Source organism: Amaranthus tricolor, chromosome 10, assembly GCF_026212465.1.
Source record: "Amaranthus tricolor cultivar Red isolate AtriRed21 chromosome 10, ASM2621246v1, whole genome shotgun sequence".
Taxonomy (NCBI): Eukaryota; Viridiplantae; Streptophyta; class Magnoliopsida; order Caryophyllales; family Amaranthaceae; genus Amaranthus; species Amaranthus tricolor.
The window spans coordinates 7,933,796-7,988,016 of record NC_080056.1 but is presented as its reverse complement, the minus strand read 5'-3'; the positions used below and the strand labels follow the sequence as shown (position 1 = coordinate 7,988,016).

Here is a 54,221-nt window from a genome sequence, read left to right as displayed (position 1 = left end):
TACCCAACACAGACCATTATATACCGAACTATATATTATGTTATAACTCCAAATATAATATGTTATAACCAAGTATATATATGTTGTTATAACCTCATATATATTATGTTATAACCTCAAATATATATATTATTATAGCTTTAAATATATTATGTTATAACCCTAAATAAGTTATGTTATAATTCTCAAATATATGCTGGTATAACACCAAATATATGTTGGTATAATACTAAATATATTATGTTATAACCCCAAATAAATGTTGTTATAACTCCAAATACACTATGTGACTTTTCACATTACACTTATACGCGCACGTCATTTTTTTTTTAAATTAACATAATGGGCTGGGCTTTTGAGAGACCGTCTTTTTGAGAACTGTCATTAGAAAAGACGGTCTCTCAAGAAAGAGGCCGATTAGTTTTTTATCTTATACATAAATTCTCATGTAAGATTATCTCTTTGTGACACAGTTTTACATTGGACTAAATAGCCCAAATAAATTAATAAAAAAATTTATTTTTTTATGACAATTAAAAAATTTACTTTAGTACTACACTTATAATGTTTTAATGTTTAACACGTTATTTTTTATATGATATTTAAATTCACATTCTAAATATTAAAATATTCAACTTTTTAAATTTAAACTTTTCAATCCCTTTTGTCCCTATGATTTTGTCAAATTACTTTTTAGTGATTACTGATTTCTTTTTACTTTACTATAATTATGAAAATATTAATTTATTTTCTTTTATTCTCCTCAACATATTTCAACACTTTTAAAAAATTATCCGCATAATTTAAATACTCAGATTATTTTTAAACTTTATGCAAAGTTGAATACCACCAATACCTAACTTATCAATCAATCAAGATATTAAATGACATTAAGGTTATAAAAGTCGGATGAGATTCCTCATCAAAATCTTAATTTTATGGTCTTTATCTTGCAATCATATCGACCGTTATCCATGAATGTGGAAATACATAATGTCAGCTTTTTTTAAGAAAAAAAAAATACTTCAATTTTTTATAATTGTTTTTTGGTAGTTCAATCTAATCCAATCAAATGTGTTTCATTTTAAGAAAACATCCCAAAAAAACACAAATTCTTATATGAGAGATATTCATAATAAGACTATCTCTATTAAACTGATCAATGTATTTTTAGTGTGTTAAAAGGACTTCTCACAAATTCAAAGTGATCAATTTATAGATCATCATCATCATACCCGGTGTATCCCGCTCATAGAAAAGCTATGATCAGGGTCTGGGGAGGGAAGGACGATGACAACTCATATCCATAACGGAGAGTACAGTCAAAGAGTCCGTCGGCTCAAGAACGTGCAACTACTCGCAACATGCAACTTAAGAAAATAAACATAAGAGAAAGAAAATAAGATACAAATAAAAAAAAATCTAAAAATAAAAATAAAAATAAAATAAAAAATAGAAAAAAAGTAAGAAATAGAAAGGTAGAAATATAGAAGCGAAAAAAAAGAGCAATATGTAAACGACTAGGAACAAAGGCAATGACATATAACTGGAACAGACTCAGTTTTAGATATGGGCTCATCTCATAGTGAAACGATAATAAGACGGTTTTATATAAAACGAGTTGAAAAAGAAAATATATTAGTGTGGGCTAAGCAAGGCCCACATACGGATGTGGATGGATTAATACCAATCTAAAAACTTAGTTTTGGATGAACTCAATTACAGACAACATGGGCCAGCTTATAGTTAGGATGGCGGTTGATAGCTCACCAAGACACCACTCTATCCTTCAACTAGATAATATAACACTCTTATTAGTAATCACCACGTCCTCAGATAATTTTTTATATTAATAGTTACATATAACAGAAAGTCACTTGAGAGAAATCGTGTGAATGGTTTGCCTTCAATTATTTTTTTATTTTTATAAATTCTGACATATCGACCTTAAAATATAAAAGATCAAATCTAAAATTTAACCAATAATAAACTTAAAAAATAGATTGCAACGTTTGAGTTGTCCAAATTTAAAGTTGGAACGGAAATTCTAAACCTTGGATGGTTAAATTCAAGAGCATCTATTTGACTTAAATTTCCCCACTATCACCATAAGAATCAAATGAACCAGATGAACCAATAGCACAAAATTAGTTAAATTATCATAAGCCTGAGATAAATAACCAAATGCGATAACAAACATTACTTTATTTACTTAACATTTCACTTAAGGTTATACTACCTCACCACAGCACCATAAATCTGATAAGTTTCCATCCTAAAACCAATTGCTTATAGAAGAGATAGCCCATTAAGTTTCTATTTTAGTCAACTCTTCTATAATTCTTAAATTTGAGATTACACGTGGGTTATATGAATTTTCCAGCAATTATTACATGGCGGTTGGGAGTTAGGACAAGTTCTAGAGTAGTGCAGAAACAATAGTCGAATGATACAATCTCATGTTGTTTCAAATCTATACTCACAAATGGTGTATGACGCATCGGCAAGTATATTTCCAAACACTTACTATTAATTTTTCTCTGCATAGCTTGATCATGCGGCCGCAAATGAAGAACCACAAGGGCACACATACGAAGATCCAAACCCCCGGTCTAAATCAGTCTGCTTATGATCTTGAATCCTTGTCCATCCGTATTGGTATGGTAAACACAGGGAGTAAGCTAATTAAAGGTGGGCCAAAATTATAAGTACTCCAATTGTATAAATGTATCAAGTATGGGAGTGCTGATCTGTTCTTTTGTCCTGACTGGACCAACAATATGTGTGGATAAAAAATGTTCTCTGATTAGTTTTATTAGGCTACTCGATTTTGATTCACAACCTAACTCAAGCTAAGAGCAAGGGAGATGTTGTTCAAATTATTGAAAGGAACATATTTATGAGTGTTTTTCACACCCTTCTAAATTAGCTAAATATGTAAAACTAAAATAAACTTATGTAAATTGTATTAAATCTTGATTGCCATAACCCACCAATCAACAATTACAAGCTATACTTTTTTTCTAAAAAAAGTCATGACTTTTTTTTTTGAAAAAAAAAACTCATGACTTTACTCTTAAATTAATTGAAAGAAAGTGTTTTTTTTTTTTAAAAAAAAAATATTCCTAGCTTCTGTAGTTATTTCTATGTCTATGGGGGTTCAAAACAGATCTGATTATCTGATCTAATTGATTTGATTTGACTTGAATTTAAAAATAGAATTATGATTATGTAAAATGCAACATGGACAAGACCAACTTTGAACCGACCCAAAATACCTGATTCGAAATCGACTCGATAATCCGAATAAATATCTGCATTATGCCCTTAAGAGATTCTCCAACTGTCCTTTTTAATATATCTTTTTAATATTCTTTAGACAATTTAAATGAAATCACTATTTTTTAATCATTCTGAAAAATTCTAGTGTTATAATCTATCTCTGTAAGAGTGAAAAGAAAAAAAAAAAACATAATTGAAACTTTTTGGAATTTACTTCCACTAACTTATGCTAAAACTCAACACAAACTCTCCTAATTCTAACTCTAAAGTCTAAAACCAAACTCTCCCAAAGTAACTTTAGCTGAACTAGAAACAAATGTAAAGAATTTAAAAAAAAACATTATTTCTTTTTTAATTTTACACACAAACTTTATTTAAAATATAATTTATACATATATTCATCCTCTAATTTGATTTAACCTTATTTTGTTGTTATAAAATAACAATATAAATAAGAATAACATGATCCTCGTCACTATTCCATTGGACTACTGCCTACTGCAAAAGTGGAATCTACTAACAAATTTTATGTTTTCTGGCCTACTATACCACAAGTGCCAACTGAGTGTCATACTGTCTCACTCACTCATCTTAGTAATTATATCATCATGGTTAAATGAGACGATTACAATCAGACTAGTTTTATTAGAATGATTTATATATATTTAGTGTATTAAAATGATCACTTATAATTATATCTTTATAAATGGTTAAGTGAGATAGTCTTATAATGAGATTATTTCTATTAAACCTATTTATATATATTTAGTGCGTAAATAAGCACTTACAATTTTAAAGTGATCAATTAAAAAAATAGGCTAATTATATAAGCCCGTCTCATACTGAAATAGTCCAACATAAGACAAGTTGTTCTAATTTCCTTATTTTTTTTTATAAAGGTAGGCCGAAAAAAGGTAAAAGAGTACAGTAAAAATCAAACCTAAAACTTTCTAGAGAAAGTGATAAATCCTGCCTAAAATAAGATCTGATTCTCTTATGTCTTCCTCCCTGTTTTAACAACTTGCATAACTTTTATCCATCCTCCATTGACATTAATATATCTTTCCATTATAAGTACTCATCTCAAAGACGTGGAAAACCAATCATGAACCTTAAACCTCTTAATATCCACCTTTCATTTCCTCCATTTCTTACGCCATCTTTCCCTATAAATACCCTTAAATTCAATTATGTTATCACCAAACAAAAAATGTCTCATAACAAATTTTTTCTTTTATTAGTTCTCCTTTGTCTTATCCTTAGCGCAGATGCTCGGATCCCGTTTTCTTGTGATCCAAGAAACGGGTTAACCAGGGCACTGCGTTTTTGTAAGGTAAACCTCCCAATACGAGTACGAGTACAAGACCTTATTGGGAGGTTGACCTTACAAGAGAAGGTGAGATTATTGGTGAATAATGCGGCCGGAGTGCCGCGACTTGGTATTCAAGGGTATGAATGGTGGTCTGAGGCTCTACATGGAGTATCCAATGTAGGACCCGGAACTAAATTCGGAGGTGCTTTTCCAAGTGCCACAAGTTTTCCTCAAGTCATCACCACTGCTGCATCCTTCAATGCCTCGCTTTGGCAAGCTATTGGACAGGTTTTACAAATACTGCTTTTTGCATTATTATACATCACGAAATTATAAAATTTAATATTAAAAGTTTATTATTTAACCATAACCTAAATATGTTTATGACTTGATTTCAATATATATTTTTTTTAAAGTTATTTGTTATGTTTTAAATATTTTAATTGCATTTTAACTAATTTTTTTTAGTGAAAATTCAAATGTATTTGATTTTACAATGTCATAATAACATTACTCGTCATAGTTTGATACCAATATAATAATTACTCAAATACATAAACCTAACAATATTGATTATGTTCATATTAGTGAAGTCATGATAAAAAGGATAAAATGATGGGTTTCATTCAGTTAGCCGCATTTTAGCCACATTTTAGTTTTAAGTATGAGAGCTTTTATATATAAAATGTAGCAAAATGAGTAAAATAAAAAATTCATTAACAAGCAATGTATATAAATAAGTAAAATAACTTTTTAATGTATAACTTACCTAAAATCATGACATATTTCTATGTCAAATAATTTTTGAAAATTTGAGTTGGCGTGAATATATAATTCAAATAAGAAAATAAATAACACCTTGTAACAACATAAAAACTCATGTAATCAACATTAGGTATCGAGTGGTTGTGGCTAAAAAATTGCGTAACACATGGTTCTCCATGCCTAGAGTACTCGTTTTTACAATCAAAATAAATACTTTCTACGTCTCTTTGAATTTGCACCATATAACTTAAAAATTCTCACACATTTAAGTTAAAAATTACGAATTCAAAATGACAGAATAAGAGAAAAAAACTAAAGTTCATGGGTCACTGAGTATGACTAAGAAAACTTGACAAATATGTTAACATACTTTGATGAAAAATGTTAACATAACTTTTATGTTAAAATACCATTTTGTGTACTTAAATATAATAATTTTCTAACTTTTTTTATTCAGAGGTGTCTCGTATTTTGAATTTTAAATTTTGTTTTTTTCAATTTTTTCTTAATGTCTTTGAATTTTGAACTATCTAACAATTAAATGTAAAAAAGTTTTATACTCATAGTATAAAATTAAAAGTTAGGCATAAAATAAATCTAATATGATATCTTACTAATTTTTTTCCTATTAATAATACATTTAATACCATTTATAGTTAAAATTTGTTTACAAGTTATAAAAAAAAATTTAAATAAGGGAGAAAATATGATAGTAGTTATTTACAAATTGACGCAAGTGGACAATAGGTGCATGAAAGAAACATTTTATCCTGAAGAATGTTTATAGTGACTGGCATGTGGGCTGAAGTTATAGTATATATAATGAGTATAGAAATAGCATGCTCAACTTGGCCCTTTACTATAATGTTTTTTGTTAGTTACTTTTTTCTGTCAATCCTTTAAAATTCTGTTACCCCATCATATCATACCTCCTCATTGAGTCATTTGTAATTCATTGCTTTTTAGCAACTTATAGCACATTCATTAAATTTGTCATACTTAAATTTTTTATATTAGAGATTTTTTGAGAGATTTTTGCAAATTTAATAAACAAAAATTATTATATTCCATCCATTCTGAAATACTTGTTATATTAGGATTATAAATATTATTCATTATTCAAGCTTATTTTATATCTTACGGCTAATGTGTAAGAAAAATATAGTTAAGTGAAATCTTATGTGAATCGTCTAATCTCAACTTTCATAATATTAGTTTTTTTATAATTTTTAGATGTGCATAGTTATTTATCAAAATAACACATTGAATTGCGTAAAAAGTCAAATGTAGAAAATATAATGAAACGGAGGAATGTAATCAAGTGGATTCTTGTTTGATTCGTCGTAATATAAATTTTATTAATATCAATTTTCTATAAATTTTAAATATTCTCTTTTTCGCCTTTTTACGTTTAATATTCTCTAACCAACTTAATTTAATTCTCTTAATGGAATATGAGGGATTAGAAGATTGGTAAGCTTTTCTCCCTTTTAATTTAGTCCCCATAATGGAATGTCAAGTATTTATATAGTACAAATTCTTGTGAGAGCCAGTATTTTTGAGAGATCATTTTTAATTGAACTGGTCTAAAAAGGAAAATATAGAGTAAGTTTCTCGGTAGACATTAAAAATATGTAAGTAAGTATTTAGAATATTGTAAGTTTTAAGTACTTATTCGTGGGTATTAAGTATATTATAAGTAGACATTAAAGATATTGTAAATAGACATTAAGAATATGGTAAGTAGGTTAGTAGGCTAAGGATCTTGGTAGGTATTAAGAATATTGTAAGAATATGGACATTAAGTATATTGTAAATAGGCATTAAAGATACTGTAAGTAGGCTTTAAGAATACAGTAAGTGGACATTAACGTTTAATGAGCTCGACCTGAGAGACGTCTCTCAAAGATGCGGTCTCATTTATATAGTTGGGAATCATGTTTTGTCTCTTGGTTGGAATGAATATCAATTTTTTTTTAAATAGTCGTTATGAACTCAATTCTTACTTAACTCTTTCTTATGTTCAGTCTACTCAATAAAAAAAGTTTTTATATTGTGAAATTAAGAAAGTAAACTGAAAAAATATATTGAAACAGGTGGTGTCAAATGAAGCAAGAGCAATGTATAATGGAGGAAAAGCAGGATTAACATATTGGAGTCCAAATGTAAACATATTTAGGGACCCAAGATGGGGTAGAGGTCAAGAAACTCCTGGTGAAGACCCCACTTTATCAGCTAAATATGCAGCCAGTTACGTTAGAGGACTTCAAAGTATTTACAATAGGAATAGATTGAAGGTTGCTGCTTCTTGTAAGCATTATACTGCTTATGATCTTGACAATTGGAATGGCATTGATCGTTTCCATTTTAATGCCCGAGTAAGTTCTTTTTTTTTTATCCATTCTTTTCACGAAATTAAATTTGGTAACGTTAAAAAAATCACTGATTACTTTTAGTGTAATAATTGTTAGTTTTTATTTTAAATAAGTTTCACTAAAAAGTGATTTTGTGACACTTTGTTTGGCCTTTAGTAGCATACTAGATAGATTCCCGTGTAAAACACGGATACTATAAATATTTACTGATATGAATATTGATATTATTATATAAAATTAATTCATTTACAACATAAACTTAATTATTAAATCTTTATATTTGTTATGATATTATCATTATCAAAGTGAATAAATAATTTATTATACAACAATATGAAAACATATACTCATAGTAATTATTGGTAATCGAGACAAATAAAATTTAAATAGTCTTCAATTATAATAGATTGGAGGGATGATTTAGTTGAAAAAATAGCCAAATTAGTTAGCTTATTTATGATTTATTATCTAAGTTAAAATAAAGATATACATGTATATTATTTTTTTGGTTTATATAAGAAAATATAATATTTCAATAGATCATCACATATGGTTATAGTCAATTAACAAATATTATCTGTTTTGCATTGATGAGTTCATTGTTTTCCTAAATATCAAGTCAATTTCCTTGTCAATAATAGAGAAAAGGCGGAAAATTCTTAATGACAGTGTGACATGTGTCTCAAGTCATTTCTTCATTAGTATATTTTATTGATTATTGATGTAATTGTTACTACAATCTATAGTGGCACTTATGAGAAATGCCACTAGATCCTATGTCACGAAAAGCTTTAGTACGATATTTTATTATGATGCTAAAAGGTCTAATAAATGTCACTAAATCTACTATATATACTATTAGAAATTTGAAATGGTAACATTTAATTAAATGTCGCTAAATATATCCTAATAAAAGTAAATCATGTTGTAGTTACTTGCTTTTCTATATTTAAAATGACTCGTTAAATCACATGCACTTCTTATATATGTGAAATTGTATATGACGTTTGCTATTAAGGGTAAATCGGAAACAACCTGTATGTTAGATTTATCATTAACAAGGATAAAGTAGTGTACATCCAGTTAGACTATATAACATATTTCTGCGGCCTCTTTCATCAACTTAAGCTTTTGGTTGAGTTGACTCTTTGACACATGGTATTGGAAGTCAACGTGACAAGAGGTCACGAGTTCGAATCTCAATACCCCTCATGTAAAAATGAAATATTCAACGTTAGGTATGAGACAGACTTATGTTGCATTCACACTCCTAGCCCAAAAGACTCTTGTGTGAGGGGGCGTGTTAAAGTATATAAGATATCTTGGAGCCTCAACCATCAACTTGAGCTTTCAGTTGAGTTGATTTCTTGACATATCCGACCCTCCAAATTTCACTCTAAGTGAGAGCTACTTAACATCATGGGAGTAATGAAATGTTGTCTCGTTATTGGATATTTTTGTATATTTTTATTTTATTGTTTTGCTTTGTTAGAGTATATAACATATCCTGGGGCCTCAACCATAAGCTTAAGCTTTTGGTTAAGTTGGTTCCTTGACATGGTATCAGAAGTCAACGTGAGAGGTCACGGGTTCGAATCTCAACCACCCCTCATTTAAAGTGGAATATTCAGCGCCTATGCGCATCCACACTTCTAGCCCAATAGGGTCTCGTGTGAGGGGGCGTGTTAGAGTATATAACATATCCTGAGGCCTCAACTATCAGCTTAAACTTTTGGTTGAGTTGGTTCCTTGACATGCTTATAAGGGTTGCATTACTTATCTTCATTTAGTGGTCCTTATATATGAATTGTCCATATCAAAAGAAATCAATAGTTTCTAACCGGACTAAATTGAGTATGTTATTATTGATAAGATTATGGCCTATGAAAGATATACAATATCTATAATAGAATATTTGAAACCTTTTATTGTTTTTTCAGAATTATAGTGTTGATCAAGGGGAATATCATTAAATATTTTTTATTTTTTTTATTTTTTCATATTAATATATCTAATATATCTAAGTCGAATAATTAATATACATATTTTTTTTTCTGGCTCAAACCTTAAATTCAGACGATTGAACAATTACTTTAGTGTGGTTGTCTTCAAATCACACAACTATATTAGATTTAGTTAAACAAAAATTTATAAGACATGTGTAAACATTAAGTTTGTAATTATTAACGGTTACTTTAAAATCAAAAGCTTAAATTTCATTAAAAAAAACAACAAATAATTAAGATTGCTTTAGTTTATGCTTTAAAATTATACACAATGAAATAGCTAAGACACCCATGTTCATTGCTTCCTTTTCATGTTAACACATAATAATCAATTAGTACATCCCTCTCCAATTCAATTTAGTCATATCATATTTTTAATGTTAAGGTTTTTTTAACTAAATATTATAAAATGAGTAGTAATGAACTTTTATCGTCTATTTAATTTTAAATAATAATATTTTTTTCTCATAAGATGTTATTATTTAATATATAAAAATTTATGACATGGTGTATAAGATGCAACACTTGGACAATGTAGGGACGAGCTAACAATATAAGAACACAAAAGTCAAAAATTGACAATGGAACAAATTCTATAACATGATATTATTTACTTGAAAAATAAAAGCACGCCACATTCTCATGAATTGGATGCGAGTGTTACTACGTAGATGATGTGGAATGAAAACAATGGGACTTAACTCGGGCCAACTATGTCCTGAGGTTGATAACAATCTTGATTTTGAGGCCAACCTAATTCCAATTCTTGCACGCAACAACACTACTCTACATTTAGCGGAAGGATTGACTTATCTTAGGACATGATAGATCCCCGACCCCGCTATAATTCTGAATTAAAAATAGATTAGTTTTAATTATTAGGCTTCGCCATAAAATAATTTCTAAATTTGCCTCTGTCTATGTTAAACTTTGGAGATTAATAGCAATTATAATAAGTATTTAATTTTTTTTAAAGTAAAGTATAAATCAATGATTGAACCTGCTCACCAAATTATTTAGACTTAAGTGTAAATTAATTTTTGAGTTAATAATTAAATTGAAGAAAAAAAAGTTTTAAAAATAGATTATTACGTGAAAATTGAGTCTTGTTTCAGTTAGAGTCAGTATCACTTTCTCTAGATAAAGTATTGAATTTAATTGTCACCTAACAATCTCTTTTGTTAACATGTAATAGTCATGTATATAGTGTAATTATATGATTCTTAAAAACTAAAGAACAAGTTAAAATTATGGATTTATAGGTGACAAAGCAAGATTTAGAGGACACATATAATGTGCCATTTAAGGCTTGTGTACAAGAAGGACAAGTTGCTAGTGTGATGTGCTCCTATAACCAAGTTAATGGTAAGCCAACTTGTGCTGATGCTGATCTGCTTCGCAACACTATTCGTGGCCAGTGGCGCCTTAATGGGTAAACCACCCTTTTTTCCTAGCTTTGTCTTTGCATTTTCCAATTATTCTTTCTATTTTTTTAATTCAGTATTAGGCTAGAGGAACCTACAAGGTAGGGGCGGAGGAAATTAATCATTTCATATGTAGTGAAAATCAATCGATCTCTTATTTAAGCGTAAAGGGACAAACCGTTAACCATTAGATAAATGTTGGGATGGATTATCTCATATCAAGGGTTGACCGTAAGATTTGAGAGGTACGGGGCTAAACATTAATTATGGCCCATAATTACTAAATATACTATTATATGCCCCTAACTATTAAATATTAAAGCGTCTTTTTTTATAATCTTTTTGATAGACTTGGGGTATAGGCCCCTTTTACCCCCTTAGAGGGTTGGCCCAACCCAGATCGCTGAATTAAAAATGGTGTGCGTAAGTAATTGAGACCTTCCTTCCATTGTCATATGGTTTTGAGATAGTATCTCATTGGCTTATGAAGTGTGTGCACCTCGTGTTTCTTGGATTATATGTTGAAATTGACAATATGTTCAATTAAACTTAACATGGTATCAGAGCCGATAATTAGATCAAAAATTTTAAATGGTATGTCAGAAAAGAGTGGCGTTTTACCCTAATTGATTACTCCCATATGCGAATTTGACGGGGGTTCATATGTGAGGGGGTGTTGGGATGGTTTATCCCACATCGCTAAATTAAAAACGGCGTGCACACTTTATAATTCATTGGAACCCTTCCTCCGGGCCATTGCCATATGGTTTTGAGATGGTATCTCCTTGGCTTATAGAAAACATGCACCTTGTATTTAAATATGCTTGCATTGACAATAACTCCAACTAAACTTAACAACAAATCCATAATAATAATTCGTCTTGAAATTGATTTTCTTTTGTGAAAAACTAGGTACATTGTATCTGATTGTGATTCAGTTGGTGTAATGTATGATTCTCAACATTACACAAGAACTCCAGAAGAAGCAGCAGCTGATACAATCAAAGCAGGTTTAGACTTGGATTGTGGGCCCTTTTTAGCAGTACATACTGAAGGGGCAATAAGGAAAGGACTGTTGAAAGAATCTGATGTAAATCAGGCCTTAACTAATACCATCACAGTCCAAATGAGACTTGGAATGTTTGATGGTGAACCAGCAGCTCTACCATTTGGAAAATTAGGACCAAGAGATGTTTGTACTCCAGCCCATCAAAATTTGGCCCTTCAAGCTGCCCATCAAGGGATTGTTCTTCTTCAAAATCGGCCTAGATCACTACCCTTGTCTCGAGCCCGCCACCGAACTATCGCCGTTATTGGGCCTAATGCTGATGCCACTGTCACCATGATCGGTAACTATGCCGGTAAGTTTAAAAAAAGAATTTTAAAAATAAGCATAAAATCAAAGTAATTTCTAAAATAAGTGTTTCTGTGTCTGAACCTAAGGTTTGGATTTGTTCAATGTTACTGTCAAGGAATAACCTCAACCAAAATCTTAAGCTAATGATTGAGGCACTACGATTCCCCTCACAGGAGAGCCTTTGAGTTAGAAGTATGAATGCAGCATAGACCCTCCTCATACCTGGCGCTTAATGTTTTACTTTAAAATGAGGGTTGATTGAGATTCGAACCAGTGACCTTTTTCACGTTGGCTTTTGATAGTCTGATACCATATCAATAAACCAACTCAACCAAATACTTAAGCTTATAATTAGGCCCCCAGGATATATTATATACTTTAACAGTCACTAACAGCGAACAATAAAAAATTTAGTCAAAAAATCAAGTAAAGCTTTATCCGTAGTTGCTAAGAGCAAACTAAGTATCAAGGGCAGTTCTGGAGCCGTGCAAGGTGCCCAACCACACAGGGCCCTCAAACCTAAAGGGTCTCATAAAAAATTATAGTAGAATAACATATTATTATTGTGGTAGAGTAGTTGGTAGGAGTTTTGCTTAATATATCAATGGTCATATGTTTAAAACCTATTAATTATATTTTTTCTCTCCTTTTTTATTTCTTTCCAAAACAACTCTTTACCTTCCAAATATTCTCTCTTACCCCATTTAATGTTTACATATTCATCAAATATCAATAATCACTAACTTAATTTATAAAAATAATTAACAATTTATTTTTAAAATTTTCAACCCTTCAAACTTTTACTGTTTTTATTATTAGTCATCAATCTTTTTTAATATTAGGAAAGAAAGTTTAATTTTTAGCAATTTAATTTAAGTTTAAGAAATTAAAATTGTGTTGAAGTTTTATTTAAGTTTAAGAAAATCCTTTTTTTTTTTTTAAGTATGAAGGGCCCCAATTTCAGAAACTTGAAAAATAAATAGGGTCTCAGAATTGTTTGCTCCGCCCTGCTAAGTATTAGTTATAATGAAAAAATATGGTTGATGTGTAGGTGTGGCATGTGGATACACATCTCCTTTGCAAGGCATATCAAGGTATGCAAGAACAATCCATGAAGCAGGATGCATAGGTGTTGCTTGCAATAGCAACCAACAATTTGGGCCAGCAATAGCAGCAGCAACTCATGCCGATGCAACAGTCTTAGTAATGGGCCTGGACCAATCCATTGAGGCTGAAGCCCTCGACAGGAAATCAGTTCTTTTACCGGGCCATCAACAAGACTTAATTTTAAGGGTGGCCATGGCCTCAAGAGGCCCAACTATTTTAGTGTTGATGTGTGGTGGGCCCGTTGATGTCTCCTTTGCTAAACATGACCCACAGATTAGTGCTATTTTGTGGGTTGGTTATCCTGGTCAAGCTGGAGGTACTGCTATTGCTGATGTCCTATTTGGTGCCACAAATCCAGGTAAACAACTAATTACATTTTTTTTTATAAGCTATTATTGTGAGAAACTGTCTCTTGGTGAGATGACCTTAAAAAACAAGAACACAAATTCTTTTGTGAGAAGGTCTTATTATATGGGTTGAATAACCGAACTAATACAATTATTAACATAGGAGCTCCTTGTTTTGAGTCGTCTCATCGAGAGACCGCTTCTGACAAGAGTAGCTCAAGCAAGAAGTTCATATGCTAATAATTTGTATTATTAGGTTATTTCACCATGTATGAGACATGTCTCGTGGTGAGACCGTCTTATACAAGAATTTGTGTTTTCCAATTCATAGGGGGTGTTTGGCAAATTAGATTATTGAAAAATTTTAGTTTTAATACATAAATAGATGACATGGTCAAATTATCTGATGCTAGTGTTTCGTAAAACAACTTGCCTTATGAATCAACTAATTTACAAAAAACTAATTTCACTTGCGTGTTCAAAATTAGTTGGTAAATGCAATGAGTCTAATCATCTATTAGCTATTAGTCTTTTGTTAAACACTGTTCTAATTTTCTAACAATTATGTTATTTTTAATATTAATTTTAGGAGGAAAGTTACCAATGACATGGTATCCCCAAGACTATGTATCAAAGATATCAATGGCGGACCTAGCAATGCGGGCTAACCCATCAAGAGGTTATCCGGGCCGAACTTACCGTTTTTATAAGGGCCCTGTTGTATTCCCCTTTGGGTTTGGGCTAAGCTACACTCGTTTTACCCAATCCTTGGCCCATGCACCCACTATGCTAAAGGTATCTTTATCTAACCAACTCACTAATTCAAATATAACCACATTGAAAACCAACAATGCCATAAGAGTGTTACATACAAATTGTGATTCCACACCTTCCCTAAGCCTGCACATTGATGTCACAAACACCGGCGAGATGGACGGGTCCCACACCATCCTCGTATTCTCGACTCCGCCCCATGGGACCCACTCGCCTGAGAAGCAATTAATTGGGTTCGAGAAGGTTCATGTGTTAGCCGGTTCACAACAACGAGTGAGGATGAAATTACATGTTTGCAAGCATCTTAGTAGGGTTGATGAATTTGGAATTAAAAGAATTCCAATAGGTGAGCATACATTTCATATTGGGGATGATCTCAAACATCAACTTTCTATTGATATTGATCAAGGAATTTAAAAGATTTTAGTATGGTGATAAATTGGTAGTTAAAATTATATATACCATGTAGTTTGTAAGAAGCTAATTAAGTATTGATTAAGCAAAAGGTATTAAGTACCTTGTGCTATATAGAGCGATTGTTATTGAGAAGTGTACAAAAAATATGTGTTAGTTTGATTTAATTTTCTCTGTTTAATGTCCATTAAGATTGATCTTAATCACAATTATTAGAGAAAAGATCTATGCTACGTTTGAAGGGATTCTAGTTGTTTTGTACAAGATATTATACGTTAAACGTATTGAACATTTTCCTTATCAAATTGAATTGCATTATCAATGAATATACAAATACGTAAACAGTGTGTAGAGGTGTGCAACGGGATACACATATTCTGTTAAATGCCTGTGATCGGCTTGTTATTAAAACGGTTAGCCATTAAAAATTCAAAATCATGAAAAATATGGAGAAATCCGAAGTAAAGATAAATCTTGAAAAATCAGAAATGAAAAAAAAAATCAAATTTAAAACTGTGAATAGTTTCTTTTTAATGACAACATTTAAATAAGGCGATAGAGTGACTACGGCTTGGCGACTGCACCAAAATTGGCGACAACCTAGGGTCTTAGTCAGGTTGCCTTCATTTTCATAAGAAAATAATGTTAATCACTATAATACTGGATGATGACCTAGCGAGTGCCAAGGGTCATCGCCAATTTTTGTTCTCAACGGTTGTTCATCGCTGTTTTTTGAAAATTGGCAACGACTTTGTGTTCATCGCCATTTTATGGTCGCAATTTTAACATTTCATTGTAGTGTCATGTCATCCTCCCACTTCCTCTTATATTATTCTACTTTCTAATTAATAATTGTAATTATTTGCATTTATTTATATCAGTTATATTTCTTTTTGTTTATGTATACGATTATATGGATGTTTATTATTCCCTCTGTTCCACTCATTTTGAATTAATTGTTATTTGGTCCATTCTACTTATTTTACATCATTTCAAATTTGGGTTAATGAGTCATTATTTTCTTTTAATCTCATCTATATATTTTAACTTTCATTTAATTCCATCCACACAATTGATTCTCTCTCTTTATTTATCACCAAATTCTTAAAAACCTCATAATTTCTCTTGGCTTCAAATCTATCAATACAGAAAAATTACTTTTAAAATATACTTCTAGTAACAAAAACAAAAAGAAAAAAGGAAAAAAAGAAATGATTGTTGTAAGTTGTAAGTTGTAAGTTAAAGCCACATTATTTGATGTAAGCCAATGTACAAGTGTTTGAATAAATTAAAATGAAGGAACTTTAAACAAGAGAAACTATGAAACCCAACCGTTAAGTAGTAAGTGTCCTTTCTCAACCACTTGACAATACTCTCAAGACAACCACAAAATTTTTTATTTAATTTGCTTGAATATGTCTTAAAAGGACTATTCCACCCCCAAAATGTGAACTACGTGTTCAAATTTCTTTTCTAAGGATTACCTAATAAGTGTCGGCGTAAGAAATATTTGGTCATCTCTTTTGGAAAATTATATTTAATCTCAAATATTATGTTTTATTTAATGTTGACTTTGATACATCAACCATATATTTTTATTAAATATCTTATTTTTCTAAAATTTTTGATTTTTTTTAATATTTTTAATTTGAAGAATCAGATTTTATTTCAATTAAAATATAAAAAAAATCATTCATTTTATCTATGAAGGACTTTAATTTTAGAAATTTATGAAAACTATTTAGAACCTTCAGATTATTTGCTCTGCCCTGATTGTGGTTGGAATATTAATAAAAATGATTAGTATAATAGCAATGATTTGGTTGCCATCTTATTTCATGATTTTGAGAATAAACACACAAAAGTAATCTAGAGTTTTAGGTAACTAAAAAATTTCAATATAATTACCAAAATATTAAAAATTTACAAGACATACAAAGTATTCTATTCTATCAAATATGAAATGAGGAGTGAAAAATTCAAATATGTATGACTTTTCATTGATTTATAAAAATTAAAATGAATCTTGCTAACAGACGCTCCTAGGGCGTGTGTTAGTAAGGATAAAATCAATTTTATATACTAAATTAGAATATATTTTAAACTTTTAATTATACAAACATTAATTATATTACCTAATATAGCATAATTTTATGAATTTATCACCAAATTATATGTCAAAATATATAATATTTTATCTATTTTTTATTTTGTTTCCTGATTTACTCTTTTAAATTTATTATTATTTTTGTTAACAAATGCCCTAAGAGCGTTCGTTAGCTTTTGTCAATTAAAATACGTGCGTAAGGGAGCTATCTCAATTGAAACATAAAAAATCTGATAAAATTTAACGTTAAATTCCTAAAAAGACACCAAATTCAAACCTAATTGTCTAAAATTAATGTTCCTAAATGAAGAATGCTTAATGCATGAGTATTTTGAAATTGTAATTGTAATTACATGTTGACGTATCTTCTTTTCTAACCATCACACTCCATCTTTTTCTTGATTCCCTCCCAAACATCTCTCAATGTTTATCTCTACTAGTCTTTTCCTTTACCTTTGCCTTTGCATCTTCCCTTCCTCCTTTATTCTAATACAAGGTAATGTTTGATACCAAACCCCCATACATAAGACCTAAACCCAATTAAAAAATACACATATGAATAGCATACTACACCAAATATCATACCCAATCTTTTTAAATATTTATAATTTATTAGGGTTTTATAACGTATATATTTTTACATTTCATAAAAATAAAAAATTTAACTTTTTTTCAAAACTAAGGAAATAATTTATAAACGTTGGGGGATGGAGTGAATATTTTATTTATTTAAATCTATAACTTTATTATTTTAGATTCTTCTTTATTCGGATTGAGTTGTGCTATTTAATACCACAAGTCACAGGTTTTTTGTTTGCCACTTATATCACCTCCCTTTCTTGTTAATCTTTCTCGATTTTGGCTCCCAGCTTTCACAAACACTTTCAAGGTTACTTACACAACCAAATTTATTTATTTATTTATTTGTTTGTATATTTATTTATTTATTAAATTTATATTTTTATTTGATATAATTAAATAAATTATTAAGTGTAGTATATTATTTCCTTGTTTCTCTGTTTTGCCCTTCTCCTGTCAGCTCTAATGGGAATGCGCCATGGTTTTGAAACAGGGGAGGCTGATAAATGGCGAATTATAGTAATGAAGGTGAACACTATTTATCTTCACAAGAAATAGATGAGGTAAATTACAATTTTCTTCATTTTTTTTAATTTCTTTTATTACTTGAATGATTATTAATTAGGGGCGAAGCAAATAATTTTATTATCCTATACGTTTTTTATATTTTAGATTAGATTTTGGTTATCGATTGTTCTATAAAAAAAATCTTCTACCACCTGCTTTATGTATACTCGAGCATATTATGAATTATAGCTTTGAATAATATTTACTCCTATTACATTGAAATATCTTAATTCTTTTCTTATATTCAAATTAAATTCTTCATTTGTTTTATTTGGTAACTTTTTCTCTTATTTATGTTTTCATGAAATTTAATTATATAAATAATTGCCATTTACTTTCTCTATATATTCTTTTAAGATAACACAATTTGACTTAAATAAGCAAAAGCTTTTTATGTTAAATGACGTTATTTTAGAAGCACAGAGAGTATTATTTTTCTCTTACCTTTTTTCTTTCTCACTCCTCTTATGCGATCCTTTTTAAAAAATTATTGCATTATGGAATCAAAACTAGATTCATGGTTGATTACCATGGTTTAAGAATTTGTAATTTAATAAAAATTGGATGAAAAAATAGTCATGCACATCATAATTATGGTTTTTCCTATTAGGTGAAACCAACAACCAAACATGATCTTTATAGGTTACTTTTAGTAGAATGACTAGTTCTATACTTTGCATAATCTTTGATGAATTCTCTACACTTGGCATTACATTCAAATATGGATAAATTTTATCATATCTTAATTACCTCATTTCATTTATGTTTGAATTGGAATATTTCAACTATTGGGTACGTCACCGTGATACATAATTGATACATGCACAAAATGAGTATGATAATACAAACAATAAGCAATAATGTCAAACTATTTTGTCCCATTAATTATGGTGTATTGCATGAACTAATAATATATTAATATAGTTGTCGAAATAACTATATATATCAGGAAGATTTTACATCATAAAAATAGTAGGGCGTGAATTTTATATAGAATATACTATTTATTGGATAATCCTCTTAATGCCATATAGTTTTGGAAAATAGTAAATTTAATCAAGTGTGTAAGCAAATCAATGCTTATTACCCGTAAGTATGTGGATCCGAGCCTACAAGTATCCTGTTACAGTGTCCAAATAAGTAAATCTACAAGATAATTATGTGACGAATTATGGGGCCTAACAATAGCTCTTATGATCCTCAACATATAAATTTCTTAGATATCTATTGTTTTTATTTACTTTTGTCGTCCAATTTATCTTTGTCTTCTTTCTTTCCCTTTTAAATCTACATAAAAATTTCACAATCTTTCACTTTTCTTTATTGATGAGGTTCATTTCATGACTTTGTTGCATATTGTATTTTGTAATGCCACTCTTTCAGATGAAATGGAACAAATAAAAGTTTTAAATACTCCCTCGTCCCAATGAATTTGTATTATTTTTCATTTTAGTCTGTCCCACTTAATTTGCATCATTTCTATATTTGGACAATAGCCCACAACTTTCTTTTAATTTCATCCATACATTTTAATTCTCTTTTAATTTCATCCACACAAATCATTCTCTCTTTTAATTTATTACTACTTTCTTAAAAATAAACTCATTTCTTTTTGATGCAATTCAAAAAGGAAAGAATAGTAATTGATAATACTATATATAGAAATTAGTCTAGAGGTACGCTCCATTCGTTTATCTCATTTAGCATTATTTTTTATTTTAAGTTGTCCATCTTATTTTGCATTATTATTATTTTTAGAAATGGATCCACAACTTTCTTTTAATCTCATCTATATATTCTAACTCTCTTTTAAATATTATTTATACATCAATTTTTCTATTTATTTATTGATAAATATTTAATTTTTTCTTATAAAATATTCTACTTTCTCTTTGATCTTAATTTAAGGGGACAAAGGGAGTATTGGGAAGGATATTAAGATATGCTCTAGAATATCTTCTATGCATGAGTAGAGACGAGAATAGTGCTACAATAAATCTTACAAATGAGAACTATTTAAAGGAAGAATGTGTGATGATTTGTTCTCTTACTTTAATAATAATACCCATAAGATTGTATTTTTTCTTTCAGAAAATCCATTTGTAAAGCTATAATATTTTCATTAGTAAATAATTTTTTTAAAGAACTCTAATAATTCATTGATAAAAATGTCCTCCGTCAATAATAAATCAAATGCATAACAATTTTAAACAAACAAATTTTTATATAGAAAAAGTTACGATCATTATAAAAGAGATCTAACACTGAAATATTCCCTCTATTACATCGCTGTTTGATAAAGTCTCCTCAGAGGGAGTCTTCAGATCTAGTGTCGCTTTGAAATAGTGATAAGTTTGATAATAGTAATTGTATTAGCAGAATTGACACCCGTGATGACGTTATATACCTTTTTACCGTCGAATTGATAGCAAGGCTTCAAACTCTCACCATGAGAGACTCTAAAACCCAATATATGAGTAGATCGAATCTAATACATTAATAGAATAACTCTATATATATAGAAAAATGAATTTTATTTGTAACTAAAAATGAAAAAACCAAAAATAAAAATATTGAAGCGATTACCATTAACCATAAAATTAATAATAGCTCCAAAATTAACCATGAAGACTAGGGTTTTTTTAGTGAAAAAAAAGGGGCAAGGGTTTACTTTCTTCATTAGTAAATATAGTAATCTTGATAATTAATTAATTGAAATTTCCAGAAGCGGAAAATTGTATTTATAATCATTGTGATGATAGATATTTTCACACTTGGATTGGTTTGTCTTTTTTACCTCAGTCTCTTCTGCCCATCTCATCTATATATTTAAACTATTTTTTAATATCATTTTGACAATTTATTCAATCTCTCTATTTAATATCATATTTATACAATTTCTCACTTTCCTTAAAAATTATTGTCTTTCTATTTGATTTAATCCAATAATAAAGAGGGAGTAGTTAAATGAACGCATATATCATGCCGCCACTTATCTAGGACTAGACATTAAGAAATACTCTTATGTGGCTTTAACTTTATTATGAAAATCAAAATGAAAATTTTTAATTTTTTATATCAGCTGGTCATGGACGAGACGACTTCATAATGAGACTGTTAATTTGGGTCGGCCTAATTCGCGCATGTAACAATTTGGTCATTTTTTTAATTTTTTGTGCATTTTTCAATTTTGATGTTAAAGGTATCAATTTTGACCTTAAAGGTATCAATATTCAAATTGATACCTTTAAAGTCAAAATTGATAAATACTTAGAAAATTAAAATGTTGTTACACGCGTGAATTGAGTCGGCCCAAATTAAGAGTCTCATAATAAAACGTCTTGTTCAAGTTTATATTTTTATATTTTTATATTGTGTAGCAAAGTCAAAAAAACAAATAGAATATGAATCACCTCATTGTATGGATCTAAATAAATGAAGTAGTAATTTAATGTTAATAATTTGAGCTTATTTATAAGTAGTAATTTAATGTTAATAAATTATGGAAGCTAAGTGAACCCATGTTGACGAAGAAAGGCAGCCGCAACCCACAGTCCACGGCAGTAGGATGAATATTCACATGTAGTCGGGTCCAACTAGTATTGTGGTCAGTCCCCGTGTTTAACCATTTTGATGGAGACAACACATACACAACAATTTAAAAAGATTGTGGTACTATTTAAACAAACCATCACCACTTAAAAAGAAAAGAAAAACCATCATTTAAACTCATTAAAATCATGACTACTTGATTTTATTAAGATCCTCTTTCAATAGTCTCAATCAGTCGGCAATTTCCATTTACATTTCTCTTAGGGTCTTGTCTTATTTAATCTAGTGCAACCAATTAAAATAAAAGTAATGTAAATTTTATGAGATAAAAAATATTTTATTAGATTCTTATTAGTTATTAACCTTGGAGGTTCTTTTGATGAATTTTTTTGATTAGTTAACAATCTAAAACGCTACTATTTGTTAAGAATTCTTATATATGTATTTCTTTTGTTTTCTCTTATTCTCATTCAAAGAAGAAAAGTGATAAACTAAGTTTGACCTCTGATCAAAATAGGCAATTTAATCGTTGAAACTTTGAATTCTCATCTAGGATGAGCTAGCCAAGGTCAAATCATTCAAAACTAGTTTACACTTTCCAAACTTATGAATATCTAGAATTGAGAAATATTAGTCAAAATCAGAAAGATATTGTTTAAAATTTTAAAAAGTTATATGTAAATGTTAAAGTGAGTTGAATTATTGTCAATGCCAGCATATAATAATGGAAACTCGACTTGAATACACTTTATAATCCAATGAGATACTATCCCAAAATCTTATGGCTATGGGAGGAAGAAGAACTTCAATGAATTATAAAGTGTGCACACCATCTATAATTTATTGATACGAAACAAATCATTCCAACGGTAAACAAGACTAGAGGTTGAACAAATTTGTTTTAATTAGCTAGTGAAGATTTGGATCTTGTGTGGGTGCTTTTATAAAAGTTTCATTATGTAATTGAGTATATATAATAGGAGATTGAGAAATGAGTAATAAAATGAGGGAAGTGAAGTAATTTCAATTTATTCCATTTTATATGAGATTAATTATCTCTTAAGCTTATTATAGAGTTGTTTTTAGAGTATATATGATACATAGTAATGCTTTGTTTATTGGTTTGCAGTCTTCATCTAATGATAAGAAATATGGAGGACTTGTGCCCAAAAAGAAGCCCTTAATCTCTAAGGTAAATACTTTTACGTTGCATTCATTTCTAAACCAATTAAGACTTAAGAGTGGAACATTATTTATAATCATCAAGGACAAAAGGTGGTTTAAGGTTCTTTAATGTAACATTTCATATCCAAAAGGTCACTTCATCCTCTCAACAATTTAAAATTTTAAAGTAGGAAAGTAAAGTCATATTCATTTCTCAAAAGTATTGCAAAAAGGGTTTTTTTTTTTTACACACAAACAATAAATAAATAAATAATAATGTAATTTAATTTAATAGTTTTGTCCATTTGTAGAATATAATTGACCAATAAGTAGGGTAATTCTATAGTGGTTGACTTTTAAATTCAGCCACCACAATTATGCAATCTCAACTGTTCATTATTCTAAGAAAAAATCTAAGTCATTTGATTTATTTTTTAATTAATTAAATAAAGCATGATCAGTTATTGTATATTCCTTTGATTTATTTTATCCGACCATATATATTCTTTAATATTGGTCTATTATTTGCATGATTTTCCATCTAACCTAATAACATATTACCATTCACCTTATTTATGTTTTTTCTGTCTCTTTAATTTTGCAATTAAAAGTGACATTTTCACTCACAACATATTACTTTCACTGACGAACATGAAGGGACAAAAGAGTATTATTTTTCATTAATTTGTGAATAATTTATATGTTGAAACAGGACCATGAGCGAGCTTTTTTTGATTCAGCGGATTGGGCTCTTTGCAAGGTACATTTAGTGATTTTCTAAATCAAATTTCAACTGGGTTCAATTCAATCTAATAAGATTTTGAAAGATAATTTTAAATTTTAATTATAATTATTTCAGCAAGGAGCAATGAACCAAAAAACAACAGTAGCTGTGGAGTCGCTACGTCCTAAATTGCAGGTATTATTTTTATAAACCCATTTAATTAAATTGTGACTGTATTTATTTACCGACTATATTTATTCCGTTTATAAAATTTGAATTACAATTAAATTTTACTTAAAAATTTTTAATTAAATTCAAAAATGTTGTTTTCTTTTAACAGAGAACACCTCACCAACAGCTACCTCCTCGTAGACCAGCTTATACATCAGGATGAAATTATGTGAGTCTTTAGTTTTCTTTTGAAAAAATTGCGTCAAGTGATTTTTCTATTAGCAAATAAAAATTATTTAATTTATAAGTGATAGTCCTAGTTTTCCAAAAAAAAAATGATATGCTTAGTGAATAATCATTAATTAATATATCTTAATTTTAACTTTAAGGCCGTCTCAAAGAAAATAAAGACCCCGTACTAAAAAAAATGGGTCCATTCTCCATTTAATGTGGAATAATCTAGTGACTATTAATTTCAATATTTGTACTTATATTTAGAAAAAAATCTCCTTGTTCTATTACAATTTTTTTTTAAAAAAAAAACCATCTATAAGATAATAATGTTATGTAACAATAATAAAAATTAAAATTAGTCAAAAATTACCTATGAAAATTGGTTTCTATCATCAACTATCTTGAATAAATTTTTTGTCAAAAATACTTACAAAGATTAAGTTTTTGTTAGAAAGTATCTTTAACAATATTTTTTGGAAAAATTACCGTGAATATAATATAACATTTTGTTAATTTTCCTATAATAATACTAACTTTTGATTAACAATGAATAATACCAACCTAAGGGTTTTTGTTCCTAGAATTATATCAACTTTAGTTTATTAATTACTTTACTAATTTTTTTTGTCATATAATCTCATATAGTATGATTTTTAACATGTTAGTGATGGTATGATTTTTAACATGTTAGTAATGTTCTAGGAAAACACTCCTAAGTTGGTATTATTCATGGATGATCAAAAATTGGTATCATTGTAGGAAACTAGCAAAATATTATATTATTCCTGATAAATTTTTTATTTTTTTCAAAAACTACTTGAAAATTCATTTGGTTTGTCAACACCACCTATTAATTACGAAAAAGAATCAATTTTTTGTTAGTATCAACATGTCACATGTTTTTGTTTGTAATATATTCACCATATAAGAAATATAAATCTTTAACCACATCAAAATAATAAACATATAGGAGCATGTAAACTAAATAAAAAAAAACTTTGAAAAGAAATAGCAATTTTGTAAGATGGAAATTATTTTTAAAAATAAAAAATTTATTCAATTGGCATTATTTTTCTATTTATAAATAAGAAAATAATTTGTCTAAAAATAAAACAAAAAAGAACTAAAGAGATCCTAGCTAGTAGGTTTCGATCCCTCAACCCTCATTAAATCAAACGGCACGCCACACGCATTACCATTTGCCACTGAGCCACAATTATTAATGACGCTAGTCCTAACTAACTATGTATTATATACATTATTTGGAGGCCCCTAGTTTCGACAATTATGCTTCAGGCCCCGTGCGATGTTCCAGATTGCACAGCTTAATAGCCGGGCCTGGTAATTGATAGAGAAGGTCTTATAAATAAAAGTTATTTGTAAGGTTAACAAATCATCTTTATGAAGTACGATTTGATAGGATGAGAATTTTGTTATTACAATTTATCTTTTTTAATTTTGTTTATTTTATTATTATTATTTGTTTTTTTGTGATGATTTACAAAACACGGTTACTGATTAGGAATTTTTGGATTTTGATATTAGAAAGTCTGACACTGATTCATGTTTATTAATGTTGGTTAGTTAGCTTGATTTATTTGATTGGCTCAAAGTGTTGCATGTTTTTATTTGTTGTATAGTTCTTTATATAGATGTTAATTCACAAAATTAATAGTTTAGTGCAGACTAATTAAATAAAATAAAAAGTAGTGTATAAATCTAAAAATCAATTTTAAAAATCTAATTATAGAAACTTTTTATTCAACTGATTTTAAAGTTAAATTCATCTGATTTAAAATTTATTTATTAAAAAGGCTAATTAAATAAAATAAAACATAGTGTGTAAATCTAGAAATCAATTTTTAAAATCTAATTATAGAAACTTTTGTCTAACTTATTTTAAAGTTAAATTCATCTAATTTAAAATTTATTTATTAAAAATATTTTTTATTATTTAATCAAGGTGAAACAATATAAATATTCACTACAAAACACACACAAATATCGAAGACACAATATCGCCGCCTAGCGGACGCTTTAGTGACGGTTGGGTGATAGTCTTTTCCCTGGTCGCCATTTTAAGTGAACGCTAAATTAAAACGCAATGCTATGCACGACATTGTCCAAACAGGCAATGACCCATCTTGTCGCCATCTTTCAATAATTTCATGAAAAAAAATTAGTGATGAATGATGATCCTAGGTCGTCGCCCTTTTCAAAAAAAATTTAAAATATAATTTTGTCCCATGAATTTAATTCATACGTTTTAATTGTTAATGTATTAATTAATTTTATAATAAACATTAATATTATTTATTATGAATATTAATATTATATATTTTTATAAAAATTATTTTTATTATTATCATTTATTTTTATAAATATGTTAATATTATTTACCATAACTGTATTTATTAATTTATTATTAAATATTTAATTTATTAATATTTACATCTATTTAGTTTAAATATTATTACATCCCCTGTTTTCAAATGTTCTTCCTATTTGCTTTTTTGCAGATTAGTGCAAACTTTAAAATCAAATAATTTTAATTGTGAGTTATTAAAAATTCTAGAAAGTTGATATTTAGAATGTATATATATTGAGATGAATCTAACAAGATCCAACATCAATATATTTTTTCTTATTATCAATGAGAAATTATAGTAAAAGTTTGACACTAAAATTCGTAAATTTCTATTTGAGAAGAAGATATGAAATGGATGGAGTAGTACTTAATATAGATTATACAAATTTAAATAAAAAACTTTTCTTCTATTTTTGCCCTATTATTAACAATGAATTTGTTCTTGAATAATCCAAAATGAGAAAACGTCTTGAGAAATCCGAAAGAAAGATAAGAGTTAAAAAATCCAAAATTAGAGATGAGAAATAAGAAATGGAAGTTGAGAATTGGGAGATGAGAAAATCAAAAATGAAGTTGTGAATGGAGACATGAGTTCTTTTTATAGACAATGTTTGAACCTGACAACTACACCAAGAATGACGACTACCTGACAATGGCATGACAACCGCACCAAAGATGGCGATGGCGTGGCTACGACCCCTATTCGTAGCTATATTTTTTTAAAATAAAATCTTTATAAAAAGATTTAAAAAAATTTTAAACAATGAAAATGGTGACGACCTGGCGTCGTAGCCAGGTTATCACAATTTTTTTTAAAAAAATAAATAAATAATTTTTTTTAAAATGAAAAAATTTTAATTAAAAGAAAATTGTGACCACCTAGCCATGACGTCACTATTTTTAAAAAATAAATAAATAAAGAAAATATTTTTAAAATGATTTTTGTAGAAAATAAATGGCAAAGAGCAGGTTATGATACCAGGTGGTCGCCCCGACTGACGACGGCGTGAGACTATAGCCAAGTCGTCGCTAATTTTTTTTTGAATAAAAGAATAAAATTTTAGAAATGCGCGACGACTTGTGTGATTGCCAAATTGTCTCCATTTTAACATCTATAACTAAGGAATATTTTACCGTCACTAAATCGTTGTATTTTTTAAAAAGTGCGATAAGCATTTGTTCATTTTTTTTACGGTCATATTTTTTTTTTGTAATGAATAATTGGCAAACTTTTAATTAATTATAATAGCTCATCCTTAAGCTTTTTTTTTTTTTTTTAAAAAAAAAAAACAAGCTCATAGATACCCAAGTTAGTTTGGGTGAATTAAGTATCATTAATAGGATTAAACTAAAATCATAAGTATATTTGTGCAAGGGATACCACTTAACTTAGATTTGTTGCTTATTGCAGGTAAATTAGGTTCTTCCTATCCATGCAGCTTAGTCGCTCACTTCCACGGAACTTATAAATATAAGCGTTTAAACAATAATTAAGGCTGCTAGATTTATGTTTTCCAATATTTTCCTATATATATAAACATTGTATTGAGGAAGATTTTTCGACATTAAAGATAGATATCAATCTTGCATTTATAAAATTTGTATCAAATAATTCCATATAAAAATTGTATCACATTGAAAGACTTTTTTAAGAAAGTAGTATACTAGTATTAAACAACAATGTGAAAAAAGCATGTAAGAGTGTCGGATACACGGATATCATCTGCAATGATCGTAGTTTCATTAATTCAGATTGTTATCTGTTCACAAATCTTATGTATTTACTTATACTTGATTAGAAAAATTGTACTTCACTTTTTTATTGTCATTTTTCATAATCATCATGTCAGGTTTCCAATAAATATGACTAATTTTTATTCAACATAGGACTTGTATCCTTTTTAATCGGGGGTTTCTTGACTGCGCGTATTCCTCTTTACTCTTTTCTGAAGGTATCAGGTATGGTTTGTCCGCCTCTTTCGGGAAAGACAAAACCCTCATCTGGACCTTGCCTTGTGCGGGATACTGGAATTGTCCTTTATCTTTACATAATATCATACAACGCTGAAAATCAAAAAACCAAAAAACAGAAACCATAATACCATTGAATGGATACTAACTTTTTACTTGATCAAAATAAGTAAATTAATGAACACCTAAAACTGCAGACTCAAATTACGTCATAAAGGCTTTATATATGAGTTAAATATAGACCATGCCATACATATTATGAGAATATATGTTCCTTATTTGAGATCATCTCATCGAAAGACTATTTCTCACGAGAGTAGCTCTTAGATTATTTTCAACAACAATTAGAACATGCAGAATCTTCTTGTAATAACATAATTTGAAAGTTAATTAAACTTTATAAAAACATATTTTTATGAATAAGAAGCTTAAAGTTCATCCTTATTGAAGTATTGAACAGGATTTTTAGAAGTTTTGATAGGATAAGAAGCTTCCATTGCAATGCCACATAAACCTCGTTTGTTGGAGATTTCACGCTTCATTCTTATGTAACCTCTTTCACCCCAACCTTCTCCCCATGAATTTTTCACTATCCAATACTTGGTTCCTTCAATTGTTGTTCCATAGCCTATTGCTGTTACACCATGATTCAATTGTGTTCCACATTCACCATCAAACACCCCCTGTTATTCAACCAAACATACCACTATATGACAATATTTAAAGGTGGAATATCAACTCTAGTATAATTCTAGCATTAAAATAGGACTATTTTACATGTTATTAAGTTGTACCTGACTTATTGCTAATGTCGGCATATAACCGGAAAAATACGAAGTGTACAAATTTTATAAGCCATGGAGACATTATCCTGAAATCATATGATAATGAAAGAAGAGACTCCAATGACTAAAAGTTTTCATTCGGTTCATCGGGTCATGTGTTTCGGGTTGTTTCAAAATCGGATTTTGCGTCTACATTGATTTTTACAGTATTTTAAATTTATTTTGAAGTCGGTTTACGTCGGGTTCGGTTTCAAGTTTGGATAAATATCGGATCATTGACTCTGTTTTGAACATCTCTACCAATGACTTATAAAATGTGCACACTATTTTTAATTCATCGATGTGAGATAAATCATCCCAACACATGTTTATTAACAAGTTTTGTATGAGATTGTCTTATCATGAGACGAACCCATATAATTATTTTAATTCTTTAATTAATCACTTCAAAATTATAACTGATCACTTTAAGGTTATAAGTAATTCTTTAAAACAGTAAGTGTACATTATATTGCGCCAACCTATTACGGATGGTCTCACCATGAATATTATCCAATTCTAAATACTTACTTTAGGTGTGTGGAAATTGGTCTTTTTAGTTGATTATATTGACTTTTGGTTTTTCTGTTTGGTGAACGATAAAAAAATTGTGTAATAAATAACTTTTTATTGATTTTATGCTTGTCAATTATCGTTTTTTCTAAATAAACAGCTAAAAAATAATATTTAATTTTCACCAAACATCTCAATAATAATTTGGCTCGGCCTAATGTCCATAAACAATAACTCATAAATTGTCTTAATATGTAAATGTTCCGTACCTCGGAATAAAATTGCATATCTAGACTATTAGCATCAATGGCCACAGACACAGGTTGATTAGCAACAGCTTTAAATAAAGCCTCTTCATTATTCTCTGGTACAACTTCATGCCCATCAATTGATACTTTTGGATTGTTCATCTACATTCATGGTTGAACAACATAGTTCATGAATAATCGAATATGATATTTGAGAGGTTCGACACAAAAACATTAATCATAGGCCAATAACTATTAACTATTAAAACGTCATTTTTCTAATATTTTTAGATGTATCCAGACTATAGACCCCTTTGGACCCTTTTAGAGCCGGCCCTGAACATAAATTATGTAATTTAATTTATGTTCAAGTCCAACCCTATAAGGGCAAGAAGCATATGTGTCTGTTGAGATTTGAATCAAAATTAAAATAGCTATTATTTAGGACTTAGTTATTATATAGTTATTAAAAATATGAGAGTTAATAGAATCATGTTGACCCACAAAATTAGTTGCTAGAAATAAGAAAGTTAGTGAGATCATGTTGATCCATTATCCAGAGTTAGTCTTTATATTTAGGTAGTTTTTTTTATGACTTTGTAAACTTATAAATATGCTATTTTTCTAATTAATCAATGTAGTAGTTTTAAGTTTTACCTTTATTACTTTATCATACTTACTTTCTTTAATTTTTTTTTCCAACAGTGCCCTATGTTCATCCAACAATATTAGAAAAACGACGTTTTAATAATTAATCGTAGAGTAATACCTTAAGTGTATCACATCTTCCATCTTGACCTCTATAAGGGTAAATTTCCTCAGTGGTAAGACCACCATTTTGCACGATAAAGTCGAACGCCCATTCCATAAGACCACCATCACATCCTTGGTTTTGTTCGGTATCACAATCAACAAGCTCTTGTTCAGATAATGACACTAACTTTCCTGTTCTTATGTGGTTTATACCTTCAACTGCAGCTACTGCTGAAAATGCCCAGCAACTTCCTATTTATATATCATAGAATAAACTTTTCAGCACAATTTCTACTATTTTATTCAACTAGTACCTTATGATAAATTTGTCAAGGAATCAATTCAACAAAAAGCTTAAGCTGATAGTTGAGACATCAGGATATCTTATATACTTTGAGTCTCTAACACGCCCTTCACACGAGAGCCCTTTGCGTTAAAGCCTAGAAGTGTGGATGTAGCACTGGCCCTATTCATACTTAATGCGAAATATTCCACTAGAATTTGAGAGGTGGTTGAGATTCAAACTCGTAACAATTTGGTCACACTGATTATGACGATACTATGTAGTCAAGGAAGCTTTTGGTTCAGTTGATTCATTAACAAAGTAATTAACATATCATGATAGAGGATATACTATATATAACATTGTGGGATGTCATAAACACATTTAGCATATGTTTTTGTTGAAATAATTTTTCAATATAATATCAGAAGTCAACATTACAAAGGTAACAAATTCAAATCTTACAGTTGAATAGATTTCTTAACGTTGAAGCCCATTTACTCTACACAAATTCTTAAATAAGACAGTCTCATGGTTATATCAATTTTATTGGGCTGGCTCATGTATATTTAGGGGGTGTTTGGTATAAGAACATATAATATAATGAAAAGAAAAATGATAAAAAGGAGTAAGGGTATGGGTATGGATTGTAGTTATATGTTGTTTGGTATAAAAATATAAGAAAAATACTTACTTGATCATAGAAAAGAAATTTGTTACTTGATATAAATGAGTGGTAACAAAATAAGAGTATCCATTACCCTCAAAAAAGGGATTTGGTTAAGTTAATATTATAACAAACAAAAAATATAGAGTAATGGTAATTGAATCCCTTACTTGGTATTAAAAAGTTTATACCAAACACCCCTTAGTGTGTTAAAATGATCACTTACAATTTTAAAGTAATTAATTACAAAAATAAACTAATTATATGAATCCGTCTCATATATGGTGAGACGATCTCATACAAGAAGAGTTGTTTAGTCTATCACACTCAAAATTTTACAAACAAATTAATTAATCTTATACTAACCACATTGGCCTTGGTTCTTGATAGGAGTAACGGCACCCTTTTTCCTCCAATCAATGGAAGAAGGGAGATTATCAGCATTTGCATATATGAAACTTTGAGTAGTGTTCTTCCCATTGAACATTCTATGGTGGAGGATCTTGGACCCGGCAAAGTGGGCCCGAAACTCATGATTTGTCATGTCACCAAATTGGTTCAACTTAAGCTTATAAGGCCTATCCATTTTGTTAACTTGATGGATATGCTTTACATTTTCCTTAAACACATTGAACCTGTTTTGCTTATCATCAAGGCTCTTTGATACACTGTAATAGTTTAGCCATTGTTCATAGAGCTCCCATAAACTATTATTGGAATCTAAGTCTAATTTATCGTTGAAATCGAATCCATAGGAGAGGCCTATCATCACTATTGCTAAGGCCATGAACACAACTAATATGGATTTCTTGTAATCCATGACTGGTTTTATGTGGTATGGAAAAATGTTTGTGTGATGATCACTTTAGAGAAGAAAGAAGAGTTTTGGGGGGAAATGGAAAACTAAAACCAATGAGGGAGTTTTATAGCTTAGAAAACTTTACAAAAGACATAGATAGATAGTTAAGGGGAGTGTGCATGATGGGTTAATTAGTATTTGAGGAAATCACATACTATGGAGTCAATTCCTTATTAGAGCCCCCCTAATTCATTCTCTATAGTTCAATTTGAAAATTTAGTATCTGACAATTATGAGTTGACACAGTAATTGAATATTTTTTTTCATTGACCTTGTGAAAAAAACTAGTGAAACTTGGGTGAAATATTAAAGACGCGAAATTTATTGTTTTTCATAGAGACGATGACGGTGACGAAATTTTGATTTTTAGTTTTAAAATATTAACTTTACCAATATGACAACCATTGTTATGCTCCTTCGGTTTCAATTTGACAAAAATGTTTTGACGCTATTAGTCAAATTATAACAAACAAATTAAAATGGAGGTAATATTAACATTTTTTTAGGTGTCCTTGTATAACTATTTATGTTTGGAAAAGAAGTTTAGAAAGATAGCTATGCCATTGGCGCCAGCCTTAATAAGTTCTACAACTAGTGATAGAAATTTGTTCCTCACCACCTGCATAGAAAACCAATTCACTCTTCTCGTTAATTAAAATGAATTCTCAATCACTCAAAATAAGTCAAATCAAATTTAATCGTATTTATTTATCAAGCTACTCTTTTGAGAGACCGTCTCTTAGTGAAATTACCTCAATCAAGAATCCCATATACAAACAATCGTATTAGTTTGGGAACTTTAACGTTAATAGAATCATTGTTTACACGTTGATGAAACAAAAAAAGGATTGTATATGGTTATGGCGTGACGACATTATATTATAAGCATAATATATTTTAGGATAAATAACTTGTAAAATAATCATTTTTTCATTGTTAGTATGTTTGAGGGATCGAATTATGGCGATACGTGAGCTGTTAGGATTAACAAGAATGTGGGATGACGATCTTTTTTAGAGTTTGCCTTCGTCTTGTGTTTCAAATATCTATCTTACATTTGTAACTGCAATTGTCCTTTACCTTAAAACATTGATATCATGGTGTTTTTCCCTCATCTCTCTATGCTCGGATTACTCTTCATTTACCAAAATAATAAATAAAAAATTTGAAACCTAAACATCTTATCTTCAAAAATCGGATAAATTATCCGGTTTTTGAAATTAGATGGCGGATATTCTGAGTTGAATGGGATATTTCATTCTTACTTATAACTTTAAAATGATAACTTACAATCTTAAAGTGATCAATTATAACTTTAAAGTGACCACTTACAATCAAATATAAAGCTAAGTGATCACTTAAAGATTTAAAATAATTGTTCTTATAATTTTAAAGTGATCACTAAAGATGACAGACATGTAAAATTAAACGGGTCTCACACCGTATCCGCCTTAGTTGAGACGGATATAGGTATGATTTTAGTGGATAATGGGTGGGTATGGGTATGAAAAGTCTTGCTCGCCATGAATAAGTGGGTAGGTGATGGGTATGAGGTCTTACTCGCTCTATACCCACCCGCCCATCCTCACACCCACCTGCCCCACCCGATACCTACCCGCCCCATCCATAGTCGTCTACCCTACATCTACAACGTATTTATCTATATTAATTTTGTATATTTTTAGTTAAAAACTGTTGACATTTAAGAAAATCAATTTTTTTTTAATACATTATATGGTTTAAACAAAACCAGATACGAACAAATTTTTAAGGATTGATAAAGTATATAGTATGAACTTGGAGTGAATGTAAGGTGGGTATACTCATCTTGCGTATATCCAATAGGCCAAAGTAGGTGGGGATGAGTTTGAATGTATAATCAAGTGAACAGACGTGGGTATGAAAATTCTACCCGCCATGGATGGTGGATAGGACGTGGGTATAGGTATTGAGGAGTGCATACCGTACACCCGCCTATTTTGTCATCCCAAGTGATCACTTGTAACCTAAAGTGATCTTTAACGCTTTTAAAATGATGAATTGGAGAATTAAGTTGATTGTATGTGCTCGTCTCAAGGTGAGACGGTCTCAGACAAGACTTGTAACTTTGTAAGCTTTTTGTTGATTTAGTTCCTTGAAATAGTATCAGAAGCCAACGTAATAAAATGTCACATATTCAAATCTTATCTATCCCTTATATTTCAATTGGAATTTTAAATACCATGTGAGAGGAGGGCATTTATCGCATACACAATTCTATCCTAAAGAGTTCTTGTCTGAGGGGCGTGATAAAGTCAATAATATATCATGGGATTAGATTTGTTAATCGGGTCGGGTTGGGATTGGGGGGTCGATGCCCATTTAGACTTGACTTGCCTCCACCTGTTTAAAATAGTTCAACCAATGATGTTTTAGTCCGATTACGTAGCCATTGGGTCAACCCGCATATATATATATAATGTTTAAAACGTGAGAGTAGTTTTTTGGCAACTATGCCCAATGATGACCTATATCGGCCCGATAAGACCTAACCTTTTACAACAAAGCCCTATAATGATCTGTTTCATTATCAAACAAATTCATTAATGATCCATTTAAAAGTAACCTAACTCTTAACCTGTTTGATCGACCTGCCCCATTATGCACCTCTATCTGGGGCTATAACCACTAAAAAGGTAGAAAGTTGAAATGTAACTCACCATCAAGCAGAACTTGAGGAGAGGGAACCCTGCAATCCTTTTTCGTAAAGGAAGTTATAGGTAAGTAATGCTACCACTTTGTTTGTATAAAAGTTAAAGAAGGAAAGAAAAGGAAGAGAAGATGAAGGGAGGAACGAGAAAGTAAAGAAGAAAATAATACCAAAAATTTTCCTTGTTCATTTAGGAGGGAAGCAAAGGAACGAAAAAGGAGAAATTATTTTCTTTTAATTTTACACTGCAACAAAATTTAAAAGTTTAAATTGCTTTTATGCACTTTCTTTCAAATTCTTTCTTTTAAAATTATTATCTGAACAAAAAAAAAATACATTATTTTTCTTTTATTCTCTCCATTTTTCTCAATCTAAATACAACTTATAAGTTAATGATTGATTAATATATTTGTGGACTCTTAAGAACCAAGTATTTTGAAGGAAGGCTAGTAAATTAGCAATGTCTTAGTATATTAGTAATAACCATCATCATGCTTATAAGTTATAACTATTGGCAACGAAAAAGATGCCAAAATTTTAGGTGAAGGAGGGTTAAAAACATTATATTAGCAATATAAAAATATTAGTTTAATTTTTTTTATATCTTTTATATGAATATAAAAGTAAATGAAAAAATTATGACTTGTTAATTATAACATAAACAAAAAAGTTACACTCAAAATAAAATAACATTATGAATTTATGATGATCAAACAACAATAATCAAGAAATTAATTAATATTGCATATTTCCAAAGCTTGATTGATCAATCTACAATAAAGATGCAACATGTTTTGAAGTATCCCTCTTAAAAATCTTAGACTTGAAAAAAGTTATACAAATTAATTTGTTTTGCACTCAAAGGTTACACTATTTTATTACATCCTAATTGACTATTTCTCACTTAAAGTGTATATTTTGCCTTAAAATACAAATTATCTTAGTATATGAACAATGATCATCAACTAATCACACAATTTCCCATTATCCATAACAATGTCAATTTTACCAAACATTATTTCAAATCATCAAACTCCTCCTCCATCAACAAAAACAAGATTGATTTTAGCATTTTTACTTCTTATTTTTCCAATTCTCATTATAGTAAAAAATTACCCATTAATCTCAAATAGTAGTCTACTTTCAAGTGCATCATCTTTCTCTTCCCAAATTCTCTCATTTTCAGACTCTACTACTTGTGATATATTTGATGGAAGATGGCTATTTGACAATAATTCCGAACCCATTTATTCACCCGGGTCTTGCCCGTTTGTTGAACGTGAGTTCAATTGTATCAAGAATGGCCGTTTTGATCGCACTTATCTTAAGTACCGGTGGCAGCCTTATGGATGCAATATTCCAAAGTCGGTTTTTTTTTTTTTTTTTTTTTTTTTTTAATTTGAGTGCATTTTTTTTTACCTATGTGAAGTTAGGGATCATGTTGTTATGAAATGTCAATGGATAAATATCTCTTTGTTATCACTGGCTAACAAAATTAAGATTGTGTACATTTGATTCCGTCAAATTCCTATAGAAATGAGTTATTTAATGTCATTGAGTAATGAAATAATGTTTTTTGTTTGCAGTTAGTCTCTTGAGATACCGTCTCTTTGAGAGACGTATCTCAAGCCCAGTCCATTAAAGATTAATGCTTATTTACCGTATTCTTAATACCTACTTACATTATCTTTAATGCGAACTTATCGTATCTTTAATGTCTACTTTTAATATCTTAAATGTCTACTTACATCATTCTTAATACTTAGTTATAATATTTTAAAAAATATATAATGGGCCGGTCTAATTAGAGATTGTCTCTTTCACAAGAATTTGTGTTTTTTTTGTTTATTATACTTCCTGTGTCCTCTTATTTTGATTTGTGTCATTAATTTATAAAAAAATTATTTTTTGGCAATGGTTATAATATTTTTTTTATCTCATTCATATATTTATATTATTTCTCCGTCTTAATTACTTATTTATATCCCCATTTAGTTTTTGTTTTATTTTTCAATCGAATATTCCTTTTCCATTCAATTTCACTTATTTTGCAATTGATATAAAATGAAAAAGATAAAGAAGTTTAAAGTGTATTATCATTTTCCTTTTAAGAAATAATGGGAAAATGTTATGGGCATAGTCCAAATTTTCAAAATACTTGTTTTAAATGGCTTAAAATATAATGATTTTTCTTTTAATTTGTTGCTTATAAATATAACTTTATGAAAAGTATGAGTTAAAAGTGAAGTTAACTTAAATTTAAAATTAAAAGTGGTGAATTAGAAAGACGAATGTAGCTCAATCATTATTACGATTCAATGTTATTAGGTCGTTATTTTATTATCTCAATGTCAATGTTATTTGGTGGCGTATATTGTTTAGAAAAAAGTTGTGATGTTTGATTTTGATTTATGACAAAGTTAGAATTGAATACTAGGTTTGATGCAATGAAGATGATGGAGATGTTAAGAGGGAAGAGATTAGTATTTGTGGGAGATTCACTAAATAGGAACATGTGTCAATCTTTAATTTGTTCTTTGAAGATGTTTAAAATCAACCAATTATCAAGATCAAGAGATTTTCATTCCTATCATGTCCAGGTAACTAATTTCATCACATTCTTGTATACAAATGTATAGAATCTATTGACAAATTTAATTTTCTTCCAATCAGACCGTACAAATTGTCTATTTTGATATGAACTCCACCGGTCCACCGTTTTGAGATTGCTATCGATAGCTATATGTCTCTCACATATTAATCGTAATCTCAAAGAAAAAGACATGAGAAGTAAAGTCATATTGATAGTATATATATAATATATTTCTGAATTCTGAACCATCGACTTAAATTTTTAATTAAGTTAGTTTATCAACATGGTATCAGAGTCAATGTGACAAGAGGTCAAGTTTTTAAATTTTACTCACCCCTCATTTAACTTATTTCGTGTCAGATATAGAATTTATATTGTATTCACACTTCTAACCTATATAGCTCTCGTAAAAAGGGGCATGCGAATATATAACATATCTCAAGACCTCAATACGCTTTTATTTGATTTGGTATCTTAACAAATATCAATATAGTCAAACTTTGACCTCAAGTACCATAAGTTAGATTTTGAAACTTGACCATCCCAAAATTTTCAAGGACTTATGTAAAATTAAATTACTATAGAATAAAAACAATATTGGATGACAATTTTTCCCGAAGTCTTAAAAGTTACTTTCTCGGTCTCTTTAAATTTGCAGCATTTATATAATTAAAAAACCATAACGTAGGACCACTAATTAATTTGTTTTCTTTTTGATGGAAATGTTTGATTAGGATTTTAACAGCAGCATAATATTCATCACAGCACCCTTCCTAGTCCAACAAAGGCAACTCCCAGGAAGAAGAGATACATTAAGGATTGACACAATGGAAGGTAGTATCTCCAAATACCATGATGCTGATTTTCTTATCTTCAACACTGGTCATTGGTGGAATCATAACAAGTCTAGAAATGGGTATTCTTTTCTCACCATTGCTTTTTTCTTTTTATCCGACAAATTCAAATATGCATTGGCCTTTTTTTACTATGGTAGAATAAAGGAGTAAGAATCGAATTCAAAACTTTTTACCTCATAAGACGGTATATACTTCAATCGAAATAATATTCAATTGATATCTATTGGCCATCTTTATTTTATCTTATTATGATAGTATTGTTTAAACATAAATTTATCTTTTCTTATTTAAATATGTTTATATTACTTCATTAAAGTTAAGTTTTCATCATTTTAGTAAAATTAAAAAACTCTTATTGTTAGAGAAATAGATATGGTCTTAATTATAGCTAATAACCATTTTTCGGACATGGTTTTGGGATCAAGTTTTACCCAAATTTTTTATTTTCTCGACCTACCCTATAATAAAAAGATGTTAGATGCGGTAGCTCCATAACAAGAGTGAAGCAATTGTAGTACCGCAAAGTAGGTTATAAATCTGGAATCATGAAATAACCCTTAAAATAACCTAAAATATGGTTTCGGATAATAATAGTTTGATAAATTTAAAAACTTTAAATAAATGGCCTTATTTTCGCACAATGGGCAACATTTTACTAATACCTTTATAAGTTCTCATATCATTTGCAGGGAGAATTTTTTCCAGGAGGGTGATAGTATACACTATAAAATGGATGTAGGAGTAGCATATACCAAAGCATTAAACACTTGGGCAAATTGGGTTGATAAAAATGTAAACAAAAACAAAACCCAAGTTTTTTTTGCAGGCTATTCCAATACTCACTTCCAGTAAGTAACTTTTCACTCTTATCTAAAATTGGTATCAAAATTATGCAAATGTATAAACCAATTTTTTCACTCCAGAATATGTCATATACTCTAACATGTCCCCCTCATACGAGAGTCTTTTTAAGTTAAAATTGTAGATGCAGCACAGATCCTCCTCATACCTGGCGTTAATTATTTTACTTCCAACCATGACCTCTTTGTCACGTTGGATTCTGATACAATGTTAAAGAGCACACTCAAACAAAAGTTAAAGCTTATTGTTGAGGCCTCTAAATATGTTATATACTCTACTTACTAATATGTCCTTCCATATAAGAGCCTTTTAAATTAGAAGTATGGATGCAACAAAGACCCTTCTCATACAAGGCTCTATATTTTCCACTTTAAATGAGGAGTGGTTGAGATTAAACTCATGACCTTTTGTCACGCTGACTTTTGATACCATATTAAAAAACAAATTCAATCAAAAGTTTAAACTTATAATTGAAGCCCGAGAATATATTATGTACTTTAACATTTTGCGTTTTGATTCCATCAATGTAGAGGAGGTGATTGGGATACAGGAGGAAGTTGTGACAAAGAAACAGAACCAATAACAGATGAAAAATCATTAACATCATATCCATTGTCAATGCAAACTCTTGAAACTGTAATTTCAAGAATGGAGACTCCTGTGGTGTATCTAAACATTACAAGATTGACTGATTACAGAAAAGATGGGCATCCATCCAAGTATCGACAGCCGGGAAGTCGAGGTGGTTTCCAAGATTGTAGCCATTGGTGTCTTCCTGGTGTGCCAGACTCATGGAACCAACTTTTGTATGCCTCTTTGTTACTCTCTTTAGAACCAAGCTCCAACAAAAATACTAATGTTTTTAGGGTAGTCTCAAGTGCTCATATCATTCTTGTATTCATATTTGTTTCTTTTGTTTTGATCTTGTATTGTTGGTGCAGTTAGTATTATACTTTTACACATTGGTCTTTTTGTGTACTCTATTCTTCAAAAATCTTGGAATTTTGACATTTAAGTTAGGTTTGGTTGTTAAGTATTAAAATAGTACTCCCTCCAATTCACTAAAAATGAGATATTTACTTTTTCACGCTATCTAATGCATTTATTTAATGATTAATATCTCTTATTAAGTGGAGATTAATAATTGAGATAAATCAAACAAGATTTCACTTGACTATGATTTGATTTCTAGATTAAAAATAAAATACAAATTAAAAAGTAATAAGTGAATAGTGTCAAAAGATAAATGTCACATTTTCAGTGAATTGGAGGAAGTAGTAATAAACAATAATTTGTAGTATAAATTTTCTAGAAGAATACTATGAAATTTTCATGCTAATGAAAAAAGACTTTGCTTATGAATTTCTATTACTAGTTAAAGCCACTTTCCATATGGTAATGCATAATTTTGTAAAGAAAATGAAATGACTGAAGTAGAGCAAGTATGATTATTAAGCTTATTAATAGATTTTTCCACTAAAATTACACTGTTTTTTACTATTTTTTCGTTATTTAATATCATTTACCAAACAGACCGTTAGAGTATAGATTAAAGTGCAACAAGTTCAAATTTATACCAATTCAAAGATGATCCCAATCTAACTTAAACTTTAGTTTTAAAAGGCTCTTTTTTACTTCTTAGTTTTTACGATTCATTTTTACTAGTGATAAATAGTGGCTCGTACTTCAATGAAAATTGGATTTTGTCTCATCAGAGTATGTATCACTTTTTCAAGGTTAGACTTAGGTTAGATTCTCATTATCTCCTTTTGTAGCTCTTCCCTTCTATTCTCTTCACTAAGCCTACAATAGTGTCTCTTCAATTTTCTTCTCAAGCATAATAAAGATGGTCTCCGAATTCAGCACATCAAATAAGCTCTCTAAATTCATTTACATTTTGCAACTCATAATAAATTGCTTATTGATATTACGGCCCGTTTGGTAGGTGGTAATGGGAATGAAAAACTAGTGTAATTTTGGTTGAAAAATCTCTTGGTTACCTTGATGGGCATGTTTGTCCAACTTCAATCATCTCATTTTTTTCATGAAATTCATTCTAATATATTACCTTTGGGAGAGGTGATATAAGGTGGTAATGTAAATTTGTAAACAAAAAAAATTTTTTGTGATCAAAGTTTTATTACCATGGGAATGATATGAAAATTTTGATAAAATTTTATACTATAAATCATTCTCATTACCACCATTTAATACCACTAATCAAACGGGTCGTTAGAATAATGTAATGTTACACAACTATACAAGTACAACCAACACAAAATCATACTCCAATGTACAATTTGATCCATCATATGTTGAAAAAATAACCATATATAATCCCACATTAAAAAATCAAAGACAGGTTAACTGACAAATAAGCTTGATGGACCAATTGAATTTTAAATGAAACCTCATTAAATTTGTGTGCAATTAACTCTCTTTTTATATGGATTTTGTGTACAAGCTTAATAACAAATTTATCATCGAATCGGCAAACATGTTTTTCACATTACCCTACAACAAATAAAGGAAAAGGGAAAAAAAAAAAGAAAAAGCTATTGGGTTCTAATAGAGCTTTGGGAAGACATGAACAAAGAAGCATAGAGAAGGTGGTTCCATGAGTCAGGAACCCCAGGAAGACACCAATGGCTACAATCTTGAATCATGCCATGCCGCCTACGAGTCCCTGGTTGCCTGTATATTGATGGGTGTGCATCTTTTCTGTAACCAGTCATCTTAGTAATGTTGAGATACACCACTGGTGTCTTCATTTCTGAGATCATTGATTCCAAAATCTTCATCATCCATGGATATGGTGCTAGGTGTGTGTCATTTCTTATTGGTTCTGTTTCTCCATCACAATTCCCACCTGAATTCCACTGTCCTCCTCTACCCAAATCATCAAAAAAAATTGAGTTAGTCCATTTTAGTGTCATGTTTACTAAATTAAAGGTTATATCATAACCTTAATCATCAGTTTAAACTTTTAATTTTATTGATTTTTTGACATGGTATAAAAAGTTAATAGGACAAAAAGTTTAGGGCCCTATTCAATTTCATCACCCTGATGTCAATTGAAATTTTTAACTTCAGGTATAAATAGAGGACGTGTTCTGGGGTAGTGCAAAGATTATAGGGCCTATTTAATTTTTGATGTTTAGAAAATTGAGGTACTTCATCTTAATGGTAAAGTTAGGACCAAAATTTTTGCAAAACTTTAACGTAAATAGATTTTTAACCCTTAACCAACAATATTATAGGAACACACGTCACTAGTTGAGCTACACTTGATTGATGAAAAAATTATGTGTTCTGGGGCCTTAGTCGGACGGGCACCTAAAATGGACCTAGAACCGCCCTTGAATGTGTTTCAGACTACATCCACACTTCTAGACTCTAGCCTAAAGGCTTTCATGTAAAGGGACGTGATAAAAGTATATAGTTTAAACTATAAACTTAAGTTTGTTGGTTGACATAAACTACCTGAAATGAGAAGCAGAATAACCAGCAAAGAAGACCTGAGTTTTTTTCTTGTTGACATTTTTGTCAACCCACTTGGCCCAAGTTTTTAAGGCTTTTGTGTATGCTTCTGTGACATTCAGTTCAGAATGCACAAAATTACCCTCCAGAAAGAAATTCTTCCTGCAAAATGTTGAATCATTAACTAATGCAAATTCATTAACTTACTATTTATGGTAAAAAGAATATTACCCATTTCTTGTTTTATGGTGAGTCCACCAATGTCCAGTATTAAAAATGAGGAAATCAGCATCATGGTACTTAGAAGTTGTAGCTTGAATCAAATCAAGTCTTAGCATCTCTCTTCGCTTTGCTCCCCCTTTAATACTTGGAACTTTCCATTCTTGAACTAAGAATGGTGATCTTATGAACTCTATGGTGCAATTATAATCCTAGAACAAAAACTAACATATTAATAAGTCTAAGCAAACTCTTACTATAATAATTAAATTTAGTTCATACTTCATAATCAAAATTCAAAATTCATTAGATTTCATTATTTCAACGTCATTAAGTGGCTCACATGATTTAATCAGTTCATAAGCACTATTTCATGTTATAACTTTATCCAAAGAAACTTACGCATTTAACAAAGGGAAATTCCACGTGGTAGTATCGAATTTTCAATATCAGTGGTAACACTTTTGTAAGATTTTTTCACATGGTAGCATCCAATTTATGCCTTTCTAATTGTCGTAGCATTTTCTAGTTAAATTCTTGTTAATTTCCGTTTAATTCACCATTTTGACGTTTCTACCATTTTAAGTATTGGTTGTTGTCTTTATAATTTGCCTAAATTATTTTTATACTCCCAATCCCAAATGTTTAATTCATCATTTTAACGTTTAATTCATTAACGCTCTCAAATGTTTAGGGCAAATTATAAAGACAAGAACCAACACTTAATAAGGGTAGAAACGTCAAAATGGTGAATTTAACGAAAATTAACAAGAATTTAACGAAAAATGCTATGACAGTTAGATAAGGCATAAATTAGATGCTACTGTGAGGAAAAATCTTACAAAAATGCTACCATTGGCGGTTTATAAAAATCTAGTGCTAGCATGTGGAATTTTCTCTTTAACAAACATGTAAACCCTATCATTTAAAGTTTTATTTAGATATTTCAAATATTGACCTGATTAACTAAAATCGAGTAAGAATGAAATTCAATTGTCATAGTATTACATATATGTATAATAAGAACCAGAATTAACCTAACTTTAAATATCATATCCAAAACTTTCCCAACACCCTAATATAACTCTAAACTATCAATAAAAAGGCAAAGATTATAATACTGTATGAAATTACCTTGACTTTGAAAGAATAAAACCCTTCAGTTCTAAATTTTCTTACTTGAGAAACTTCAACCATTCTCTTCTTATCAACCAAAGACATTCTTAGAGAACAAATCAGAGATTGCCACATATTTCTATTCAGTGAATCTCCAACAAATACCATTCTTTTTCCTCTCAACATATCCAACATTTTCCTCCCATCAAATCTGTTTAAAGATTAAAACCCACAAAACCATTTAAGCAAAAAAAAAATCAAGAATGAAAATTAAAAAATAAAAGTATATTTTCAAAAATAAATTAATCATCCGCTAAAAATAAACTCATCTATTATTAATTTTTAAATAAACTTATCTATTAGATATATTTGATAAAAATAAACTGATACACTATAATCATATTCAAAGCTTATTTGCAAGTCAATAATAATAAAAAAAAACAATAATTTAATTTATTTTTAGAAATTATAACAAATAGTGAATTTATTTAAATGTAATGATAATTAGTTTTATTTTCAGCGAAACTAATGAAGATTGCTAATAGGAGTGGAAGCAGAGACCTGGGGATATCACACCCATTAGGTTGCCATTTATAGCTCAAATAACCAAGATCAGAACGGCCATTATTAAAGCAATTGAAGGTATAATCAAGAAACGGGCAAGACCCAGGTGAGTAAATCGGGTCGGAATCATCTAAAACCCATTTCCCATCAAATATATCACAAGAATCTTTCTTCGTTTTATCAAATCTCCTGTCTTTTTCCCCTGTATTTCTCTGAACAGAAGTAAAATTATTTGCAAATTGCGACCCATATTTAGTTGGACCCGGTGGATCCACCAAGATAGACCCATTTTGATCATGAGTATTTTCATGATTTGTATTGATGGAGGAAAGAGAAGAAATGTAGTTGGTAGCGGAAAGAAGGTGAAAAGTTGCAGAGGATACAGATGGAGATGTGGAGTATGTAATGGAAGTTAAAGATTTGGGAGTTATGGAGGAATTACGTAAGATGAGGAGAGAGAAAAGAGCAAGAAAGGTTGTGAACATGAAGTGAGTTCTTCGACGTTGCAGTATGCTGAGGAATGAGAGTTTCTTTAATGGCGCCATGTTTTTAAAAGAGAAGAGGATTTGTAAATTGTTGCTCTGTTTTTAATGGTAGATCAATTTATGGAGGGAAAGCAACCCTCCAAAATCACTTGGGAGAAAATAATACTCCCTAGTCCCTATCTTATTATCAGGGATAATTGTAAAAAATAAATTAGTATTAACTAGATGCACTAAAAATAAATTAAATATATTATTATTTTTAAATTAAATTAGTTATTCGCTATAATTTTTGAAATAAAACTTAACTATTGTTTAATTCTAATTATTTGATGATTAAAAAGCTTTAAAGATGATTATAATTTATAAATAATAAGTAGGTTTATTTTTAGAAAATATAAATAATTGATGGGTTTATTTTATATTAAAAAATAGATGGAATATTTTCAGCGGATTAATCAAAAATTGATTTATTATTGACAATTTCCCCTCATATTAATTCAAATTATTTAGAGTGCTAATAAATAAAACTATTTTTGTTTGGTTATTGCTTGTGGATAGTGATTCGTGCTCGAATTGAGAGAAGATTCAGTTTTAAAAAACATTTCTTGAACTGTCTCCTTTAATGAAATTTTAAACAAAAATAGTAGGTTGTATGATAATTATTATTTGTTAAGAAATTTTCTTAATTTGTTTATTTGATTCTTCTACAATAATCTAATTTATTGACTAAAATATTTACTTAAAACACACTTATTTGAAGTTTAAATATCCATGCTAAACACTTGCTAAGCATATTTTATGCTTGTGAATGCATTTAATGAATTGTCTTTTTATCAAATCTTCTGTCTTTTTCTCCTGCATTTCTCTAAATAGAAGTAAAATAGAATTACTTAAGCGATATCCTTAGAGGGTAATTAATTTACTTTACGCTTTCATTTGCCCCAATATATACATTTATTTTAAAGTTGTTTATGTAGGCTGCAAGAAACCCTCCCATCATTCAACAAGCACGAAAATATGTTGTAACACATGCTTAAGAAGATGGTTGCGATGGAAAAATAACTTACGCATATTGCACATTGAAAAATTAGAGAGAAATTGACTAATATATAAGTTTGATGTGCTAATCCTTCCATTATCAATTGATTAGGATAGAACTTTATCGAATTTGTACGCAGGCAATTCTCCTCTTATGCGAATTTTGTTATGTAGAAGCCCATAAAAAATTTACTATAGTGCACTTCAAAATTTCGAATTTTCACTTTATTTGACAACTTTTTAATTAAGACCAGAACTGCGAACTTAACTTATCTACTAGGATTCCTAGTGGGGGCTCTAAGGAGTGCGCAGAGAGGGTTAGGGGACTTTGCCAGACTAGTGGAATAAGGTGTGACGGAAGAAGCGTTAGTTGTACAAAAAAACTTTATTTGGTAAAAAATTATAAAAATTTATTTTTATTTTCTTTTTTTTTGGGGGGGAGTTGAGGAAGGGCTAATTACCTATTATAACAAATATTCCATAAAATTAGGACTATTCATGAATAATCAATAAAAGGGATTATTGTGAGAAAACCAGCAAAAAATTAGATTATTCAAAGTAAGTTTTTTTTTTTTTTTATTGATTGTTGATTAGTTTTTCATTTTTAACTTTGGTTCATTAGTTGATCAATTAGTAAAAAAGATTAATTTACCAAATAGATTTTGAGTCAACTAAAAACCAATTTCTATGTCAAAATAAAAGTTTGTTATAATGACTCATAACTCAATCTAGAAGCTATGATGTTTAATGGTAAGAGGCATAGTTGTGTTCAATGATATATCCAATTACAACTGATATAAATTTGAAAAAAAATAGAACACACATAAGAAGCTAATATTTGAAAAATAAATTTATTTTTTAATAAATAGCATGAAAAGCACTTATTGTTTTTCCACTAATATGAATAAAAAGGTAAATTATAGGTAAAATTTTACTTATAAATACACGAGTTCGCATAGTAATAAATATACAATTGCTTAAAAAATATCATTTCAATTACTTATTTATTCATTCAACTTTGTCTATATTCAGTCTAAATTTTATGGTCTTCATAATTTTTTTTTTTTAAGAAAAAAACACTATTTATTCCGATAGCTTGGGACTTGGTGGTTAAAAACTTGACACTTAACAAGTCCAGTTCCAGTCCTGCGCACGATAGCCTATTTCCCATTGTGAGGGTTATCCTTCTTCCCCTGATGCGCTCTACTCCCTTTCCTAAAATACCCACTCCTCCCCGCCATTTTCCCACTCTCTTCCCTCCATTATTTTCGACCGTTGATCACCCTTTTCTACATTTTCTTCTTCAAATCAAGCCTAACGGTAAGTTCTCGAACTACTAGAAGTCTTTTTCTTTCTGTTGATTCATAACTCAAGTTCTGGGTATTCACAATTTTACTCCCTTGTCAGTATTTCATATATTTGAATTTATTGAACTAATTGATGATGGAAATAGGTTGGAATTTTATTTTATTTTTACTTGATATGTTAATTTGGGGTTTGTTTATTTTTTGGATCTGAGTTGTAATTTGTGCTTTTGGCTTTAAATTAGTTGTATACCAAGTGAGGTTTTGGGATTTTTATGGGGTTTACAAATTGAAATTCAGACATACGAATGGTATTCATGGTGGTTCTAAGCATATGCAATGTGCCCAACCGCACATGCCTTTCAATTTTAGGGCATCAAATATTGATCGATATTAGTTTAAAGTACCTTTATTTAGTCTAATTACTTGTTTTTAGGTCCGAAATGACGAAAAACATAAAATAATTAGGGCCTAATTAGTCGTGTGTATTTTTGCTTTGTTCCTAATGATTTTGGTTTGAATTTGTTCTTGATATGTGCACAATCACTTGAATAATGACTCCATGATTGATGTATACAACCTTGTCTTTCTCTAAAGACAAAAATGGAGTGTTGATGTAAACTTTTGGGCATTTGTTGTTTATTCTTATTTTCTTATGGTTAGGTTCCCAAACTTATTGTTTCCGGATTTCATTATTTTTTATTCGGTGTAGGCTTGAGGTAATCCATCATATGCGGTAAGAATCAAACCCCTATCACAAAGTGAATTATGAAATACTAGGCTAACCTATGATTCTCCAAGGTTTTTGGATTTGAATGCCCATTATGGAGTTTAAATGGGATATTCATAATTGCCATTCACTTGGATATTTTTTGGGGAATTTGCTGAAATAGTGAGATTTGGGGCACTATGTAAGCTGAGACCATATGCTGATCCTGGACTCGCATGAGAAGGACTATTAGCCTATTACCCGTCCAAGGAAATCGAGAAATGATATTGACCTTTTCTTGACAATTGTTGAACCTTCTTATGACAATTTATATCTATAGGGTAAGTTAGCTCTATATTCAATTTGCTTAACATGTCTTACATGCATAAATTCGCGGCTGAAGACCATTCGATAACTGGGGACTCATCATGGACTATTTTATGGCAACTGCACAAGTCTTCCTTATATCACACATTACCTAAAAGTTTTTGCCTAACATGACTTACATGCATAACCTATCATCAAAGCATAGTTTTTTCTAATCTGATATAACATAGCTAATTAGCTATGTTGTGAGTTGTGACTATCAAATTCTTCGACTGCTCTTTGTTGCAAGGTTCATAACATTTTTACTATTATATTGTGTGAAGATTAAGCATTTAGAGTATCTGTAGTAAGATGAGTTAAATGCAACACTCACAATATGAAGAGCACTGAAGATGTTTTTTTCAGAGGACATGCCTCAATCTTCGAGTTGTTTCTTCTGGTATACGAAGGGAGTGTTTGGTTTGGAGGAAAAAGATTTCCGGAAAACCATTTTGCCCATTTCCCTTGTTTGGTTTGATAAAGAACTCAAAATGGTAAACTTGGTCGTAAAAAAGTATTTTCCATCCCCTTACAAACATTTTCCTTTAAACTTGCGAGGAAACCAATTTCCTTCTCTCTTTCATCTTCAAGATCTTCATTTCCTTCCTCTTATCGTAATAGTTTTCGACCTAACCAAACATAAGAAACTAATTAGCATCTGCATTTTTCATTGAAAATTGTTTTCCTAGGAAAATGTTCTCTACCAAACCGAACATTGGTGTACTTGGCTTCCTATTTTCCTGATGTTCATTTTAAGTTCTTTTTTTGAGTTTTTTTTTTTTTTTTTTGAAAATGAAAAGGAAATTTAGTGTATCAGGATACCTAGACGTTGGAACTTTGACGGAGCTTCTTAATGCTGCTCTAAATTCAAGCTCCCTGTTTTCACTAATTGTTTATTGTGTTTTCTATAACGTAGGAGGTCAAGCGTTCTTTGTGTTAAATAGGATTACCTGCTGATGCTTTTTAGGTTATCTTACGTGTTTTGTTTTTGATGCAGTTTGAGTGAAGACAAATGGGAACTATATCAGTCCGTTTTGCTCATATGTTGTTTCTTTAGTCACGAACTGTTGTCTGATCTTATAGTGAAGCCTGAGTGCCAATGAGTTTTCTCATTTCATAACAAAATGAGAAATCGCACTGTTATTCGTAAATCCTTAGGGTAAGAATCCGTAAGATGTATGTAACCTTTGTCACAAATAAAATTAATTGTTAACCACACTTATATGATCATGTCCACAGTCATTATCATCAACGGATATCTTAAACTCATTGTTGCCTTTGAAGCTAATATGATTACTTAAAATGTTATGTTTGGGTGTAGCAATGCACCCCATTGGCTCACATATTTTATTTTGGGTGTCGGACTCTACGTCATATATTCTCTGTTTACATAAACATTATTCTGCCTTTAAAGCTAACATGATTACTTAAAATGTAATGTTTGTTCTCTATCCTATTAGGCTTCATCAGGACTAAATGTGCTGCTACCTGCTTTCAGTTGTCTGAATAAATGCAGAAAGAAATGATTGAAAACAGAATTCAGGATTTTGATTCCTCCGGAAATGACACAGATTTTTCACAGGACAACACCGGATCAATAGAAGAAATACCAGAGAATGCTATATTGTCGCGACGAACATCAGTCAATCTGGTCCCATTTATTGGTCAGAGATTTGTTTCTCAAGATGCTGCATATGAATTTTATTGTAATTTTGCAACACAATGTGGCTTCTCAATCAGGCGCCATCGCACCAGGGGAAAAGACGGGGTGGGTCGAGGAGTCACAAGAAGAGATTTTACCTGCCATCGTGGTGGATATCCACAGGCAAAACCGACAGAAGGTAAGTCACAGAGGAATAGGAAATCATCACGATGTGGTTGTCAAGCATACATGAGAATCGTGAAAAGGTCGGACTTTGATGTCCCCGAATGGCGTGTCACGGGATTTAATAACAATCACAATCACGAACTTCTAAAGTCGGTCGAAGTACCTATTCTTCTATCTCACTGCAACATATCCGCTGACGACAAAAGTCGTATTTGTATGTTTGCAAAAGCCGGAATGTCTGCACGCCAAATGTTAAGATTGATGGAGCTCGAAAAAGGTGTTAAACTAGGTTGCTTGCCATTCACTGAACTAGATATCAGAAATCTTCTTCAGTCTTTTAGACATATTGATGAAGATAATGACGCTATTGACCTTGTCGGAATGTGTAAGAGATTGAAAGACGAACATCCCGATTTCAAATATGATTTCGAGTTAGATGGCCATAATAGATTAGCGAATATCGCTTGGTCATACCCTTCATCCGTTCAGCAGTATGAAGCTTTTGGGGATGCAATACTACTGGAAACGACACATCGTCTGGATGCTTATGATATGCTTCTAGGCCTTTGGATTGGGGTTGATAATCATGGACTTGCTTGTCTTTACAGTTGTGTGCTTTTGCGGGATGAGGATCTGCAGTCTTTTACATGGGCACTGAAGGTACCAATGATGTCCTAAAACTTTTTCAGCTGTAAGACGGGTCCATACAAACGATTTATTATGCTAAAAATTCTATTATTGGGCTATTTAACCTAAGTATGGTGCATGTCTCATGGCGAGACCGTTTCATACAAGAATTTATGAAACTTTATAGTGGAATTTTAATATTCAAATGTACCGCAGTCCCTCTTGCATGAGACCGTTTCACTGAGAGACGAGTCCACAAAAGGCCCATTATGCTAAAACTTTCTATTATTAGACTATTTAACTCAAGTATGGGGCACGACCATCTCATACAACAATTTGTGAATGTACCGAGTAAGTAGAACCTCGCTGAATTCTGTTTTTTTCTTTTTCTTTTTCTCTTAAACAAATTGTGCAGATGTTTTTGTGCTTTATGAAAGGAAAAGCACCACAGACCGTCTTAACCGACCAAAATATGTGGCTTAAAGAGGCAATAGCTTGTGTAATGCCCGAAACCAAACATGCGTTCTCTATACGGCATATCATGACCAACTTTTCTGACTGGTTTTATTTGCCACTTGGGTCTCGTTATGATGGTTGGAAGGCTGAATTTAATCGTCTCTATAGCTTGGAATTAGTTGATGAATTTGAAGCTGGATGGAAAGAGATGGTTGATCGATATGGCCTACAGTTGAATAAGCACATCATCAGCCTTTATGCGTTACGGAACTTTTGGGCTCTATCCTTTTTGAGACACCACTTCTTTGCTGGGTTTATGAGTAAATCTGTGACGGACTCTGTTAATGCTTTCATCCAAAGGATCGTGAGTGCACAATCTAAACTCGACTGCTTTATTGATAAGGTAAGCGCCCCTTTTCCTTTCTTTAAAGCGCATTTTTGTTTACTTACTAGAGTTGTGCTTTAAAATCTTGTTGGTTCATGTTAGAAATTCTCTTTGCTGATTTAGAGAAGTACCAAGGCTATAGGTTCTTTTTCTTTCTAGCCAAAAAATCCTTTTCTGAACAACTGAACTTTCCCTTGTCTAAACTCATCTGATATGAATTTTTCTTCCGTATATACATGTGTATTTGTTTGAAGTAGGGGAACCTTCCTCGTTCTAGCTACTACATGGGGCGGTAAGCATTGTTGCTGAAACGACGTTTGGTTTAGAATGGGGAACAGGTATAGGAACGAGAACAAGGAACGCAACCTAAATTGACTTGGGAATCACATTGGGTGGATTTTTTTTTTGAGTTTAAGGTTTCATATCGTTTTTTCCTCCCTTCTTTTTTCTTTATTTGTTAAAGAAGGCCAACATACCTTTTTAAAATAGGTCTTCTACCTCGGGATCTCACCTTGAGCGACTAATTAGGAAGATTGGTTCTTTAGTAACATCCTTTCACTTTCAGGTAGCTGAAATAGCAGAGTATAAAGATCATTGTGGATCGAAGCACAAAATGAAGCAAAATGCTCAAAAAGTCTCTCTTAAAACAGGTTCACCATTGGAGTCACATGCTGCTACCGTTTTAACACCTTTTGCTTTCTCTGTCCTTCAAGAAGAGCTTGTTTTAGCCCCTCAATACGCCTCCATCTTGGTTGGCGAAGGTTGCTTTCATATCAGACACCACACCGAAATCGATGGAGGGTGGAAAGTGATGTGGGATCCTCGTCAAGAACTAATTCGATGCAGTTGCCATCAATTCGAGTTTTTAGGCATCTTTTGTAGACATATTCTCCGCGTTTTCTCAACAAATAACTGTTTTCGCATTCCAGATTCTTATCTTCCTTTGAGATGGCGTCTTGTATTCAAAGAGAACATCGAAAAAGAGAAAATTGAGAAAGTTAAACTCTTGGAATCCTTGGCTTCCACTATTGTTTCGGAATCAGTAGTAGCTAAGGAACGCCTCGATTTTGCGTGTGAGCAAATGTCCATGGTATTATCTCACATAAATCAAATCTCTGGTTTGAACGATCATGATCGTCATGTAAATGAGATGGGATTCAATAGCCCTTCTGGTTCGTTGATTCTACCGGAAGTTGAAGATTCCGATGGTATTGTTCAGAGTTTCACTCTTGGGGATCTTCAGGAATCGTTTTTGGGAAAGTTGAAAGAACGGAGTCCAAATGCTGGGGTCGGAAATGTGTTACGTAAGAGACAACGTTGTTGTATTCCTTGTTGTGGACAATTTGGGCATGATGCATCGAATTGCCCTATTCTTGGAAGTGAAAGCTTGCATGCAGATGGAGATGCATTGGGTTTCTTGTAACATAGGATCCTAGTAGTAAACTTGTAATTGATATTAGTATTATTTAACATTTACAATTCTAAATATATAAAAATATTATGGCATTTAATCTCAAAGATCCAAAGGTGTTGGGGTTAGAAAGTGTCCGAAAATTATGACTGTCAATTAGCATGTGTAAAAACGACGTTTTATCTGGCCATTATTGAAGGATCCTAAAAATCCATCTATTTGGTTATATTATTGTTTCCATTACCGCACATATGTATAAAAAGCCAAATATTATTTATTATTTCAAAATCTATGAACTAATAATAAGAAAGAATATTTCTTTAAAAAAAAAAAAAGAAATTAATGACTTCTCATATACTATCTTTTTTATCAAAAATCTACTTCCGTTTAAATATTTATATATATATTGGCTAGTTGGATAGTAAATTTATTCAACTCCTTTTATATGAGATCGTTTTATCATGAGACAAGTCCATACAAAAACCC

At 30.2% G+C, this 54,221-nt stretch overlaps 6 protein-coding genes across 14 annotated transcripts; 4 read left to right on the top strand and 2 right to left on the bottom strand.

The window, feature by feature from the left end:
* Positions 1 to 4,113: 4,113 nt before the first annotated feature.
* Positions 4,114 to 15,762, top strand: LOC130825197 (beta-D-xylosidase 1-like). Its single transcript, XM_057690304.1, has 6 exons — positions 4,114 to 4,882; positions 7,456 to 7,737; positions 11,003 to 11,172; positions 12,077 to 12,525; positions 13,573 to 13,986; positions 14,565 to 15,762. Exons 1-6 carry the CDS (start codon positions 4,388 to 4,390, stop codon positions 15,164 to 15,166), a joined length of 2,412 nt encoding a protein of 803 aa, XP_057546287.1. The 5' UTR covers positions 4,114 to 4,387; the 3' UTR covers positions 15,167 to 15,762.
* Positions 15,763 to 17,534: 1,772 nt separating this feature from the next.
* On the top strand, positions 17,535 to 28,379 carry LOC130825876 (uncharacterized). Of its 2 annotated transcripts, none has more exons than XM_057691326.1 (7): positions 17,535 to 17,766; positions 18,343 to 18,412; positions 23,098 to 23,160; positions 23,845 to 23,892; positions 23,992 to 24,051; positions 24,197 to 24,256; positions 28,041 to 28,379. In XM_057691326.1, the coding sequence occupies exons 2-6, from the start codon at positions 18,356 to 18,358 to the stop codon at positions 24,248 to 24,250; spliced, it is 282 nt and encodes a 93-aa protein (XP_057547309.1). In that variant the 5' UTR covers positions 17,535 to 17,766; positions 18,343 to 18,355; the 3' UTR covers positions 24,251 to 24,256; positions 28,041 to 28,379. The 2 variants fall into 2 exon arrangements, with proteins under 2 accessions (XP_057547309.1, XP_057547308.1); XM_057691325.1 differs by lacking the exon at positions 17,535 to 17,766 and adding an exon at positions 17,814 to 18,159.
* Positions 28,380 to 28,811: 432 nt separating this feature from the next.
* LOC130825875 (KDEL-tailed cysteine endopeptidase CEP1-like) lies at positions 28,812 to 32,770 on the bottom strand. Its single transcript, XM_057691324.1, has 4 exons — positions 32,255 to 32,770; positions 30,955 to 31,190; positions 30,207 to 30,347; positions 28,812 to 29,283 (listed from the first exon to the last, which is right to left on the bottom strand). Exons 1-4 carry the CDS (start codon positions 32,706 to 32,708, stop codon positions 29,029 to 29,031), a joined length of 1,086 nt encoding a protein of 361 aa, XP_057547307.1. The 5' UTR covers positions 32,709 to 32,770; the 3' UTR covers positions 28,812 to 29,028.
* A 3,662-nt stretch (positions 32,771 to 36,432) lies between these two features.
* On the top strand, positions 36,433 to 40,787 carry LOC130824795 (protein trichome birefringence-like 4). Its single transcript, XM_057689811.1, has 6 exons — positions 36,433 to 36,800; positions 37,874 to 38,036; positions 38,764 to 38,945; positions 39,576 to 39,734; positions 40,278 to 40,605; positions 40,689 to 40,787. Exons 1-6 carry the CDS (start codon positions 36,433 to 36,435, stop codon positions 40,785 to 40,787), a joined length of 1,299 nt encoding a protein of 432 aa, XP_057545794.1.
* A 1,389-nt stretch (positions 40,788 to 42,176) lies between these two features.
* LOC130825830 (protein trichome birefringence-like 4) lies at positions 42,177 to 45,699 on the bottom strand. The gene is made up of 5 exons (XM_057691272.1): positions 45,124 to 45,699; positions 44,581 to 44,773; positions 43,459 to 43,658; positions 43,231 to 43,389; positions 42,177 to 42,636 (listed from the first exon to the last, which is right to left on the bottom strand). The coding sequence occupies exons 1-5, from the start codon at positions 45,669 to 45,671 to the stop codon at positions 42,303 to 42,305; spliced, it is 1,434 nt and encodes a 477-aa protein (XP_057547255.1). The 5' UTR covers positions 45,672 to 45,699; the 3' UTR covers positions 42,177 to 42,302.
* Positions 45,700 to 47,753: 2,054 nt separating this feature from the next.
* LOC130825713 (protein FAR1-RELATED SEQUENCE 11-like) lies at positions 47,754 to 53,997 on the top strand. Of its 8 annotated transcripts, none has more exons than XM_057691090.1 (5): positions 47,830 to 47,969; positions 48,666 to 49,003; positions 50,611 to 51,516; positions 51,899 to 52,342; positions 52,890 to 53,996. In XM_057691090.1, exons 2-5 carry the CDS (start codon positions 48,983 to 48,985, stop codon positions 53,745 to 53,747), a joined length of 2,229 nt encoding a protein of 742 aa, XP_057547073.1. In that variant the 5' UTR covers positions 47,830 to 47,969; positions 48,666 to 48,982; the 3' UTR covers positions 53,748 to 53,996. The 8 variants fall into 8 exon arrangements, with proteins under 8 accessions (XP_057547065.1, XP_057547073.1, XP_057547069.1 ...); XM_057691086.1 differs by having other exon boundaries at positions 50,026 to 51,516; XM_057691087.1 differs by having other exon boundaries at positions 48,666 to 50,187; positions 50,527 to 51,516.
* Positions 53,998 to 54,221: the final 224 nt, after the last annotated feature.

Bases quoted from the DNA above. Each gene is read 5' to 3' on its own strand.
- LOC130825875 (XM_057691324.1), bottom strand. From the start codon at position 32,708: ATGGATTACAAGAAATCCATATTAGTTGTGTTCATGGCCTTAGCAATA. The intron at 31,191-32,254 runs GTTAGTATAAGA...ATATATAAATAG, and splicing joins CAAGAACCAAGGCCAATGTG to GAAGTTGCTGGGCATTTTCA. The intron at 30,348-30,954 runs GTATTACTCTAC...CCATGAATGTAG, and splicing joins GAAGATGTGATACACTTAAG to ATGAACAATCCAAAAGTATC.
- LOC130825830 (XM_057691272.1), bottom strand. From the start codon at position 45,671: ATGGCGCCATTAAAGAAACTCTCATTCCTCAGCATACTGCAACGTCGA. The intron at 43,390-43,458 runs GTAATATTCTTT...AACATTTTGCAG, and splicing joins CACCATAAAACAAGAAATGG to GAAGAATTTCTTTCTGGAGG. The intron at 42,637-43,230 runs GTAGTTTATGTC...TGATTTGGGTAG, and splicing joins TATTCTGCTTCTCATTTCAG to AGGAGGACAGTGGAATTCAG.
- LOC130825197 (XM_057690304.1), top strand. From the start codon at position 4,388: ATGAACCTTAAACCTCTTAATATCCACCTTTCATTTCCTCCATTTCTT. The intron at 4,883-7,455 runs GTTTTACAAATA...ATATTGAAACAG, and splicing joins TTTGGCAAGCTATTGGACAG to GTGGTGTCAAATGAAGCAAG. The intron at 13,987-14,564 runs GTAAACAACTAA...TATTAATTTTAG, and splicing joins ATTTGGTGCCACAAATCCAG to GAGGAAAGTTACCAATGACA.
- LOC130825713 (XM_057691082.1), top strand. From the start codon at position 47,846: ATGCGCTCTACTCCCTTTCCTAAAATACCCACTCCTCCCCGCCATTTT. The intron at 51,517-51,898 runs GTACCAATGATG...CAAATTGTGCAG, and splicing joins CTTTTACATGGGCACTGAAG to ATGTTTTTGTGCTTTATGAA. The intron at 52,343-52,889 runs GTAAGCGCCCCT...TTTCACTTTCAG, and splicing joins TCGACTGCTTTATTGATAAG to GTAGCTGAAATAGCAGAGTA.
- LOC130824795 (XM_057689811.1), top strand. From the start codon at position 36,433: ATGTCAATTTTACCAAACATTATTTCAAATCATCAAACTCCTCCTCCA. The intron at 39,735-40,277 runs GTAAGTAACTTT...CCATCAATGTAG, and splicing joins TATTCCAATACTCACTTCCA to AGGAGGTGATTGGGATACAG. The intron at 40,606-40,688 runs GTTTTTAGGGTA...TTGTTGGTGCAG, and splicing joins GCTCCAACAAAAATACTAAT to TTAGTATTATACTTTTACAC.
- LOC130825876 (XM_057691326.1), top strand. From the start codon at position 18,356: ATGGCGAATTATAGTAATGAAGGTGAACACTATTTATCTTCACAAGAA. The intron at 18,413-23,097 runs GTAAATTACAAT...ATTGGTTTGCAG, and splicing joins CTTCACAAGAAATAGATGAG to TCTTCATCTAATGATAAGAA. The intron at 23,161-23,844 runs GTAAATACTTTT...ATGTTGAAACAG, and splicing joins AGAAGCCCTTAATCTCTAAG to GACCATGAGCGAGCTTTTTT.